Source organism: Castanea sativa, chromosome 10 (genome assembly GCF_040712315.1).
Source record: "Castanea sativa cultivar Marrone di Chiusa Pesio chromosome 10, ASM4071231v1".
NCBI lineage: Eukaryota > Viridiplantae > Streptophyta > Magnoliopsida > Fagales > Fagaceae > Castanea > Castanea sativa.
Genome location: NC_134022.1, coordinates 34,813,586 through 34,879,060, shown reverse-complemented (window position 1 = coordinate 34,879,060; position 65,475 = coordinate 34,813,586). Strand labels below are relative to the sequence as shown.

The 65,475-nt window shown below is 34.1% G+C and overlaps 5 protein-coding genes, 1 long non-coding RNA gene and 1 other non-coding gene across 11 annotated transcripts; 2 read left to right on the top strand and 5 right to left on the bottom strand.

The window, feature by feature from the left end:
- Positions 1-8,757: 8,757 nt before the first annotated feature.
- On the bottom strand, positions 8,758-9,186 carry LOC142612436 (uncharacterized). Its single transcript, XM_075784533.1, has one exon. The coding sequence runs from the start codon at positions 9,184-9,186 to the stop codon at positions 8,758-8,760; it is 429 nt and encodes a 142-aa protein (XP_075640648.1).
- Positions 9,187-17,200: 8,014 nt separating this feature from the next.
- On the top strand, positions 17,201-18,519 carry LOC142613757 (F-box/kelch-repeat protein At5g43190). The gene has a single exon (XM_075786243.1). It carries the CDS (start codon positions 17,294-17,296, stop codon positions 18,386-18,388), a length of 1,095 nt encoding a protein of 364 aa, XP_075642358.1. The 5' UTR covers positions 17,201-17,293; the 3' UTR covers positions 18,389-18,519.
- A 3,040-nt stretch (positions 18,520-21,559) lies between these two features.
- LOC142612658 (uncharacterized) lies at positions 21,560-27,436 on the bottom strand. 5 transcript variants are annotated; one of them, XR_012840168.1, is made up of 3 exons: positions 26,660-27,420; positions 25,837-25,919; positions 21,560-22,395 (listed from the first exon to the last, which is right to left on the bottom strand). It is a non-coding gene; the product is annotated as an uncharacterized LOC142612658 (long non-coding RNA). The 5 variants fall into 5 exon arrangements; XR_012840167.1 differs by having other exon boundaries at positions 21,560-21,836; positions 26,660-27,412; XR_012840165.1 differs by lacking the exon at positions 21,560-22,395 and adding an exon at positions 25,352-25,689 and having other exon boundaries at positions 25,794-25,919; positions 26,660-27,419.
- Positions 27,437-28,251: 815 nt separating this feature from the next.
- LOC142612891 (mitochondrial outer membrane protein porin 2-like) lies at positions 28,252-32,481 on the bottom strand. Its single transcript, XM_075785067.1, has 6 exons — positions 32,320-32,481; positions 32,184-32,251; positions 29,726-29,836; positions 29,555-29,641; positions 29,256-29,464; positions 28,252-28,891 (listed from the first exon to the last, which is right to left on the bottom strand). The coding sequence occupies exons 1-6, from the start codon at positions 32,369-32,371 to the stop codon at positions 28,585-28,587; spliced, it is 834 nt and encodes a 277-aa protein (XP_075641182.1). The 5' UTR covers positions 32,372-32,481; the 3' UTR covers positions 28,252-28,584.
- Positions 32,482-32,532: 51 nt separating this feature from the next.
- Positions 32,533-32,606, bottom strand: TRNAT-AGU (transfer RNA threonine (anticodon AGU)). Its single transcript has one exon. It is a non-coding gene; the product is annotated as a tRNA-Thr (tRNA).
- A 4,360-nt stretch (positions 32,607-36,966) lies between these two features.
- On the top strand, positions 36,967-38,948 carry LOC142614145 (uncharacterized). Its single transcript, XM_075786691.1, has 2 exons — positions 36,967-38,081; positions 38,636-38,948. The coding sequence occupies exons 1-2, from the start codon at positions 37,101-37,103 to the stop codon at positions 38,717-38,719; spliced, it is 1,065 nt and encodes a 354-aa protein (XP_075642806.1). The 5' UTR covers positions 36,967-37,100; the 3' UTR covers positions 38,720-38,948.
- A 19,983-nt stretch (positions 38,949-58,931) lies between these two features.
- Positions 58,932-60,552, bottom strand: LOC142613652 (putative strigolactone esterase DAD2). The gene is made up of 2 exons (XM_075786091.1): positions 59,989-60,552; positions 58,932-59,720 (listed from the first exon to the last, which is right to left on the bottom strand). Exons 1-2 carry the CDS (start codon positions 60,357-60,359, stop codon positions 59,291-59,293), a joined length of 801 nt encoding a protein of 266 aa, XP_075642206.1. The 5' UTR covers positions 60,360-60,552; the 3' UTR covers positions 58,932-59,290.
- Positions 60,553-65,475: the final 4,923 nt, after the last annotated feature.

Genomic DNA, 65,475 nt, shown 5'->3' with positions numbered 1-65,475 from the left:
TAAAATAACAATAAGTATTTTTATAATAAAATTTGAGTTTAGAAACTGTGGTTGCGTCAAGACTTCACTAAATTGCAGCAATTTTTTCTAAGCTATAGGTACGCCAAATGGCTTCACTAAACTACAACAATATCTTGGATAAAAACAACTTATATGTTCTTTTCAATTTCTTTTGATAAAATAACAAGAAGTGTTTTAACAAAATATGCAGCATGCATTTATGTTTTAGTTGATAGAGACAACAATTTATTTGTTCTTATCAATTTCTTTAGACAAAGTAACGATAAATGTTTTAACAAAATATGCAACATGCATTTTAGATAAAATAACAATAAGTGTTTTAACAAAACATGCAACATATATTTTAGATAAAATAACAACAAATGTTTTAATAAAGTATGTAACATGCATTTAAGTTTCAATTAATAGAGACAACAACTTATTTGTTCTCGTCAATATTTTTAGATAGGCGTAAATGCATTTTTAGTCCCTACATTTTGCACTTTTTTTCATTTCGGTTCCTACATTTTGTTTTTGCCACTTTTAGTCCATAAACCAATTAACAACTGACATTTAGGTCTTTTGCATCATCCAACTAACAACAAAAGCTAACATGGCTAACGGTAGAATAAAAAATATATATAATCACACACTTTAATTAATTAAATTAAAAACAAATATTAAAATTTTTTTAAAAAAAATCATTAGTTTTTGGGGAGAACATGACTGTTAATAATCTTCGTGTTCTTCTTCTTCTTCAGAACATGAACTTCATGTTCTTCACCAAATCAAGACAAACCCAACCGGCCAACATTCATAATCAATACACACACACAAACCCAGCCAATTCGGCTCACAATAAACCCAACCAAACTCATAAATTTTTCTTGAACAATCATCAACATTTTCCCTAGAAAATCAATATTTTCTTTCAAACTAAACACTAAAATAACTCACATATAACAAACAAACATAAACACAAACCCAGCCAACAAACTTAAACACAAACCCAGAAATTTTCTTTCCACCCGAATCCAAACCTAGAAATTTTCTCTCTACCCAAACACAGAAAACTCCAGCCACCACCTCTACCGATCAAACCCAACCAACAAACTTAAAAACAAACATAGAAATTTTCTTTCCACCCGAACCCAAACCCAAAAATTTTCTTTCTACCCAAACACAAAAAAATCTAGCCACCACCTCCACCGATCAAACCCACCACCACAACACTTATCAAACAATCAAGAGAGAGAGAGTCGGGTTTAGATTAAGTGAAAGTCAGAGATTAAGAGAAAAAAAACCCACCACCACCGATTGAACTCAAACCCATCAAACTTGCTGGAAGAGTTATCTGATCCCAAGACGGTTGCCTCACTTCGACTTGGTCTTGACTCGCATCCAGCAAAGCCGTGGTCAAGCCTGGGAGTCAAGCTACAACATCGACTAAAGAACGGTCTTGTCATGGAGAAGCTCAAGGTTGTCATCACCCTTGATGAGAGAGTAAGATCGAGAGGTAGAGATAGAGGTTTGAAGAGATTTGACGGGGACTGGAATAGCTCAGAGAGAGGAGAAGAGATTTTTTTTTTGGATAAGTGGAGAAGAGAAATTGGTTTATAATGATTTGTTTGGTTTTAGTTAGGAATTGTAATTGGAAATGGAATTGGAAGAAATAGATGGTTTGAACATGCTTCCAACCAAATTGGGGAAAAAACATGTTTTTCCGAATATTCTAATGAAAAAGAAAATTTACCGAATATTTTGTTTTTTTTAACTTTGTTCAAGATACTTTTTAGATCTTAATTTTTGTTATTTTTGGGTTTTAATTCTTTTTTTATTTAGTTAAAACTAATAAATTATTTTTTTTAAATTTATACGTTGATGTGGCATTTTTTAATATCAAAATAAAATTTATTATTATTATTTTAATTTTTAAAATGATTTTTAATTCTCTCTGTCAGCCACCTCAGCTTTTCCCATTAGTTAGCTGACGGGAATGACTTAAATGTTACGCGTTAATTGGTTTAGGAATTAAAAGTGGTAAAAATTAAATGTAAGAAAAAAATAGAAATCAGGTCAAAATGTAGGAACCAAAAGTGCATTTACGCCTTTTAGATAAGATAATAATAAGTGTTTTAACAAAACATGAAACTAAGTTTCAATTGTTAAAGACAACAACTTATTTGTTCTTATCAATTTATTTAAATAAAGTAACGATAAGTGTTTTAACAAAACATGCAACATACATCTAATGCTCTGTTTGTTTTGAAGTAAAATATTTTCAAATGTAAAATATTTTACATGTAAAACATTTTCAATAAAATATTTTCAGATATTTGGTACGATAAGTAAAATTTGTCAAGCAAAACAACCAAAACCAATGGCTCAACACCAAAGCCGGTGGTACTGGAGGTTCAGTAACCGAACTGTTGGAACTTGTAGTAAGAGCGGTTGCTCTAGCGACTGGATTGCCGACACCGGTTGCCAATGCAACGTCTCTAGCTATCGAACCATTGGCACCGATCTCTAGTGCATAGTCACCAAACACCGAATCGCCAACACTGATTGCAAAGTGGAGTAACCAAACCAATGACATTAGTCATTGGAGTAGAGTTACTAGTCATCGGACCGGTAACCTAGTGACCAAATTGGGGAGGAGAAGCTATTGTATATTTTTGGAAAATGTTTAACCAATTTTTCAAAGGTAAAACATTTTATAATTTTTTATAGAATATTTTATGGTCAACAGAAAATATTTTACAAATTTGACTATGTATTTTACTTACAAACAAACAAATACCTGAAAATGGGAAAATATTTTATTTTAAAAAAATGAAGTTTAAGTTTCAGAAATTTAAATCCTACTCAAAATAAAAATTTACTATCAAAATTTCAATATATATATATGTAACTGCACAATTTGTACCCGGACCCAAATACATGATGGGCTCAGGCCCAAAGAGCCTTATACAATCAAATTTTGTAGAGCGTGAGTTTGAAACCTAGATTTTAAGGATATTGGATAACAAATAAGCGGGCTAAATTGCCACAACTACACAATCAATGGATGAGAATAACAGAAATTCTCCTCGGACATAAGCCGAGGATGAATTGTATTGACTTTCTCTCTTTTAATGATAAATTCTAATTGAAGAAGAAGCTCCCCCCTCTTTCCTATTCCCTTTCCTTTTATATCACTCTTCCTCTTCCCTTCACCTTCCACGTGTAGCACAAATCATCATTTTAGATACTTGTCCCATCCACCACCGTCTTGATATCTCCAAACAATAGCTGGAAGGCTGAACATTACTGTTCAGAGGTCATTTCTCCATTAATACGAACAAGGAGGTAGGTGAAGGGTCTTTGATGCGGTGGTAGCAGCTTTTTCTCTTCTGATATTTCTCACACGTTCTTCCCTCCAACAACTGTGTGGATCACGCCTTTACCCAACAGTTCATCCGGAATTTTGTCTCCAAACACCTTGGCATGTCCTATGACCATTACTTGACCCGTCCGAGGAGATACTCCTCCTCGGACAGTTCCTTCACTCTTTGTAGTGCAAACTGGCCTGCTGGCCTCAAAAGCTCTGCTTGGACAGACTTACTCCACTAAATCAGGTCCAAATACATATTTTATTCATTTTCACCCCCACAATAGTCCCTCAAAACTTCATTTTTCTCCCCATCCGAGGAGAGAAATAGAGTTTTGAACCAATAGCAAACCTCCACACGCTTCGCAAACCGCCACATGTGTAAGAGTCATTTCGCTTCTTTTAAACCACCCTTGACGCTTCGAAATCCGTAACATTCGCATTAATGACTGCAAGTTACGTCTTGTTCCCCACGTTCAACGATGAGATGCGCATCTAATGGCCCAGGTTCCTTTTGAAAATTTGGGCGGGATAACTCTAATTCGAGGCCGCCTCCCACATTCCAAAACGCCTAGGAAACCGAACTTCAATCTATCCTTTCAAAAATCAATCAAATCTAAGAATTACTCATTCTCTTTCCTCTCAAGAAGCTCGTGAAGAATCGTCTAGCTATTTCCTGTAAGTTCTCAATCTTCTTTATTCATTTCTCCTCGGCTATTGTCCTCGGCCACCAATTACATCATTTCCCTCTCTAAACATCCGTTCTTACCCCCACCAAATGGGTAGATTTAAGTGATTAGTAGATATCGACGCCGGTATGGAGGGTTTTCCGGCCAAGTACCATATTCCCCAAGACGTAGGCTTAAGATATTGTCCTGTAGAAGCCATAGGCAACGCTAAAGTAGAGGGAGAAGTTATTATCCCCATTATCGCATTCCTAGAGGGAGGGATGACCCTTCCCATGAAAAACGAAACCAGCGAGTACTTACGCAACCATAGGTTATGCCCAGATCAATGTACACTCAACATGTTTAGAATCCTAGGTTGCATCAACGCTCTAAACGAGCAAATGAGTTTGAACCTCACATGGCACGACGTCATTTATATGTACGAGTGTCATAAGCTTAAAGACGTAGGGTATTACCTTAAATCCATATCTAGCATTGTTAGGCTTATATCCTGTCTTTCCAAATCCAACAAAGGCATGAAAGACGACTACCTTATCGCCTTGGGAAACTGGTCTGATGGTCCTTATTGCCCAGTCAAATGGGGAGACCCAGGTGGGGCTCTATAGGAGTTAGATTCCCTAACCTGTGACTTAGTCCTTTTAACTTCACCATTTCTAGTTACATTGTTTGTTATTACCCTTTTTAGTTGATATTCGCTGCTGATCTAACTATACTTATCTCTTTGGATGTTTTTGTAGACAAACAACACGTACAGCCTCGTTTGAGTCTTTGCAATGTCGCGGATCTCAATCGCGTTCTTCGATCTGAAGTGTTTGTTAGCGAAGACTTGCAAGTGAGGGCCGCCCATTGATATTAGGATATGATCCTTTATCAGACGACTACCAAGAGATTGGCAACGCGATCACCGTAGGTGACCAGAGACGCAAAAGGATAGATATTTCAAGACAAGATTTCCTTTCCGTCCACGAACTCCCGGACGACCCCTCCGTCATCTTGTACTCTCGCCCCATTGTAGCAGTTCCTCTCTCGGCGCATTCCCAGACGACAGCCATCCGAGAAGAGCCAACATCTTCACAACAATCGCTTAACGAGGAAATTGATCAGTTTCGTCTTGAAGAAGCTGAGAGACCTCAAGAGGATCACCTCGTCATCCTCTCGGACGAAGAACACGTGCTTGCAGAAACTTCTAGCATAAAGGGTTTGATAATAGCACAACTAGACTCTAGCTCCGAGGAAGACGATATGTTTACCCTTAGAAAGCTAATGTCTAGGAGGGGCACACAGGTTCCCAAAAAGGGCGCGGTTGGGTCGCAACCCCTTTCCACTTTGCCATCACCCCCTCCTCCCACTGATGCTAAAGTTCCCATCCTAGAGCCTAAGAAGAAGAGGAAGAACGAGATCGAGGAGGCATATATGGAGAGGCAGAAGAAACTTAAGTAACAACAACAGCAACAGAAAGCAGGCAAAGGTAAGACGCGTGCCTCTTCAATAGAGAGTGGGGGAAACCGTGACCTGGCCGAGGTACGTCGTACGCAGGCCAACTGGTCTCCAGCGTTGAAGTTAGATGGGGCCCCAATTTCCTGCCAGTCCAATATTAGGGCGTTCCAGCAAGGACATGCTCATCACCTGGCAAACGCATTGGAGCAACCTCTTCTTCTACCGAAGGACATGGAAGCTTTAGATAATATGAGCCAGCCACATCTCTTTCTCTCCCTCAAAAGGGACTTAGCCTTGGTGAATATCCTCCCATTACCTTCATATTACTGTTGTCATTACGCTTTAGCATAAACACACTTTGAATTTGCTTTAACAATAATGTACTTTGTTCAATACTTCAATGCAGGCCATACAAGAAGTCTTTGCCGCAGAGAAATGGGTGGAAGATTCTCGGAAAAAGGGTACAGCTGAACTGGAGGTCAGAATGGAGACCGAGAAGGCTTTAGGCCAAGCCCTGGCGAAGAACGAGAACCTAACCAAGCAGTTGGCAGATGAAAGAGGGAAAGAAATGGTGTCGAGGCTAGTCTTAAAATGATCAAAACTCAGGTGGAGGGGCAATGCAAACTTCTGCGTCAAAAGGACGAGGACCTATTTAAAACTCAGCAAGAAAACTCTAACTTAAATAAGGAGCTTGCTCGAGCGAAGGAAGAGGCTTATACCCTCAAAGAAACTATGGAGGTTGCCAAGAAGGCTGCTTACAATGAAGGAGTGGAGGCGACAGAAGATCGACTGACAGAGGAATTGGTAGAGCTATGCAGGGAAAACTGCCAACAGGTATGGGCAGAAGCTCTGAATGTGGCAAGAATTCTCACAACCTCTGAATTGAGGAAACCTGAGAACATTTGGATTCCTCGGGACATCCAAGTGCTCGAAGAGCTTCCTCCTGTCACATCTACCCCCGAGACAGTGCCTTCAACACATCCATCCATCATTTAAGAACCCATTCCAACTCCTGAAGAACCTGCTGGTTCCGATAAAGAGAAGGAACCAGGTGGCGAAGCCGAGAAGCATCCGAGCAAGGATGCTGAGCCAAACGTTCCTCCACCAGTGGCAAAGGACAAAGGGAAACAAGTTCAAACCTCATTCGAAGCGGAGCTTAAACAAACAGAGGAGGAGGACAAGACCAGAGAAGGTGCCAGCAAGTCCTAGCAGGCCCCCCTTTTTCTTATGTAATAGATTTTTGTATTAGGGCTTTTACCTTGACCTTTTTATGTCAGAATTTTATTTCCAATGTATCCCTTGACAGAATTATAGAGAAACTTGAAAGGTTGTTCTTCAATTGATTTCCAATCTCCAATAGTAACATATTAATTCGTCTTACCTTAATGTGAATTACATGTGTGGAACAACTAACTCAATATCCTAAAGCACAGTGAAGCTTTTACAACATTTCAATCATCAATAACCCCACATAAAGGTACATTCACTTTATCAATCGTAATTATCAGCAAATAAATTATGCCTCAAAACTGTAATATAAGTAATACAACAACACATAGTCTAAGATTTAACTTGGTATTTAGTTTGGGGGCATAAAGTAAACCATCAAACTTACTATGTTTATCAATGCATCAATCTCCATAAGGCATGGTTTCTATTAATTTCCCCAAAGTAGAAGGTTCGAGGACCCGACGTAACTAAGGTTCTATTTAACAGCCAATAAGATATCAATTTCCACGAGGTACGTGGTCCAAGGACCATACATGACCAAGTTTCTGTTTGATATTCAATAAGATATCAATTTTCACAAGGTACGTGGTCCGAGGACCATACATGACCAAATTTTTGTTTGATATTCGTAATAAGATATCAATTTTCATAAGGTACGTGGTCCAAGGACCATACATGACCAAGTAACTGGAAAAAGGGTCTACACCTATCAACGGACTGAGAGATAAACCTGCTGAGAGCAGCAGTCATCCCAGTCAATTTTTGAACTTCCTTCAAATTCCAAGGTGGCCGCAAGCCATGGATGGCTCTGACCTGTGCCATATTTACCTCTATTCCTCTATAAGTCAACATGTAGCCTAGGAACTTACTAGAGCCCACCCCAAAAGAGCATTTAGAGGCGTTAAGGCGCAACTTGTACTTCCTAAGTGTTTGAAAAGTGTCATCCAAATCTTTCATGTGCATAGGTGCTGTCTTGCCCTTACATTTTTCAAACCGAATGGCATCACTTTATAGTGATAATTCCCCGTAGGAGTAATGAAGGTGGTCTTCTCTTTGTCATCCAGCGCCAAAGGTATTTAGTGATAACATTGGAAGGCATCCAAAAAAACTCATCCGAGGATGCCCAACCGTAACGCCCACTAGTTGATCGATGCGAGGCATCGGAAATGAGTCTTTGGGACAGGCTTTGTTCAGGTTTGTGAAGTCTACACATACTCTCCACTTCCCGTTCTTCTTTTTTACTACAAAAGTATATGCCAACCATTCTGGGTAGAAAACTTCTTTAATAGCCCCAGCCCTTTTGAGCTTAAGCACTCCCTCCTTGACGCCCTCAGCATGTTCTTTGGAAGAATGCCGAGGTGGTTGTCTCTTGGGAATAACGGTAGGATTGACGTTCAATGATGGCAAATGAAGCTTGGGGCAACCCTCGGAGCCTCGTAGGGATCCCATGCAAATACATCAATATTGTTTTTCAAAAACATCACCAATTTTATCTTCTCTGGATGTGGTAATCGTACCCCAACCTGAAAGAACCTTTCACGGTTATCATTGATAAGAAACCTTTCCAACTCTTCATATGTTGCCTCCTCTGTTGTCACCGGATTAGGCGCATCCAGAGTCATTAATTGCTATAAGTCTTCCGCAGTCGAGGTCGAGGATTCTGGTTCGGCTTGACGCAGTATTGCAGCTGATATGCATTTCCTTGCTACCGATTGACTCCCAAGAATCTCCTCAATATGTCCTCTCGACGAGAACTTTACTTTGACATGTAGAGTTGAGGAAACAGCTCCCAGAGCATACAGCCAAGGTCTTGCAACGATGGCCATATATGGGGAATAAGTGCCAACCATAATGAAATCCACATCAACTGTTTCTGGACCTGACTGCATCGGCAAACGAATTTGTCCCTTTGGTATGACGGCCTTCCCTTCAAAACTTATCAGTGGCGAATCATAAGCCGTAAGATTCTCGAGCTTCAAATTGAGCCTCCTAAATAAATCAGGGTACATAATATCCGCACCACTACCCTGATCAACCTATCCTTAGAGTAACCACCAGGCCGTCATTATGCGGTTGGATGGTCCCAACTTTATCTTCGTCCGAGAAGCCCAAGATAGGCAGAGAAGCACCTTTAATCCTCTTCGGCCTCGAGCCAGACTCCTGGGCAAGAGTATGTGACACTGTCATCACCCTTGTAGGACAGGAGTCAATCCTGCTAGGAGCAGCGAAGATGACATTTATTATTCCCAAGGGCGGCCGAGATGAGTTGTTCTTCTGGTTACTTGAACCTAAATGGTTTCTTTGTCCATTGGGCTGATATAAATGTTGCTTCAACTTTCCTTCATTGACCAGCTGTTCCAAATGATTCCAAAGTGTCCGGAAATTCTCAATAGTATGGCCTACATCCTGATGGTATTGGCAAACAAAGCTCTGATTCTGCTTCGAAGGGTCCCCAGCCATCCTACTAGGCCACTTGAAGTAGAGCTCCTTGTAGACTTTCTCCAACAATTGGTGCACTGGTTCTCAAAATATGGTGTTAACTACTTGAGGATTGGCTGAACTAGATTGCCTAGAGAAATCTCTTCTTGGCCTGTGGTTATTGTACCTATTCGACCTGAAATCCCTCCTCTCTTAAGGGATAACCTTCACCTTACCTTTACCTTGTTGTTGGTCTTCCTCAACCCTTTTATACTCGTCAATGTGATCCATGAGCCAACGTACACTTCGCACGGGCTTCTTGGTTAGAGATTTCCTTAAATCGTGATCAGTTGGAAGACCCACCTTGAAAGTGTTAATCGCCACTTCGTCAAAGTCGCCGTCGATTTCATTAAACATCTCCCAGTATCTGTCAGAATACATTTTCAATGTCTCACCCTCCCTCATGGCCATAGATAACAATGATTCCAAAGGCCGAGGAACTCTGCTGCATGTAATGAATCGAGACGCGAACGCCTTAGTGAGTTCCATGAAAGAATCAACAAAACCCGCCTTCAGTTCATTAACCATCTCATAGCAATAGGTCCCAGGCTAGAGGAAAAGACTTTGCACATCAAGGTCTCGTTCTGAGAATGTACTGTCATCCTTTGATTAAAATAACTCACATGCTCAACTGGGTCCGTCCTACCATTATAGATGGTGAAAATGGGCTGGGTGAACCGTCGTGGAAGCTTTCCCTTCTAGATCCCATGTGAGAAAGGGGATTTGGAGATCTCAAGCAACGCCCTACTCTTAGCGTCATTTCCCAAGCCCCTGGAGGGAAGCTTTTTATGCCTACGACCCGGAAGCTCATCCTTCTCGTAAGAGAGGGTTTCGCTAGGAGGAGTCCTGAACCTTGGATTGTAACACTTTCCTGGGAGCCCCTAAAGGAAAGATCGGAAAGAGGTGAGGCTCGCCTTCGTTTGACACGGCGTTATTTTTTCTTAAGGTGGTCAATCTCCTTTTGCATGGCCTTGGCATCATCCTCATGGGTGGCTCTGCTTCCACCACGCAAATGGCTTGCACCACGCAAATGGCTTGCACCGGGGTGCACCGTATGCACACTTCCCTCTCGATCCCTCTGACGCTTGAGAAGCTTAAAGTGATCCTCACGTTGGGACCCCTCAGACTCTGCATGATGTGAACCTAAGCCTGCCATAATGTTCCAATTCCTTTAGCACTAGGTTTCCCATAGACGGCGCCAATTGTAAGTGCACAATTTGTACCCAGACCTAGATACGTGATGGGCTCAGGCCCAAAGAGCCTTATACAATCAAATTTTGTAGAACGTGGATTTGAAACCTAGATTTTAAGGATATTGGATAACAAATAAGCGGGCTAGATTGCCACAACTATATAATCAACGGATGAGAATAACAGAAATTCTCCTCGAACATAAGCCAATGATGATTTGTATTGACTTTCTCTCTTTCAATGATAAATTCTAATTGAAGAAGAAGCTCCCCCCTCTTTCCTATTCCCTTTCCTTTTATACCACTCTTCCTCTTCCCTTCACCTTCCACGTGTAGCACAAATCATCAGTTTAGATACTTGTCCCATCCACCACCGTCTTGATATCTCCAAACAATAGCTGGAAGGCTGAACATTACTATTCAGAGGTCATTTCTCCATTAATGTGGCCAGGGAGGTAGGTGCAGGGTCTTTAATGCGGTGGTAACAACTTTTTCTCTTCTGATATTTCTCACACGTTCTTCCCTTCAACAACTGTGTAGATCACGCCTTTACCCAACAGTTCTTTCAAAATTCTGTCTCCAAACACCTTGGCATGTCCTATGACTCTTACTTGACCCGTCCGAGGAGATACTCCTCCTCGGACAGTTCCTCCACTCCTTGTAGCGTGACTGGCCTGCGAGTCTCAAAGACTCTGCTTGGACAGGCTTACTCCACCAAATCAGGTCCAAATACATATTTTATTCATTTTCACCCCCATAATATATATATATATATATATATATATATATATATATATATATATATATATATATATATATATATATTCACCAATAGTTTTTCTGTAGAATCCCTCTTATAACCCTTTTTTTTTTTTTCAAGTTACAACTTATGCATATGTATTTGTAGTGGAAGGATATACGTATTTTATAGATTCATAGGAATTGATACGTTTATATGATTCTCTCTCTCTCTCTAGAACAACTTTTGTTCCCCTAATAAACAACTACTCTCATTAATTATTAAATTAATTTTTTTATGTAAAACTTAACAATAGCTTTACAAAATTAAGGGATAAAATAATAGTTATCCTAATAAACTTAACAATAGTTTTCCTAAGAAAAAACATTTTTTATTTAAAACAACTACTCTTATTAATTAAGGGATAAAATTAACAATAGTTTAACTTACATAAAACTTTATCATTGTTTTCCTCAACAAATTTAAATTATATTCAAACTAAAACTCTCTTAACTACCTTCCCAAGAAACTAATAAATTCAAAACTAAAATTCAAAACCTCACACAACCCCCCATGCTTTTCTTCCCCTCAAGTTGCATCTTACTTTTATTAATTATTTTAAAATTTTATTTTAGTAATTGTTATAATATATTTCCTCGAATCAAGGGATAGAATTTAATTATAATTTAATTTAGCTAAAAATTTATCATCTGAGTTTCAAAAATTTAAATCCTACTCCAAATTATAAATCTATTATCAAAATTTCAAAACTTATATATATTCACCAATGGTCTTTCCATAGAATCCCTCTTGCATGCACATCATGTTTTATTTTTTAGTTGCAACTTATGCATATGTATATGTATATAATAGATTTGATTAAATATATTCATCTTATTTATTGTTATCAGTTTCTAAATTTGCATGTATGGATATCAACATCATATGTATATCAAATACATGTGCATATATGATCAGTTTACTACCGGAGTGTATATTACCCAAAAGTGTAGGTAAGGAAGGTATTTTTGTGTTTGGCAATTCTCTTAGGTAAGTTTTTTATTATTTTTAAACTCTCAACTTTTGAACTATTTTGTGTGTTTTAGGTTTTGGTTATTCTATGTAGGCGTAAATGCACTTTTAGTCCCTACATTTTGCATCTTTTTCATTTTGGTTCCTACATTTTCATTTCACCACTTTTAGACCCTAAATCAATTAACGTGTTCCATTTTGATACTTACCTTACTCACTTAACAGAAATTGCTGATGTGGCAAACGGAGTCCACTGTTGGCACATTAAATGCTGACGTGGCTAATAAAATAATATTAAAAAATTATTTAGTATTTAAAATATGCCACTTTAGCATTTTAATTTAAAATTTTAAAAACAATAAATTTTAATTTTGCAATTCTAATTTCAATTTAAAAAAAAAAAAACAAAGAACCTTTTTTTCTTTTCAGTTTTAAAGATTAAGAAAAAAAAACTTTTAGTAACTATCTCAATTTTTCTTAAATTTTCTTGTCAACCAAACACAACATCATCAATAAACACAAAACTCAAACTCATTTTCATTTTCCTATCTCTCTCTCTAGGGTCAAACACTCAAACTCCGCTCTCTCCCTCTTTTCTTTCTCTCATTTCTTTTTTTCTTTAAGTTCAAGTTGTAGTTTTTGGGATATGGCTTTGATCCGGGTTTAGAGAAAGAGAGGTTGAGATGTGGTGGTTTAGATTTGGGTTTAAAGATAGAGGGGCAAAGATCAACGGTGATTTGAAGTAGATAGCCGATGAACTCAGTCCTTTCGCTCGTCAACCTTCGCATCGTTCTCCTTTGACACCGTCCCCGACGATCCTCTCTGCTGTGTCGTCTTCACCGTCTTCGGTGCGAGATGTCTTGGTCTGCCACGTGGCGAATGTAGTGAGAGAGGGGATGGACTTTGAGAGCTATGGGGGAGGTTGCTGACGGGTTTCAGATCTGGGATTTGGGTTTGGTTGTTCAGATCTATGATTTGGTGGTTCGGATCTAGTTTTGGTGGTGGGCTTTGTGTTTGGTTTTTCTGGTTCAGCATTTCGGCCTCTCAATTTTGCTTCCACTAGAATCGATTACCCATATCTTTGGTTTAAGATTTGGGTTTTGTTATTGGGTTTTTTTCATTTGAGCTTGTTTGTACTAGGAGTTTGTGTTGATGGAGGTAAGCGAATTGGGTTGTTGCTCGTTTTGCGATTGATGGGTTTGTGTTTGTATTCTTGCTGGATTTGTCTGCATTTGTGTTTGTGTTCTTGTTGGATTTGTCTGCATTTGTGTTTATGTTTGTGTTCTTACTGGATTTGTGTTTGTGTTCTTGCTTAATCTTGTATTTGTTTTCTAAGGGAAAAAAAAAAAAAAAAGAGAAAATGTCAAATAAAGGAAAATTTTCTTCTTGTTCTTAAATCTGGATTTGTGTTCTTATTGTTCTTGTTCAAGGCACTTTTAGATCTCAATTCACGTGATTTTTGTTTTTTATTTTTTATTTAGTTAAAATTAATAAATTAATTTTTTAATTTAGATGCTAATGTGGCATTTTTTTAATGCCAAAATATTTTTTTATTTTAATAGTACCGTCAACCACGTCAACTTTTTTCGTTAATTGGTTGATAGCAAGGATTGATATGACACACGCTAATTAGTTTAGGGACTAAATATGATAAAATGAAAATGTAGGGACCAAAGTAGAAATGAGACCAAAATCTAAGGACTAAAAGTGTATTTACGCCTTCTATGTATTTAGTTTGTAAGTATTTTGATTTTTTCAATTGAATATCACCACAAAAAATATGGTTCAAAACATGTCTTTCATGTGTTGCAGTGCAATATGATTTTAGATTACTTTTACTTATTGATTGTTAAAACTTAATCAATGTTTATCTATTTTTTATATTTTAAAATTTTGTTTGTGCTTTGTGTTAATTTCTTAGTATGCGAAATTCCTCCCATATCCTTTTAGATCATATATTTAAGGTTCCTGTGAACTTTTTCATGAATGTATTTCTTTGAAAGTCTAACTAAATTCAATTTAGAATTCCTACTATATCCTTTTAGATCATAGATAATATAGCTAAATTAGATCCATCGGTCCAAATTCCTACGTAAGTCTATCTTTACTTAACTTCTTTTTCTTTTTTTAAGTTTGGAAATTTGGATTGTTTTTCATTAATGACTTGAGATTTTGGCTTAATTTTTTTTTCAAGTGTTCAAATTATTAAATTTATTATTTTTTTCATGTGTCACATTGATATGTGTTCTTAAAGGCTAAAGCACAATATAATTAGACACATTACTCATGTTGTATAAGTTAGGATATTAACCATTTGAATAAAATCAACACTTTTTTAGGTGTATAAATACAATTGTTTTTTTTTTAATTTTAAGTTTGAAATTAATTGTTTTAGGATAACCTTATTTATGCAAGTATTAGAAAAGATTTAACTGCTTGAGTTCAAATCACCCTCCTTATTTGTAAATAAGGAACTATAAAAAAAAAAACAATCAGAAAAATTTTTATTGATCATCTTAATTAAAGTTTAGAGATATTATATATAAAGACCAATATACAAAGTTATGCATTTTATATATTAATAATCATTCACTTAGTTAGAAATGAGTTCTAAAATTATGTAATAACAACTCATTTAGTTATTATTTCTCAAAAAGAAAAAAAACTCACATGACCCTCACTAGTTAGAAAGAAGTTAAATGGAAAATTGAAGTGTAATAATAGCAAGAAGATACCAAAAAGTATTGAATACAGTCAATTCAAATGAGAACTATTCCAATGCAACTAAAACTACCATCTATGCTAATTAGGAAATGCTATTATAGTTTACTCATTCACAAATATGAAGATTGGTTTTATCTCAATAATAATAATATAAAAAAAGGATTATACATAAATATAACTCTCCAATTCGACGTTGAACATTCTCATCAAGAGTGTTATAAATGTTAAAATACTATTTTTAGCATTTATAACCACAAAAACCTACTCTATCATGGATGTCATATGCTAAAAAATTTGACATCTTGCTACAGTGAGCTCTCATTTTTTAGAGCACACTATAGCAAGATGTTATAATTTTTTATTTTTTATTTTTATTTTTTGTAGTGGGAGAGAGAGAGAGAGAGAGAGAGAGAGAGAGAGAGAGAGAGAGAGAGAGAGAGAGAGAGAGAGAGAGAGAGAGAGGAAGAAAAAATGAATAAAGAATATTTAAATGAAATGGTAAAAAAAATAGATATTTTGAAATTAGGGGTATTGTAAAGTAATGTGTTAAATGCTATAAAGATAGGTTTTTAGATGCTAAATGCTAAAATTTTTACAACTCTTGATGAGAATGCTCTAACTCTTCTTAGCTGATTTTATAAATAAAATAAAATAAAAAACTCTCTTCCTAATCATGCACATTGGAATATTTTTTTAATTTTACTATTATTTATAAATGTTTTTTTTCTTAACTTTGGAGTTTGGAGAGGTAAGATTGGTTGCCCTTGCGCTAACACAATCATCAATGAAAAAAATGATAAAGCAGGAACAAATAAGTTAATTTAAAAAGTTATTGCAATTTAGTGCGACCACTTGGTATAATCACGACTTCTAAGTCCAATTTTTATTTTATTAATTTATATTTATTTATAGATTTTTTTTCTTAACTTTGGAAAGGTAGGATTGGTTGGCCTTGCAATAACACGTCATCAATGAAAAAAAAAAGATATAGTAGTAGTTGATAAGAACAAATAAGTTGTTTTTATCTAAAAAGTGGTTGTTTTTACCTAAAATTTTATTGTTTTTATCTAAAAATTTGTTGCAATTTGCTACTACCACTTGGCGTAACCACAATTTTTAAGCCAAACATTTATTCTAATTTTTTTTTATAATCGGTTTCTTTTCTTAACTTATAGACGGTTTATTTTCTTCACTTTGGAGAGTTAGAATAGGTTGGCCTTGCAATAACATGTCATCAATAGAAAAATGATAAAATAGTAGTTGATAAGAACAAATAAGTTGTTTTTATCTAAAACTTTGTTGAAATTTTGTGCCACCACTTAACGCAACCACAACTTCTAAACCCTAACTTAGTCATTTGGTGGAGTCACTTTGAGCGACTATAATTTTAAGCTCAATTTTTATTATATAGTGTATGATATAATTTTGAGAGAAAAAATGGTATTAAATATTAATTTCTAAATAAAATATTCTAACACCCAACCCAAAAGAAGTGCCCTTATCAATTTTATTTTCGATGAATTAAGATTTATTTTATTTTATTTTTTAAAAGAATCGATGAATTGAGATATTATTAAACCAACATAAATGACAACTGCGTAATAGCTGGTCCACTTACAAGTTTTCTTTATATCAACCATGTCCACTTGAAGGGTTTTTCTCTAAAAGCGACTTATTGTATATCAATTTTTTTTTTTTTATATAATTTTTTCTTGATGTGGATTGGTAAGAGAATTTCAGGGACAATCTATTTACTATTATATAGATCCGCTTATGATCCATGCGAATCCATTAGGATCAGCCTGAATAAAAATTCAATATATAGATTTAATGAGATAAGTAAATAAATAAACCATGCTAAAAAATATAAAAACTAAAAACAAAACGCTATTAAGCTCTTTTTCTCCGTCATTACTTAATTTAGTTTTTGGATCCTTTGATTTAGGGGATTGCCCTGATGATTTTGTTAATATAATCAAGGTTCAAGGAGGAGGTTGGCCATTTTGTGTAAGGCTGTGCCTTTGTTGTTTGTATCAAAGTATAGTAAAATAGTGCTTTTTTTTTTTTTTTTGGTATTCATGGTAAATCTTAAAATTTTATAAAAAATGTGAGAAGGAAGAACGTTATTCACCGAATAACATAAAAATTACTCAATTTTTGTCCTTTTCTACCTTCAATAAAGTTTTCAATTCATCAAAAAATAAAAGCTTTTTAGCTGAGAAAAGAAGTACAGGTGACAGGTGGAGAAACCAAACAACTATTGCAACGCAGGTCAATGTTGTTTTCCAATACAAAAGGAAGAGTTGTACAGACTACAAAGAACAGGTCCTCAGAAAAGAAAAAGAGAAACGTCAAAAACCTACAAAGCACAAGTTCCAGCCCCAGTTTCAACAGGCAATTAACAATGACCAAACCAGATATGGATCCTGAAATATGGAGCCGAATGCCTGAAGAACTTCTCGAGAGAATCCTATCTCTCCTTCCTCTAAAGACCTTCTTGTATCTGAGATCAACCTGTAAAAATTTCAAGTCCCTTATATTCTCTCCATCTTTTATATCTAGACACTCTTCTGGTTCTTCTTTACCTTTTTCTTCGTTTCTTTTGCTGTCTCATCCTCAGTGTTACAATCAATTCCCTTTGTATGACACTGGCCTTGGAACCTGGCGCAGCGTAGCTCTTTCCCACTCTGATTTGCTACCAGCAGCATCTACAGCACCTTCTTTCTCTCTTCTCTCAACCTCCAGTGGACTATTTTGTTTCTCTCTTCCCCGCTCGTCTTCTTTTCTTGTGTGCAATCTTTTGGCTAGGACCTCAAGAATCATCAAGTTCCCAGCTTTCCCTTTTGCTTTTGAGCTTCTCACTTTGGTTTCCACGCCTGTTGGGTACAAATTATTCATGCTCTCAACTGGGTCCTCTTCGAAATTTTCTGCTTTTGTTTACGACTCAAATGCTCCGTCTTGGAGAAAATTCGATGGCTTTGACCCGGTTCTGAGTGATAATTATCAACAGGAGGGTGTTTTCTTTAATGGGTGTTTGTACTTTTCGACCCCAGAGCCATTTTCAGTGGTGAGTTTTGATTTGGAGAGTGGGAAATGGGAGACGCTTAATAGTGAATTGCCTGGGGATCTCACTTTTGTGAGGTTGGTTTGTGGTGAAGGGAAATTGTATTTGATTGGTGGAATTGGGAGCAATGGGATCTCGAGGGCTATCAAGTTGTGGGAATTGGACCAAGCAAAGAATTGGGTTGAGGTGGAGAATTTGCCAGAGATGATCTGTAGGAAATTCTTGTCTGTTTGTTACCATAATTATGAGCATGTTTATTGCTTTTGGCATCAGGGGATGATCTGTGTTTGTTGCTATACATGGCCAGAGATTTTGTATTACAAAATGTCAAGGGGGACTTGGTATTGGCTGCCCAAATGCCCTTCTTTGCCTGTCAAATGTAGTTGTGGCTTCAGGTGGTTTTCTTTTGTTCCAGCATTGTATGCTCCAGTTTAACAGTCATTTTCTCCTTGTCATTTGCTTTCACTACTGTATTTTATTTGATGCTTTTCACTTTTGTTTATATAATAAAGTGTGATAGATATGTCGTTTGTTAATAGAGCTTTGTTTCAGATTGGATTCTGTTTTACAGAAATCAGTTTTTTATGATTCTAGACTAATTTTTTTGTTACTGGAGTTGGGATTTCAGGCCCACCCAAAAAAAAAAAAAAACCCACCATAAAACAAGAATAAAATTTAGTAACATTTCCTTGAGAAAGACTATATTTTTGTGTTGCATAGGTTAATGCTACATGATTGAATTTAACCGGAGAATTTGAGCATTCACATCCGGTTGTTAAAAAATTTGTCATCTTACATTTTAAAACATTACTTCATCTATTTTACGATATAATTTCTCAGGTACCTAACATCCCAATTTTTATTTTACTATACTACTTATTAAAATAATATAAATTATTCAATTAAATAATATAAATCTCATATGCTGTGAGATAGAGAGATGAAGTCAGCAATTAATAAAATAAACAATTTTAAGTTCAGCAACAATGAGCAGTAATGTCTAAAAATACAAACTTAATGTAGCTTAATTGTTAAATATTTTAGGGGAAAATTACACTTTACCACTCTAAACTATGCATCAAATTACACTTTGCACCCTAAATTATCTAAATGCACACTTTACACCCTAAACTATTACACTTATTACACTTTGCACTTGGTGTTACTTTTGCTGTTATGTTTAACAGAATCTTACTGCATGTGACAAGTACATGCTTCTTACTTAGGTGGAACAAACTTAAAAGACTGAAATGTCCTTCTTCAAAGTTAATTAAAACAGCAAGATTCCGTTAAACATAACAGCAGAAGTAATAGTTTAGGGTGCAAAGTGTGCATTTGGATAGTTTAAAGTACAAAGTATAATCTGGTGCATAGTTTAGGGTGGTGAAGTATAATTTCCTCATATTTTAGATATAGCAATCATCAGGGTAAGAGCATCAGCATTAGTTATTTCAATTCTATCATATTTTATAACCCCAAAAAACCATGTTATCAATTATACAATACCATTTTCCAATACACCTAATATCTCAACTTTTAATATTTTTATTCTACTCATTAAAATAATATATCTTCACAATAAATTTTTTTTTTTTTCCCAATTTTATCCTCCACATGCGTGTACCTTCTAGAATCCTCCATTACTTTACTTTTCACACTCTTCTAGACTCCTCCTCCATCATCCTATCAACCCAAATTAGTGAAACTAGAAAAAAAAAAAAAAAAAAAAAAAAAACCATCACGCCGATCACAATGCCACAACCACCACAACATCGATCACATATACCAACAAACCCAGGAAAAAAAAAAACCATTAACACCCATGCCAATCACAACGCCACAGCCACCATAGCTCCACCATCTCGCCACTCATCGATCTCTGTCACGCCAATCTCGCCACCCACCGATCTCCACCACGTTGATCTCCACCGTTGTCAAAACCCACGACCCACTATTGTCAACAAAAAATCCAAGGTCTACGACGAAACCAGATCACAACAAAAAATCCATACCAGAAACAAGATCGCAACCCAGACCTCTTCGACATCTGCAACGAAATCCTCAAGCTCCTTAACACCAGACTCATCCCCTTCGCCGCCATCCGCGACTCCAAGGTCTTCTACCTCAAGCCCCAGCACCAGTGCAAGCTTTGAACATGGAGAGAGAGAGATGAAGTGAGAGAGAGAGAGAGAGAGAGAGAGAGAGAGATGAGAGACCGTGGAGAGAGAAAATACATAAAATATTAATAGATTTTTTACCATTGAGCTACAGTGCGATTCTAAGTTTAGAATCGCACTGTAGCACCTTTTTTTTTTTTTTGGCAATAGTGCTTGTTTACAACATCTAATGAAGAGCATATTTTGGGAGTCAATTGTAAAATGGGCCTACATTTGGGATATGCCCAATCCGTTCGTAATGCTCTAATGCTTGTCTTTTGTGTCTTGAAGGTTAAAATAGCAATTTGGGGATGCTTCTTAAACACCGTAAGATAAGTTTGCCTCAAAAAAGGAAAAAAGTGCAGCAGGTCCTCCATGTTAGCACCACCTAGTATGCATATATTACTGAAAATTGAGTAATCAGTTTTGCTGTGTGTTTCATATGACACTTTCTTCCCATTAATTGTTACATGTCATTTCGGATTAAGGCTCATCATCTAATCTGTTTCGTCCTGCAATAATTATGGCTATTATCTTTGAATTTGTTCGCATTTACCAATCACACGGGTGGACTTGGAAAGCCGTCTATTATTTGCTGTAAGTTCATATATTCCGCAACTGATAAATATCTAACAAAATTAGAATTCAAAGTCGAACATTCTAGAAAAGGAGGCCAACTTTACATGACTATTCATTTTTTTACACCATGCCAATAGGCCATGAGGATGGAAATTTGCAAGCGTCCTTTATTCCAAATCTAGAAAGTTATAAACAGAGGACTTTTCATAGACGCTTGGCCAATCAGAGACAGCCCTGAAGCTTATAGTTGTTGAATATTTTAACTCAGAAAGAAAATCAAAGAAAAACCTCCATTCATTTTGTGCTAAATAATTGAGTGTCCCTCTCAAGCGTTATTCATGACTAAATTTTCAGCTTGAGCTAGGATAATAATATAACAACAACAAATATAATAACAAGAACAATAATAGTTAAATGATATCTTCCTAAGATCAAACTGACCGGCAAGATAACCCTAGAATTCAACTGGGGCTGTCTGTTTCAACTTTCAATCAATCCAATGACAAACACGAGTAACAGATTTGGCTTTTATTCATACTAGCTTTTAAACCCGTGCAAATGTACGGAAATTACATAAGTACATGTATTTTTGAATTTTCGAAAAAAAAAAAAAACAGTACATCTATTTTTAACAAAATAAAAATAAAAATAATGAAAATTTTGCAAAAGTCCACAAATAAATTTTTGTATATAAATATAATTAGAATCCAAGAAAGCAAATATATTCAAATAATTTTAGGTAAATATTTGGAGAAAACATTTTGTTTCAAAAGCCTTACTTAAATAAATTTAATTAAATAAGTATGTAGTGAATGCAATTGAATTTATAAATTTTGAAAAATAATACTTGGTATGAATTTCAAATTTAAAATGTATATAACACTCCGTGTGCTATCCCTAAAAATGTGCTGTCTTACAAGTAGATTCTCTTTTAAGCTTATTCTAAACAACTACAACTGTAACATCCGTTGTGATGGAGAGAAAAATATTTCTAGCAATTGAAAAAAAAAAAAAAAAAAAGAATCCAGCTAAAGAGAATAGTGTGATCGTCCTTCCTTGGAAGAAAATTGGTGGGGAAGCAAGATTGTTGTTTGTTTCACATTCTTTGTCTTAATACTTCTTCAGCTAAAGAAATTGAACCCATGAACCTAAGTTTAAATAGAAAAAAAAAAAAAATCAAAGCTATTTAGACATGAAATTTAGCATTAAATTTGATAAGACAATTTTAATTATAAAAATACAAACCAACCTCAAGAATATCTCATCATCTCCCAATCTAAATAAAACTTGCTTAATTTAATGTGCATGATAGTGGATGACAAAATCTTTGATTTATGCAATGGTGAAAGACTAATGATTACATAATGACATAAGACTTTATGTGTCATATTAAACTTTACTTTGAAACTACCCAACTACTCATCTAAGCCCATTTTTTCACTAACAAAATAAACATTTCCAAGATGCATGATACTAAGAAAAAGTATGCAGTCCTTTCCTTACCTTGCATAAACAATAGAAATACCTTTAAAATTTCAAATGTAAATATAATGTATGGTAAAAAGTTCATCCTAGTGAAGTGGTAAATAAATTTAAATGTAAATATAAAAATTATTCTTGAACTATGTGTTGGGTAAGTACACTTTGGGGTGTGGAGCCATGCGGTTTTGGCCTAAATATCCGCTGTTTACTGATCTCTCTAATAATCTGCAAAAGTAAATATATCTAAAGCATTTATGTGGCGTTTGGTACGGAGAATCCACATTATTCCTGGCATTCAGATTCCCAGGAATGTGATTCCTAGGAATGTGATTCCTAGGAATGTAGTTATTCCTATGTTTGGTTTCATTGGGAGATTCCCAGGAATGTGAGATGATAATGTTTGGTGTATTCTCAGGAATCTTAAATGAATTATTTGTTTTTCCCATTTTGTCCTTAGATTTGAATGTGAAGTACCAAGCCCATTAAAAAAAAATCTTCCTTTAAATAAATAATGAAAAAATATATATAAACTATTAATTAGTCCTTTAAAAAAATATCTTACTCTAAATAGATAGATAAAAAACATTATATAAATTATCAATTAACAACACATTCATTAAAACTGTGATCTAACATTTCAAAATGACAAGAATAATACAAAAATAACTATTAGCAGAGTTATTTATCCTGTTTATGTTGTTTTGGCGGGAAAAAATAAAGACAAGAGAGAAGATATTGATAATTTGTTTTATAGTTTATCTTAATTGCTTAAATGATAAGGAAAAATGGTTAAAATTGTCAATTTATAAAAAATATAATTTCTTTTAAGTTTGGGAATCTGGATTCCCACCTGTTTTAAAGGGAATCCACATTCCTACTGAGAGGGGTTTAAGGATTCCCCTGGCATCTGATTCCCTAGCGTAATTTGCAACTAAACATGGGAATCTTTAAACATTCCTGGGAATCCTAAAACATTACCCCATACCAAACGCCACCTTACTAATTTGCTCAAAGTAAGAACCTACAAAAATAAGGAGATTCACATAAACAAACTAACCTAAGTAAATAACTTAACACCACATATAAACTTGAAACACATCAAATCTGAAACCTACCAATTTTGGCCTGTAGTAATGTAATCAAGATTTCATCTCTTAAATTCATTTTTTTTTCCTATAAAATCTATAAGCTGACAATTTGGAACACCAATCTACCATTCCTAGGAACCACAACGAATTAAACCATGAGACTATAGAACATTTGACAACAAAAAAGTTTAAAACCAAAAAATGGTTACAAATTTATGAAATAAAAAGTCAGGGGAAAGTATTAATTTGAGGTATCATAATTCGTGCAAGGATATGAAGGAACATATTCAAAGTTGAAATCAAAGAGATCTTTCTTAATGTTTGTGATTAGCCCAAGTTATTACCCCTCAAATAATTAAAAAAGACAGGAACAAACTAACCTAAGTAAAAAAAAATTAAAAACCACATATAAGCTTGAAACACACCAATCTAAATCTTACATGACAATTGCAAATACCAAATCTGCTATTCTTATGAACCACAATTGGATTTTCCTTCTTTTTTTATTTTTCTTTTTGCTATCATATCATGGTAAAGGAAAGAAATAAATTTTAGCTTTTATTTTTAGAATCAAAGAGTCCATATTTGAGAATCTTCAAAACTATCTTAGGTCTATTTTTTAAAAATTACTATATAGTGTAAACTGGTAACTTTGATAAGGCACAAAACAAAACATAAGTTAGATACAAAGGAGACAGGACACAAACACAATAAAAGGTTTGATGCAGACAGGACCAAAACAGAGCCCCTGCCTACCAGCAGAGGACCAAAAGAATTCTGGGATCAATCCTATTAGAGCCAACACTTCTTATACTGGTTAATAGACTTTGAAGGTCACCAATAGCACCTGCACTCACCCAGTCTTGAATTTGTCTGTTTTCAAAAAGTTTCTCAAGCTATTTGCTGGTTGAGAGCACAAAAACACTTAGAATTCCCATATGCTTCAAGAGTTACAAATTAAATAATAGATACAAAGGGAAAATTAAGTTTTCTTGACCTTTCAATTTAATTTAGTAGCTCTTCTCGAACAGTAGCCGAAGGTCTTATAAGTCAAGGATGACAGATTTGCATTAACATGTGGGGGAAAATATGTCATTGTAAATAAAAAATTCTTGAGAAGAGTCAACATAAATGAGGTGCTAGAAACTGAGATCCTATAAAACATGAGATTGTGTGCCAGGTAATTAAGTATAATTATCTAAAATTCAGAAATCATGGCAGGTTTATATAAATGAACCATTACAAATTTTAAACGATTATCAATACCAAATTTAAATTTAACAACATAAAGTAATGTTTTATGCTCTATTTTGTATATAATAATTCAACAAAATAAAACAAAATGTTTATAGGTAATTTACTACTATAGAAACTCAAACATTACAATCACTGGTGGGAAAAAATGTAAGAGACAACAAACCATATATAAAAACACCATTTGAAGTTGAAACTCTTATTTATAGTCATCACCAATCACAATTGAAATACCTCAGAATCAAGAAAACTTAATCTTTGGGGTAGATAGAAATCTGAAACCACCTTTGGTCATATGCAAGGTTTGTTGCAAGAGGATCATAGATTAGTTCATGAACAAAGCAAAAGTGCTTTTGGTTTTTAGTCAATTTTTGCTCTGCCTAAAGCAATTCAGTACCTTGGTTTTTTTGGCTTTAGAAATTTCCAGGTTTTGCCAAGTAGTGCACAGAGTTGAAAGGGCTCTCTACAATCTTCTAGGAAAGACTCTTTCCCATACATTTGATCATTTTGCAATTAACTAATTTGGCCTAAAGTTTTTTTTTTATAGATGAACAGTCATAAAATATGTAATCTCTAGACTCTTGCTTTCTCCTGTAGAACACACATACAATGTCAGACTTATCCCCATTGACCAACCCTATTAGGAGTGGGAAGTCTATCCATAAAGAGTTAGCCAAAAAATGATGGCATGCTTGCAAATAGCAGCAGAAAAACAAACCAAAAGCCCTCTAATTAACAACTGGATGCCTTTCCCTAATCTTATTCCAGGTTGATCTAAACTAACAAACATCAAAATAAACAGAAATGCAGCAATTTATTACTTCCTAAGCACAATGAGGAGCATAAAAGTAACCCAGAATAGATAGTACCAATTCATGTCACAAAACAGAGCTACCACAGACTTTCATGCATAGTATAAGAAAAAATAAGAATGCTTTTGTCAATTGAACAAACAAAACAGGAGTTATGGGAAAAATATATCATGTTCCATATTTTGAAAGTCAATCTCTCATAACTTTCCTTTTGGACTGGAAGATTGAGGCTTATGCTTATTTCTTTCCATAGCTAAATCCATGACCAGCCAAATGGGTTATTTTCTTTGAGATTGATATTGATCTGCCTTCCTCATAAATGGTTTGTGTTAATCTTCTAGTCTTATGCAGAGTTCCAATTTGGCCTAAAGTATAATGAACAATATAAAATGAAATTTTAGAATAAAAGCAACATTATAAATTTATCAAACAATTTGTAAGCATGTAACTAAAATGTAGTTACCATTACCATTAGAACAATATTTCTAACGTAAAGACCATCAATTACATACAGTTGGGTTGATGTTTGAGTAGGAAATGCCTGAGAAGTTCTTGGAGGACAGTTGCTTATTCTGAAATTGTGGTGCAACACTGTCTGCAATAAGTAAGCACACCATCACATTACTATGAAAAAAACTATGTAAATGTTATGTAATATTACCAATAGCATCACATTTAGTTCATAATTCATTTTATCTACCATGCTGATATCTTCTAGACTTCATTCTTCTAAACTTTTGTTCATATTCATTGTTCATAAATGAATAAATTATATAGATTTATCACGGTATGAGGTGGGAAAAATTGAACCCAAACATCACATATTAAGTCTAAGAGGGATTTCATCAAACATGCGGAATGCAATAAAAACAGATATGTAGAACAGTGCAACTTTTATCTACGTTCAAAGTAACCCAAAAAATTCAAATCGAGTCCAATTTAGTAACATCATAGACACAATAGCAAGCAACGAAACACATATGGCAAGATTTGAATATTTATGAGCTTACCAATAAAATCTATTGTGGCCCAATTCATTGTCGAATAAAATCTAAGCCAAGAATCAATATTCGTTCAATGAAAGATCAAACACAAATGCATTTTTTTGGAAAATTTGATAGTTGCAAAATGGGTCAGATTGTAAGAGATGCTGATAAAAAAGGAGAGTTCTTTTCAATTTCTAAAGACGCAAAATTGGTTTGCGATTTTGGATTTCCTTCTTCCTATGTCTGTTGGTTTGGAACAGAACATGCAATCGGAAAGAAAGTGGGCCGAATTTGGTAAACTACACAGAAAGAGTATTCGAAACAGGAAAATTAACAATGTTATACTGACCTTGTGTATATGGAGTTGCAGAAATGAAATGAACAGAGCGTGAAGAGAGAAGAATTTCCTTTTTTTTGCTCGTTTTTGTTAAACGAAACGGAAGCAGCGGATGATAACATTCTTGTTGAGATACAACACCAAATTGATCCATAAAGATCTGAAGAGTAAAGACATATAGCCAAAACGAATTGAACCCAAATATCCCAAAGAAAAACCAAATAACTGATATTAAAAACCATTATAAACCAAATTCCTTACTCAAAACCGAACCTAAGCCAAAACCTGAATTCAATCCAATCTAACCAAAATGCCCAGACCTTAATCATATTTGACCCCAAATTTAAAGAACCAAAAAATAAAAACTATGATGAGGAATGAAGAAAAATTAAATTACTCCAGAGCGTCCATGGTCATCCACACCAGCAGCCGTCCAGAAGAAAGCACCAAGACGAGGCTAACGCCCATGGTCGTCCATAGGTGAAAACACACCCGCAGCACTCATCCTACGAAAGCTATCATCCTCGTCCTGAAGGGGTTCGTCCACAAGAGGACCCCTTGGACGAGACCTTTACACTTGGGAATTACTGAGTACATTTCACTACTTCGCAACATACGCATAACTTCCAGTGATCGTTGTATGAGAAAATATAACTCCTAAACGGTTGTGGAAGTTATTCCTGAACCCTCGCACCTCCTCAAATCCAGGGGAGGTTACAATCTCAATAACTGTTCCTAGGACACTATATAAACACTTATTTAGACGCTTGATATTTCCCAAAAAATTGGAACTCCGAAAATAAAGAGAGAAAACTAACTTTGCCATCAGAAGGTTCTTGGCCGGCAACCCTGGTCACCTTTGATCGCTTTTCTTTCTTTTCCAGGCCATCGAAGGAGTAAGCAATCCTGTCAAGTCCTAAGCAATTCTGTCAAGTCCAAAGCATTCAGCCAACTGATTTTCTTTGCATCATCAAACTATATCGGTGGTGGGTACGGGGTTTGACGGAGGAAGAAGCGTGATTGTCTTCTCAGATTTTTTTTTCCCCTCCATTTTCTATGCCTGACCAAATTTCTCTCTATCGTTCTCTCTCCTCGTCCTGTTTGGATGTTTTAAGGTTTGATTTTTCTTTCTCTATCTGCGTTTTTTGTTTTTTGGAGTATTAGAAGATATTTAACCGGTTATTTTTCCTTTTATACTGAGAGAGTTAGAGGCTATCAAACAGTGTGATAACGTTATGAAGCAATATAATTTATCGCACCGTACAGTATTTTTTTTTTTTCTTATGTGTCAACACCTCCTTAATTGTAGCAAAAGGCTTCTGCTTTTATATATAGTATTAAATTAGATTAGATTATTACCTCATCATTCTATCTTTAAGCCATAACAGACTTTCCTGTTAATGGACTTAACATGACATTTTTTATCATCCCTGCATTAAAGTTCAAAGCATTTTGTTTCTTTTGGGCTAAAGCGAGAGATTGACATTTACAAGAGAATTATAGGCCCAAACCGAGAAGGTAACATGCAGTGTCCCAGTCACGAAGCTGAATTGTTGATGCTGCATGAAAACTAAAACCAATAAACTAGAAAATGACACTTTTGATGGGATCCAAACAACTGTTTAGTGCATCAACAATTTGATGATAGTAAAAGAATCGAAGAATCAAATCTATTCTTCCACAATAAGTTGAATAAGAACTATTCCAATGCAAAATGACAAGCAATTTCCTCATGAGAGAGAGAGAGAGAGAGAGAGAGCTGGGAAAAAAGGGAGGGTATGAAAATTGTGACTCAAGCATCTAATTGAGCCACCAAGAGAACAAAAATATCTATAACACTAGTAATTCAATATTCTCATTCTGAACCACATCAACAAATCATAACTGTACGAAACTAATCAAATTGCGATACCCCTATCTCAAATCAATATATCAGTTCAAGGCTTCAGAGAGAGTGCCAACCCAAACTTGGGATTTTTCTCCAAGGCTTTGGTATCAAATGCACCAGAAATTGTTAGGGAGGACTTGCGTGTAAGCTCGTGTCGTAAAAGAGCCCCAAGATTGCCATGGTTGTTGAGCTTTGTCTTCACTACTGTGTGACGATCAACCACATACGAACATCCAACTGTTAAAGTGTTCTCATTAGAGGAGAACCTTCTACTAACCTCTCCCACTACAGCTCCTCCATTTAGCTTTCTTAGATGGTGCAAGTATGACACCCTTAATGAATCTCCTTTGTCCGCCCTGCAAAAATAAATGAGGGCAGTCATCTACCACACCATAAAACCTGACACTCTTCCATGTTGTGCTATAATATATTTTAAATTGAAAATATAAGTACAAATAGTGTTATTTGGCATCATTATATTGAAGCACATTCTAATGCTATAACACAAATATAGAAAACATCCATAGAAATGTGGTCTCCTTAGTCCTATACTATAACCCAAGTTCCCTTCCAAGTAATGACAAACCATATATATGGATCACTTTAAAAAAATGCATCAAGGGTCAAATGTTAGTGGCAAATTTTTAGTTAATGACCTCACAGAGAGACTTACAGAACTACTCAAACAATGAATCTGGCTCAGTAACACAGGGAACTTACAATATAACTGAAGCTGTGGAATCTGGCTTTGCCAAGCTCACACCAGCATTATACTTTGCAAAGTTACCAGAAGCTGTCAAGTACCTAGCTTCAGCTCCGAAGGCAATGCTGGGAGTACCAATGGTAGCCGAAAAATCAACAGAAGGGGACTGGTTGAAACGTACAGCTGTAGTGAAAGTCGCATGTTCATTAAGATACTGAACCTCTAACTGCCAAAGAAAGGATGTACAACTATAAAATCTTTAGAGTTGCAGAAATTGTGTATTCACATCCTGTCCACATGCCAAGGAAATTGGTACCTTGCCAGACTTGTAATCAGGAAATTTTAATGAAGCAATAGTTTTTGTGGATGGAAGGATATCTGTCACAGTGAAGGTTGTTGAGACCTGCTAAGCCAAAGAGACTATTATTAGAAACAACACAAATTGTTATTCAAATTTTGAAGAGAGAAAGAAGGTGAGGATAAATACATTTGATGCTGTATCAACTTTGACATCAAGTGCAGCATTCTTATGTTTGTACTGTGCTCCTAAGTCACCAGAAGAGAGACTTCCCTTCTTTGCCACAGTTGAACGAAGGGCCTGGAGTTAAAGAAATAAGATAATCACTATCAACTGATATCAATGCAAAAGGGGATATTAAAAAATAACACATTAAAGGTATGACTCCAGTTAACGTAAAGCTCAAGGAAAATACAATGTAACAGTTATCTAAGTAGGAAATCTTTAAGCACGTCAAATAGACACAATTCACAATTAAAGTTATGCAAATCCACAACTGAATAGTGTTTACTAAGAACATTGTTTTGACCAACAATCTCGTCACATGATTTGGGAGATGTATTTTCCAGAATCAGCCCAAAATAGCTTTAGAACAATATCAATTAAAAGAAAATGTCAGACGGAGTGGACAGTCTGATCTATTATTTTCAAGTTTCAACAAACACAATAATTTGTCAAACCCATTCATTGTAGCCAGAGAACATAAATTTTCTACACAAAGCATTGATCGAACCAATTCAAAGTGAGCAGCATCAAAAGCTTTGCTTTGTAACTGATACAGTTTGGAAATGCACTACTCTATTTTCCTTATATTTAACACTAACCATCAAATTTTATAATGATGCACTCTTCCCCCTATCAAAGTGACTCTATATGTGCATGACCAACCTTACTGCTTGTTGAAGACCCAATTATCATATACACAAAATTGAAACCATGACAACCACATCCTTCAAAGTTAAAATGTTCAAGAATCTTAAAGAAGAAAGTGAAAAGTGAGCCAGTAACTCATTAGTCAGTCATCAAATTGAGTCTAATTCAATGGCCACAAAGTTTTTATCCATTTAAAAATATCTAGGGCCACAATATATTTTCTCAAAGCCTCTTTTTTTGGGGGGGGGGGGGGGGAGAGGGGGACTTCTTCTTCTTTTTTGATAGGTAGGGGAGGGGGACTTCTTCTTCTTTTTTGATAGGTAGGGGAGGGGGACTTCATCTTCTACATAAACCTCATTTGAATTCCTATTTAGTGATTTATAGAACAAATCCTCACAGGGTAAACACTAAAAATGTAAGTTTTTTGTTTCTGTGAATGTTAGTACCTACCCCACTCCCCTTGCCCTCCCCACTAAGTATATTTTGAAAATACATGGCGTATCTAACAGGTAGGCACTAAAAATGTTAGCTATTTGTTTCTGTGAATGTTAGTACCTACCCCACTCCCCTTCACCACCCCCCCCCCCCACCCAAGATCTATTTTGAAAATTCATGGCATATCTAACATGATTCAGACTATTGAATATATAAGCTATAAATATGTGTGTGTGTATATATATACACATACATACATTTTGGGGCAAAATTACATTATAAACTCTATATTTTAGAGCTGGATTCAAATCAAACCTTGAACTTTTGAAATCATATTAATTTAATTTTTTTTTAAATTTAAACCCCAATTAAATCAGACAATCAAACCCCCAAATCAAATCCAAAACAGTCCAGGGCTTAAAAGTTCAGGGTTCAGTTTGAAAGAAACTGCAATGCATAAGCAACAGTCTTAAACTTTAGGGTTTAATTTAGAACTTGTGAAACTATAGGGCTTAATTTGTAAGTTTGTAACTACACCTAAAATAGAAAGTTTAAAAATGTAATTTAACCCCTTTTTTAAAGAATGATATCAATACATAGATACATGCATACATATAATATTCTAATCAGTGCATCTCCCAATTTGCTTTCAGTGGTAGCATTAGCAATGTGGCCCCATGAACTTTTTTTGATAAGTCGATAGTTGAGGTGAGAGGATTTGAACACTGAATGTTTCCATTGAAAACACCACGAGGTGCCAATTGAGCTACAATGCTCTTGGTGGTCCCGTGAACTTTGGCCAAATACTTATTCAATAATACTCATATGTTAGTCTTGTCATTTAAAAAAATAATTTCTCAGTACTGAAATTCATACTCATTTCCAAATTCCACTCTTCTCTCAGTCTCTCTATTCAAACCATAAGATCAGTAAGTTTTGGCCACAATGGAAATGGGAAATGGGCGATTTAATCTAGTGACCTTCCCTTCTTAGCAAACAAAAAAGGCTCTATGATGTACCAAAAAAACAATTCAGGACCCATGAATACAATTCACACAAATCCAGTACTGTTGTAATAACCAAACAGTCATAAGCATGACCAAAGCAACAAATCCAACAGACACTCAAATGTACTAAACCAAAGCAGAACAACATCAAACAAATTATGTAACCACAACATGTATATACTAACAATCAGGTAATCGGGTTAACAATTAAAACCAACCAAAAAAATTGGCAGCGATCAAGAACAATAGTAATTCATATAAGAAACATGTTAAAAACATCTTTTTTAAGAAAAATGAAAGATTGAGATGAATAGAGGAGGAAGTGGGTGTACCAGTCCTGAGTCACTTTTGGAGGAGATAGTGAATTTCAGGTCAGAGCCATAGTCCTTGTTGAGCAAGTCTGCAATTCAGAGCTAATATCACTAACTTGTAACGCCATTAGAGAGAGAGTGAGAGAGAGAGATAAACCTTTGGATTTCTTGCCAATATCGGTGAAGAGTGAAGGTCCCTTGGTCGCCATATTTGCAGATAGAGAGAGAGAGAGAGAGTGGAAATTGGATTTTGGGTTTAAGAGGGTTTTTTGTACACAGAATCTTGGGCTTATATAAACCCTTAATTTTGATTTCGGCTTTCAGGGTTTTAACAAAAAACAAGAAACAAAAAAGTTCTTGCATTTCAGAAAGCTCTCGTTGAGAGTCGAACTCAAGACCTCCCGCTTACTAAACGGGTGCTCTAACCAACTGAGCTACGAGAGCTTTTGTTTATAGTGATCAATTATAATTTATATGGCCGTAGCTAATTGTTAAGAATTCGTGAATTGTTGAAGTAAAAGTGGTAAATTCATAATTCTACCACTTATGACTTGCAGCATGAGTAATGTTGTAGTAAAAATTGTAATTTTGACATTGCTCTTATTTATGAAATAACGTTGCCACTTGTTTGTTTAGTGATGTTGCAAACTGGCTTAGCAGAAATTCTCCAACACGAATTGAACCCTTTAATTGATGACTGTATTTTTTTTTTAATTATTGAACTGATGACACTATAGTTAACACAATGCACAGTACTGCAAATACACCTAAAATCTAAATAAGGTGGACCTGAAGATGAGCATGTAAAAAGGTCGCTTAATAATTTGATGAGAGCCAGCTTGTGATTATTGTATTCCGAAGAAACTAAAAACCCGGAGGCTGTTCCTTCCAGTACCTCTCAAAGCTTTCATAATTCATATAGGCTGCTTTCATCTTTTTGGCAAGTGCCTTATCGCAATAATTCATATACTTATACCTATTGTCATACATTGTTCCAACATACTTGTATCTATTAATTGTCCTTCTTCTTCTTCATTCTTTTCCCTCTTTTTCTTTATGTGCTTCGTCACATTTTTTTTTTTTTTTTGTGCCCGCTTGATATAAGTTCTTCTTTTTTAACTATGTAAAAATGAATGTTTAAAGTCATATAAAATAAAATAAAAAGTGTGTTCTGAATTCAAACCAATTTGTTGAATTTTCATATAAGACAAATTCAAACAACAAATCAGGAAATGCTTAATAAATTGGAAATAGTTCTTGCACATGAGAAAATGAGGACTTTGAAATATTTTAATTTGTAAAAAGTTGATCTTCACTTGAGAAATGTATTACTAGCTTTTTTAGGGCCCAGTGCTTTTATTTCACATACATCTACTCTATGATCTTTTTAAAAAAAAAAATCATGATTCTTTCAGATTTTAAGTTTTGAAAATTAAGCTGGTAAGAATATTCTGGTAAGGACTAAGGAATAAAACTCGGCTTTTATGGAGGAAAAATGTGTCAGAGTTGAGTGTGAAGGCTGTGACATGAAAGATAAATTTCTTTGGTTAGTTGGGAAGTGCCCATTTGACATTAACAGCTACTTTTTTCCATTGAGTACCTATTCTTTTATTTGGCACTATAATCTTCTATGGAAAATGCTTGAATTTATTAATATATTTCATGGATTTTTTACTAGAGAGAAATATTTTTCTAGGCAACAAATGTCATGACTACAATAGGTAGCAAATGACAACCATGTAAACAAAAATGTATAACTAAAAGAAACGTAGGTCTCTTTTCTTTTTTTAATGAATAAGAGTCGTGGCTTCTTGCTTTGGTCCAAATGTCCATTACTAGTTAGTCTAATTTTATTGGTGGCGCTCTCTTCTTCTTGCATCATTTTACATGCGACATTATCTTCCAAAGTAGATGTGCAATGAGTTTAATATTCAGTTATTCACTGATTTACAAGTATGGCAGTTTTCTTTGTGTTTAAAAAACTAACAGAAAACCTTTTTGGAACTTTAATTTCATTATTTATGTACATTAAACTATGTACTTGTTAGCCAATCAATTGTAGTTTAGGTCTATGTTCAGAATTAAATTTGCATTTGCATTTTGTTGCTTTCATCAAACTCCATATAAAAACCTCACTTATTTGGTGAGCTGCAATTTCTGTGAGTAAAAACTGCACTACTGTTTTCATGGACCATCCTGTATGAAAATGCATATATTGAAGGCAGTACAATGGGACTTGTCCTACAAATTACAATCAATGGATTTCAAAATTATTCTATATAAAATAAATAAATAAAAAGATAAGAAAAGAAAAATTGGAAGAGCACAAATGAGTTAGAGGCTAGATGAGGTTGCACAACACTTTTTCTTCACAATTGCAATGTAGCGTGTAGAAGAGCATTCATATTAGCAAGTGCATTTCTCCTTTTCAATTAAAATTTTACTAAATTAATTGCAAACTTTACAACATCAAATTAGATACGCGGTAACACCCTGTTTGATGGCTCTCCAACATTACAATGAAGGAAAATTATTAGGTACTCCCGGAGTACCATAAATGTGTACTCCTTCCTCTCACATGAATGATGGGTCTCACTATGAATTTAATTACTGAGACCCACCATTTATGTGAGAGGAAGGAACACGCATTTATAGTACTCCGGGAGTACATAATAATTTCCCTACAATGAAGCTCACATCATATATATCATATTAAATTTGAAGCATAATTATAATCATAATCAAATCTAAATTAATTTTGAATTGCAATAAATCTGGTATCATAACAAAGTTCACAACTTTTGCCATAATTTATCACATGACGAGTTTTGAAAGGTAAATAAATTATCTACTACTCACAATATGTCACGTGACAAAAGTTGTGGTAGTATACTTTTTGTTCTAATTGTAGTATAATTTTATGATATATGTCCTTTTTTTTTTTATGCCAAGCACGAAAGCCAATGAGACTACAATAATAAAAAATATATAACCATTTCTTTGAGATTAAGTGGTTTTAACTTATTAAATATCTATAATCTGATATTTTTATTTATCTTTTTATGTTTTTTGAGATAGTATGAAGAATTTATTATTTATGCTACCACCTAGGTAGTTTTTAATAAGTCACTGATCAAAAGTTTTGACTAATTATTGTCGCTAACTGTTGAAGACAAGATCATTTGATCTCTAGATAGTTTGATAAATAATTTTTGAAACTATTGTGTAAAAGTTAAATTAAAATAATGTATCTATTTATTTAATTTAGTATGTAATTGACTTTCTACTCGCAATTTCTGTTTCTAATAACTATTAATCTTACCGGCTTCTAGCCTTTTGAGTGCTTGGTACACCAAATGATGCCTTCACGAGTTAGATGGCTTACTAAACCATAGGTAATTAAGATTGATAAATAACATTCGGCTCCCTTATATGATTGAATGACAAAAGAGTTTGTTGGTTTCTAATCAAATAAATACTTTTAATGATCTTTTTGTGTTGTATTCTAATCCTCCCATGTTTTGAAGTTTGTACTAGCTAGTCAATATGTGGGGTGATATATATAAGTTAAACCTAGTGTAATTCTAGATAATATTATATCATCTAATAACTTGTTATTAAATTTATATTTTGAAAATGTCACTGTTAGATTATATATTCTTAACATGCACACCATCTTTATGACAGTCAGATGCTACTTACCAATCGATTCATAAACTAATGGTTTATGCTTTATTTTACACAACAAAAACTTGAAGTTAAACAATTGATTGATGACATGAATATTTATCTTTGATCATCTTAAAATTTTGTAAGCATGAATAATATCCTAAACTTTGTACTACTTAACTTTATTTCAATCAATTTCCTATTTCACCCCCAAAAAGAAATAGTACCACTGCATTTAATTAATAAACTAGATTATATTGAGATGCAAAATTATTGACTAAGTATAAAAATATTTCTTTTAAATTTATTGCCTTAAACCTTAAATTTGAGAAAGAAAACCCTAATAAGTCCCAATATGGCCAATTCTAAAAGACAAAAACGGTGTTTGGTAACATTTCTTAAACATATCTTAAACATATGTACGGATAAAAAGACGTATAAAAATACGTGTAATATTGTTTAAAGTTTAAATATTACAAATTATTGTTCTTGTTACAAGGCCAAACAGCCCCAAAAACTGCAAGATACATTAAGCAATTTCACACACAAACATAAATATATGTGAACTCTGTGTAGTAGTATACGAATACGACTATAAATTCAGCTTACTTTGTATGATCACCTGCACCGGGCGTGACCTGAGCTGTAGATGCTCATGATTGATGGCAGCATGTGCACCAGATTCAGTCAGCACGATACGATAAACAAAACAACAAAAGTCGACAACATATACATTTACGTGGCACAATAGCTAACAAGCGGGAGTACCGAAGAGTACCACACTACTGTATACTATACCAAATCCAATCTCTCTTTTTTCTTTTCTTTTTTTGTCCAAAATTGAAAAATCCAAAATCAATTTACTATTTTCCTACAAAGAGCTAAGAAATAAACAAAGACCCAGTCAGTCAATCCATCACACGACACAACTTCGAAAATGCCTCTTTATCGTAGAGCGAACCTTCTTCTATCTCCAGGCACGCGTTTAAAGAGAAATTTCGCACGTGCTCGAACCACTAGGGAATAGAGATTTTGATAGGGTCAGTATTGTTGCACGTGTCAGCTCCATGCCCCAACGCCTTTGTCCAGGTGTGTGCGTGTGTTTTTCTCTCCTCTCTCCAATTCCCTCTCGTATATAATTATCTCCAACTTCGCTCGTCTTTTTTCACTTCCTAAACTAAACCCGAATATTATAGCTTCACAATCCGGATCCTCCTTTTTGACCCGAATTTTACTCATTTGATGCTCTGATAGTAAGAATTTTCAGCCATGGAAACCGAGAATCGGCCGAGTTTTTCATACATGGGGAGGAATTTCAGTGATTTGAGTATCAACGAGGACTCTTCAGCTTTTAGCGAATGTAACAGCGATAGATCCGGCGAGTTTCCGGCGACTTCTTCGCAGAGCCGGCTACTCGCCATGGCTTGCGCGTCGGAGAACTCGGACGAGTTGATCCAACAACTCGTCTCCGACCTCCAGTCCTGTTCGATTGAGGAGCAAAAGCAAGCGGCCATGGAGATCAGACTCATCGCGAAGAACAAGCCGGAGAACCGGCTCAAACTCGCGAAAGCCGGCGCGGTTAAGCCGCTAATCTCGTTGATTTCCTCAGCCGATCCTCAGCTCCAAGAGTACGGCGTCACGGCGATTTTGAATCTCTCGCTCTGCGACGAGAACAAGGAGTTCATAGCCTCCTCCGGCGCGATTAAACCGCTGGTTCGAGCTTTGAGACTGGGAACTCCGACGGCGAAAGAGAACTCGGCTTGCGCTCTGCTTCGACTCTCTCAAGTAGACGAGAACAAACCCGCAATCGGACGGTCAGGAGCGATTCCGCTGCTGGTGAATCTTCTAGAAAGCGGTGGTTTTCGCGCGAAAAAGGACGCATCGACGGCGCTGTACTCTTTGTGCTCTGTAAAGGAAAACAAGATCAGAGCCGTCCAAGCTGGAATCATGAAGCCGTTGGTGGAATTAATGGCTGATTTCGGGTCAAACATGGTGGACAAGTCAGCGTACGTACTGAGCTTACTGGTTTCAGTAGCGGACGCGAGAACGGCCTTGGTTGAAGAAGGTGGAATTCCGGTGTTGGTTGAGATTGTAGAGGTCGGTTCCCAGAGGCAGAAGGAGATCGCGGTGGCGATACTGTTACAGGTCTGTGAGGACAGTGTGGTGTACCGTACTATGGTGGCTCGCGAAGGAGCGATTCCTCCCCTCGTGGCTTTGTCTCAGTCCGGCACCAATCGCGCCAAGCAAAAGGTGAGTGACAGAGAATGCTATGCTTACATGACTCGTCGCCGCTGACGTGGCATTGCATTATTTATTTTTTTTAGAAAATTACTTGCATGGATATGGGTCTTTTGAGTATTTTCGCTATTGCCATTTTCTTGGAAATTTACGAGAACCATATTTTGCCACGTCAGTTGCCTTGCGATGTCGACCTGTTTTTTTTTTTTTGTTAGACTACCTTTTTCTTTTATTTTCTTTTTTGGTAAATATTCTATTGATAATTTTTTTTTATAACCTAAACTTGGAGGCCTTAAGTTTCTTCAATTAGGGCTTTTGCTCAGCCTATCAATTTTTACACTTTTAGACACATGTCGTGTCCTATTAAAATGCCAACTTCTTATGTTAAAAAAAATAAAAAGTTGGGACAGAATAAGTGTTTTTTCAGTGGAGTGGTTATAATAACAATCACATCTATCTTACTTGTTTTTCTTAGTAAATTAATTTTGTTATGAAGTTTTTTATAGTACGTTATATATGATGGGATGGAGGTTTTATTTATCATTTTGTGTGACTTTATGGGACAGGCGGAGACATTGATAGAACTTCTACGGCAACCGAGATCCGGCAACGTCGCTACCACTGCCAAAACGTCAGAGGTGTCAGTATGAGAGGCCCCACAAATGCTTGCGCTTTGTAAACAAACGGTTAAAAAAGAGTAAAGCAGGAAGAGAGAGAAACCAAAAACAAAAAAAAAAATGTAAATATCTGTGTAACGTGCGAGCTTGTAAAGATTGTGGAAAAAAAAAAAAAAGAGATCTGAGTTTGGTTTCTATTTCGGTTTGATCTGTTTCCTTTTTTTGGATTTGAAAATACCTCAGTATAAATTTTATTTGGTGTGATTTCATCTTGCATTTCGATTTGAATAGTTAAAATTAAAGAATTTGAAAATAATATGTAACAATTTTGAGTTATGAGGATTTTCCTTCAATAAATGTACTTGCAATAGTGTGGATTTGAATTTCTAATATTTTATCAAAACAACAAAAAAAAATTATGGATTTAGATAAATATATTTTATATCATACTACAAAATTTGATACCCGTTCTTCAATTTCATTGGAAGAAAAAAAAAAGCGTAAAATTTTCGTCCAAATGAGATGAGAATACCCTGTAGACCATTATAATCATTTTCGTTTATTTCATTACATGACTCATCATCTAAACTAATCAAAAGTTGTATAACTAAAAAGCTGTGTCCCTAAAACTAAACATTGATGTACACCCGCACTCATTAACCTATTTACACCCTATTACTTTCGGTATTAATGTGATTCAAATTTACACCCTATTACTTTCAGTATTAATGTGATTATTAATTGAATCGGTGACTTAATTAAGTATCAATAAACTTATTCAAAGAGAGTAATTGTCTCGCATTGTTTAAGAGAGTGTGTTGTGTGTAGTATAACTTATCTTATCATTCCTTATAAATTATCATGATTTTTTAGTGGAGTTATGGTGCACCTTTGTGTTAGAACCAAGGTAATCAATGCCATACCGGTACCGGTAAATACACCGGTATTGAAACGCCAACGTTTCGTACCGGTTTAAATACCGGCCGGTACCAAAAAAAAAAAGATTTTTTTTTAGTTTTGTAATTTTTGAATTTTTGTAAAGACATAATGGTAATTTATTTGCATTAACTTATTAGTATTATTTGTTTTCTTAGTATGCACTATGCAATGAACAATTAAGTTTTCTATCTTTTATATTGTGTGTTCTTTTTTTCTTTTTAATTGATGCTAAAATCTAAAATCATGAATAATTTGTTTTGAATTGAGATAATGTTTTATGGTAAACCTTTATATTTATTATTATTATATATATATATATATATGTACACACACATGCATATATATATATATATATATATATTTATAATATAAAAAATAACGGTAAACCCAAAATAGTACACTAATCTTAACCAGTACCGAAATATATTGTTTCACTAGTCAATCGGTACAGCCTCCAATACAAGATTGACTCCCTTGGTTAGAATCTCTTTCTTTATCTTTTATGTGTGTGTTTGTTTCTAAATAAATAAAAAATAAAAACTTATCCCAAACCTTTTAACTTATAATTTGAATTTGTTTTCAGGACATTTTAACTTATAATTTGAACTTGAAAGATGCGAGTTCGTTTTGTCTTAATGAAGAGAACTTTTGGCTTTATCAATGCTAAGATGTTGAAATAAACTACAACAATTATCAAAGTAATTGACAAGTAAAAACTAAATTGATGGAAAATACTAAACTACAAAATAAAAGGAAATTAAAATGATCGATAAATCTAAAAATCTTATTAAGTTACAAACTACATTGCTTAAAGAAGAAGAATGGCAATTACAATTGAACTACTTAATATTCCTCTTTTACACGTGTCAACCCCTTACAAGGCCACTTGCAATTGCCTTGCACATTCTTTTTGAAAATTAAACATATCACCAACAAAAGGTATGATTAATAAGAATTACAATTCATGTTTGTCTAACTTGTACACAAATTTTGACTTGTCTACCTTCCTTAATCTAGGACTTCTTTTATGATGTAATGTCTGTGATTTGAACCCTATATCCTCATTCCCTACTATCTATCTATCCAAAAAAATAAATTGCTACTTGAAGTACAATTATGTCTTATTAAAAAGTCCAAATAGTTCTCTTTGAAAATTTTGATCCAACTTTTTAGGTAATGGATTGATAAAATTTTCATGTTTTTTATTTTTTTTTTTAAAACGGATGCATGTACCTAAAATTAAATTCAAGAAGTGACAAGAGCATAATGGACAGGTGTAAGAAACAGGCTGCCACAAAAACTAAAATGATTGCTAATCACCCCTTATTCCTTAAGGCGACAAATGAACAGCAAATATCAAAGTTCAATTGGGATAAAAAAAAAAAATTTACAAAAAGAAGAAGAAGAAATTTGAATCTTTCCGGCCCATGTGTTTCGCGTGGGAAGACAATAGATTGGTTTAAGAAAAGGGAGTCGTAAGCAAATTTTTGTTTGCGTGAAGTAAAACTAAAAAATACCAACCTTCGATCTTCTTTTGAAGGCTTGAATTTGAAAGTTGAAACCATCAATTCATTTGCCGACTGTCCTATAAATCAGTTATTGATTGCAGTTATAGTCGTTTCGTCCAACAAACTTTATGTCATTGTCTGGGTCCCCTCATTGACGGCTAATGTCCTATCTTTTTCTCCAATTTCTCACTCTCTCTCTCTCTCTCTCTCTCTCTCTCTCTATGTACATTTTTTTTTCTCTAATATTCGTGGATTTTCCAATAACATGGTGACAGGTCGCAATTGTTTTTTTTTCTCTAATATTCGTGGATTTTCCAATAACATGGTGACAGGTCGCAATTGTTTTGATTATTTGTAACGAATATTTTGAATTTCGAAGTACTCAATTATTGGAATTCCCTTGATTTACTAACAATTTGTATGCCTATTATCGCGGAATGATGCTGTGTGGTTGAATCTAGTATAAAATATCAAGCAAAAAGAATCTTTAAAAATTAGAAAAAAAAAATTGATCGGTTTTACTCTTTCATTGATAATTACAATTTTAACAACCTCGTGAATTCACTATACCTGAGTGGTAGGTTTTTTATTTGGGGTGTGATGAAAATTTGAAGGTTCAAGATTTAATTCATAATACTATTGGGCTAAAGGGTTTTTAGGGTACTTCATAGTTAGGGACCAAAGAGTAAAATAGTTTGACTGAAGGTTTCTCTTGTTGATAATTACAATCTTAACAATCTTGTGAATTCACCATACTTAAGTGGTAAGTTTTTTGTTTGGGGTGTAACGAAAACACGAAGGTCCAAGATTTAATTCATAATACTATTAAGCCAAAGGATTTTTAGGGTATTTCATAGTCAAGGATCAAAGAGTAAAATAGTCTGAAGGTTAAAACTAGGGATGTCAATTCGGGTTAGCATGTTGGGTTCGTGTCGTGTTGAGGTAGGGGTGTTCGACTAAATGGCTCAACTCTAACTCGACCCATTTAATAATCGTGTCATAATCCTTCAACCCTAACCCGACCTGTTAATAAGGCAGGTTGACCTGACCCAGCTCATTTGACACACTTAATAAACGAGTCATGTTGGGTTAACACGAATGTAACACAACTCATTTCAACCTGCATAATATTAAATATACCATCCATCTAGAAATAATTTTTTTTTCATCTCAAAAAACAGTGCATACATTTCAAGTCTTCAACCCACATTCAAAATAATATAGTTCAACAAAAATATAACATTCATTTAGAAATAAATTCTTTACACTCCAAAAGAAGTGTATACACTTCAACCCAAATTCAAAATAACAAAGTTTAACAAAAATAAAATAACACAGTTCAACAAAAATATAATATCCTTAGAATTCGCCAAATGCTAAGTATCAATATTAAAAGAATTTGAGCAAACAGTAGACTAATCCTGACTATGACCACGATTATTATCCATAGATTATTTGTTGATGTCCAAATTCATAACATCTTCCACAAGCTCATCCAATTTCATGTGTGCAAGTTCTATGCCAGAAAAAAAAAAGTATTAGTAGTTCTAAGGTCTGTAAAGTTTCAATTTCCAATTATATCCCTTGTAAATTTTTGTAATTACTCACTTTTCTTTTTAACTTTAAAATATCTGTTGGATATAAAAGGTATTTGACAAATTTAAAATAAAATAAATATTTATTTGTTATATGAGTTAAATGGGTTGTGTTAAGTGGGTCATTTCGAGTTGACACAAATAAATTGGCGTGTCGAACGTGTCTATTGTGGGTTACGCGGGTTGACCTGCTTATGACACGTTTCTTATTGTGTCGCTTTTCAGGTCGACCCGTTTATGACCCAAACCCATTAAGGCCCAACCCAAACTCGAAAAAACCCGTGTCGGGTTCATGTCGTGTTCGCGAGTTGGGTCGAATATTGACACCCCTAGTTAAAACACTGCCTCCTTATATTAAAAAAAAGAAAAAATGATTAATTTAAAAAAGCATTTGTTATTTTTAAGGTGAAGGATTAGCAAGTGCTTGTTCTATGAGTAGAGGGCGACAACAAAATAGTGAGAGAGATAAGTAAAAAGAGAGGGTCTAACAAAGGATTAAGGGAGTTTGGATTTGCCGGTTGCAGATATGTGGTCAATGGTTTCAAATTTGTGGTCGTTAATATCCCATGTCTATGTTTTTCAATGGTAGGGAGGGGGTTGGAGGCACGCATACCAATATATAGATAATTGTCAAGTTTGAAGGTCGAAAACCCATTGTTGATCGCCAATTCTGTTAAAATTATTTGTTTGCTATTGAGTTGAATCAAAACAAAACTACTGTGTTAGATTTTCTAGTTCTGTGAGCAGCTCTAATTAGTCCCCATCACATGGGTGTCAAAATCAGTAATTTACATTTTGTTCTCTCTCCAAAAGATAAAAGGTTTCATTGTACTTGTACCCCCAAAAAAAAAAGAAAAAAAAGTGAGACTTTAAAAAAAAATTTACATAAACAAATAAGCTCTCTCTCTACACACGTGCGGCATGCCTACGTAAAAAAACTACATTCTCAAATAAAAGAGTAGATACAAAAAATGTTTTAAAAGTAAAAGTGGAAAAAAAATCAACTCCATAAAATAATTAGACAGTCTTATATATACTTAAAAATAAGTTAAATAAGTAAATACTTACTCCCATTAAAATTCACCTAGGCAAAAAATACACACACTTAAAAAAAATCAAATACATTAATTTGAATATATATATATAATTCAAACAAGTTGACAAAGAAATTAATACTAGTAACTCTGAAAGATTTGTTACATAGAAAGGTTTTTCTTTTTTGATTGACCACAATTCACAGGAACGAGCTAGATGACCATTTTATCTTGGGCCAACATTCAACTTTGAGGGGACCAAGAAATTATATATATATATATATATATATATATATTCTTTTTTTAAAATTTAAATTTAAAATTTTTGGGGAGGGAATAGGGGAGGGATTCTTGGCTGACCGGATGCTAGTAATTTTCAGAAGAATTATTGCTTCAAAGTTCAAACACAAGCCTAAAACATTGTTCTAGAGCCTAGTGGTTTTGATTTTTAGCACTATTTGCTCCTTCCAACACTAGTTAGGCAAGATAAAGGTTGTGGTCGAGATGACCATACCAAAATGCTACCACTTTGGCATTTCCTCATCTTGTAAAAACAAAAAATTCAAATCTCGTAAACTTTAAAGGCTACCCGATTGTTAGGTCAATTATACATCATCATTTGGGATCCGTTTGGTTGGGAGAATAGAAAATGGAGAGAAGACAGAAAATGGAGAGAGGATCGAAAAGTGGGAGGATAGAAAAAATTTTAGTTTCCCTCATTTGTGTTTGGTTGAGAGGGTGGAAAAATGGAGAGATAGAAAACTTTTTTGTTTGGTTTAAAATAAAGTTTATATAAATTTATCATCATGTCCCTATTAAATAAAACAAAAAGTAACACATTATACTTTAAAAAAATTGTGTATAAATGGACACTTCAATAAATAATAATAATAATAATAATAATAATAATAATAATAATAATAAGAAATTAACCCAAAACTGTTTTCTAAAAAAAAAGAACAAAAACAAAAACCAACTAAAATTAATGAGAAAATAAACATATGAGCACTAAAAAAAAAAGTTACATATCCAAGGAAAAAAAAAGAAGAAGAAAAGAAGCCAACATGTCCAGACAAAAGCAAGCAAAAAAAAAAGAAAAAAAACCTAACACGTTAGTACCAGAGAAAGAAAAAAAAAGAGGAAGCCAACAAACGTTTGTAACAAAAAGAAAAAATCAAAGGAAGAAAAAAAAAAAGAAAAAAGAAGAAGAAGAAAGCTAACACATTGTAGACTTGGAAGTGAATTCCGAAGGTATTTTTGGAAACTCATTTCATGAGTTTTCCTATCTCAGTTTTCTCTTCATTTTGGAAAGAAAACTTTTTAGTAGACTCGGAGAGAAAACACCTAGGTTTCACTATTTGTTTTCCTTCCTCCCCATCCAACCAAATTAGATCTGTTTAATAGTCGGTTCGGGTCGGGTTTGTGCCCAACCTAGAACCGACCCAATCACTTCGGGTCTCCTAAACATGGACCCGTCGCCGACTTGCCGAAGGCAGCAGTTCGGGTGGTTAGACATCATCGGTTTCTAGTCGGGTATTGGTCAGTTTCGGACTATGTGAATCGTCGTTGGATTTTGCAGAAATCGTTGTCGAATTTTGCTGAAATTTTATGGTTTTTGCTGGATCTGACCGAATCTCAACAAGATTAGGCTGGATCTTGAAGAGATCTCGGCAGATCTCAGTGTAACTCAAAGAGATAGGGTGAGATCTCAACGAGATCGGGTGAGATCTCGACGAGATCTCAGCAGATCTTGAAGAGATCAGGCCAGATCTTGACGAGATCTCACTGGATCTTGACAGATTGGACAAACTCAGACCGGGTAAACACTTTAATCGGTGAAGAACATAAATTTTGATGTGTTTCCCGGTCGGGTTTGTCGAAAATCGGTTTTTCTTTCTCAAACCCATTAACTGACCCGCCGATCTCAGGTTTTAGGGGTAGAAACCTGCCGTCGACCGTCGCCGGCGTCAAGTTGGCTGGTTTTCGGGCTGGGTCGGCCGGGTTAGGTGGGTTCTGGGTCTGGTTGGACACCCCTAAACCAAATACACTCCAAACAGTTTTTATTCTCATTTTCTCTCCAAAGTTTTCCATCCACCCTATTTCACTTTCAAACAAACATACCCTTAGAAGAGTAGTGATAGAAAATTACTCTATTTCATGATTTATGTCATTTTGTACGTCTAGGAGTGCCTCCACTCAATGTTATGACAAATTGTACTTTCAAAAGTAGAAGTAAATGGATTTCCACGTCAAGTCTTCAAAATAGATATTACCCATTTCATTCATTGATATAGTTTCGTTTTCAAAGGTTTATTAGACCATTCACAATGGTGAAACTGAATTTTTTAGCTTTTAGCATCTTAAAATGTCACTTTATTTATTTTAACACATCACTTTATAAAACATCCGACATCAATATTCTTTTTAGAAGTGCCTCCACTCAATGTTAAGACAAATTGTACTTTCGAAAGTAGAAGTAAATGGACTTCCAAGTCAAGTCTTCAAAATATAGATTACCCATTTCATGTGTTGATACAATTTCATTTTCAAAGGTTTATTAGAGCATTCACAATAGTGAAGCTAAAATTTTAGCTTCTAACATCTTAAAAACTCACTAAATCTATTTTAACACACTACTTTATAAAACATTTGACGTCAATATTATTTCTAGGAGTGCCTCCACTCAATGTTAAGACAAATTTTACTTTCGAAAGTAAATGGACTTCCACATTAAGTCTTCAAAATAAAGATTACCCATTTCAAGCACTGATTTAGTTTTGTTGTTAAAGATTTGTCAGAGCATTCACAATGGTGAAACTAAAATTTTAAGCTTTTTTTTTTTTTTTGATGAACAAAATTTTATTTTAATATCTTAAAAACTCACTTTATCTAGTTCAACATACTACTTTATAATACATCCAACATCAATAGTTCTATTTTTTTTTTGCACTTCATTTAAATATTCTTTCTTTATTCATCATCCATTTCTCTCTCTCTCTCTCTCTCTCCTTTGAATCAATAACAATTGGCAAGAACAGCCACCAAGCACAACCCACTGCCAGCAAAACTAGCCAGTGCAACCCACATACGTAAACTCATTGTCTCAAAAAAAATTTCATAGCAAACCCACCAAAAACCATTGCAACTATTATTTAGAAAAAAAAAAAAAAACCACCACAACCACACAATCATTGACCGTCACCACGTCATAACCTAGCGACCCAAATCAACCAAAAGCCACCACACAAACCTAGTGACACACCAACCCAAACCCATTGACCCACCGACCTAACCACGAGGCCAATCAATGGCCCATTACATTTATAGCAAACCATGGTGTGACCTACCACCACAACCCGATCAACGATCCACCACCACCGCAACAACCCACAACTCGATCAACAACCCATCACGACTGCAACAGCCCAAAGCCTAATTGGAACCCATCCCAAGTCCCAACCGCTAGAAGTCGATTAGAGAGAGGGACAAGAGAGAAGGTGAGAATTTTGAGAGAGAGAGAATGATAGAAAGAATTTTTTTAGGTTTTTGGTGCTAAAGTGCTATTTTTAGTAATTTAAAGAGGAGATAAACAATGACTTATCCAAGTTACATTGAATAGTCCAACGGGTCAAGTTGTGAGACAATAAATTTACATTCCTTTAAACAAAGAAAAAATCCAGCAAATAAGGAAATTTAAAAATTGTCTTAAAGAAAATGTAAGAGAATTTAAACTAGTCTTCAATTCAAGGAAGAAATTTAAAAAAAAAAAAAAAAACCAATGGAGGAGAGGAATGTAATTGACATAGTAGTTTGAATAACCTCCAATAGTTTTCACTCTTTCACTTCAAATTTCTTTTCATATCACTTCTTTCATATTATACATCAAATCAATGTGAATGTTTAACAGGTTTAACTAACATATATTCCTAGAACACACATTAATAATAATTTTATGAAACCTTTGTGGAAAGATAAAAAATTACTAACTTTTTTTATAGTCTTTTCAATTTTTTATAAAATTTTTTTTTAAATTGATGATTAATATGTGCCCTAAAAGTCATATTTAATATAAAAGTATGGATCCTGTGCAAAATATTCATCGTCATGTATTTTTCAAATTGATTTAGCACTCACAAATAAACAAAAGATAACGTAAAATTGGGAAAGAAAGTCAATGTTTGTGACCAAATTCAATAAATGATAACTGGAGAAGAAAAAATAAGCAATAAAAGAGATTATTTCCCAACTTTACGTTAGAATCTCACTCATTTAAGAAATATTTTTCTTTGATTTGATGTTTTGCATTTTGTACAAAAATTTCCAAGCCTCCAAGTCCAAAATTTTATCTTCTTCTTCTTCACAATTGACCGGGAAAAACGTTTACATGGATTAGGTCTGATTTGATGTTTTTCATTCCACACTCCACCAAGCTCCAAGTCCAAACAATTCTCTCCTCCTTCACAATTGGCCAAAATAGAAGAATTAGTCTGGCTGTCCTTGTTTACGCGTATTTTTGGTTTTTTTACTATCTTCACAAGTAAAGCCGAAGGTTCACTTCTTATGATAATGAAATTTTACTTTCTTTGAAGCTTCTAGCTTAGAATTTTTCTTCTTAAATAACCTCTTTTGCTATTGCTAGTCTTTGTTTCCTATGGAAGTTTTGGACCTAACTTCTATTAGGTAAAGAAAAATATCATAAAAAAAAATAAACATAAAAAAATCGTGACAAAAATTATGATTTTGCTTATAATACTAGAAGAATTCAAATATTATGGTCTATGCATAACCTTGAGAACAAAATTCCAAGTAGCAGTCGGTGGGAGTTGGTTGCATCATCATCCATCAACTGCTCAGTTCACTGCTCGTACTCATAGTAAAAGGACTTGACCGGGTCTTGATGAATTCATAAGCCCAAATGAACCTGACCCTATCAAAAGAGCCCAATCCTACATTGAATCATTAGCCGCTATACATGTGGCTTTCACACGTAATCTGAAATTCTTCCTAATGTTCACACTTCACATAAATTAAAATATTTCGTTTCAGGTTAAATGCAGCACGAGAAAATTATGTATAACGAGACAAATAGCCAATCAGCACTTGTTTGTTTGTTTGTTTTTTTTTTTTTTTTTTTTTTTATAAAAGCCATCGAACTTGACAACCTACAGTTTTAAAATAAATAAATTAAAAATATAATTAATCATAATTATATAGAAGAGAAGATAAGAAATCCAGCCAAATCTTATTTAGTCACCCAAGCTAATCATTATTGCCAAAGGTTACAGACTTACAGTTACAGCCATTGGCCCTGGAAATAGTGAAAAGCCTAGATTGAAAAAGGGTTCGGGGTATTAGATAATTTAGATTCTAATCTCACACTGCTTATGATAATAAATAAATTAGTTAAATATATAAAATATCACCTATTCGTTCACTTTACTGAACTAGTCCGTCCAATCAATCTTTCATTTGCATTTATTGGTTTATACTTTTAACTTACAAATGCAGACAATCATTTCGTTTTGAGAATCCGAATACATGGCCCCAAAATTCAATTCTTTCGTGGGGGCTAGAATCGCTAGCTAGATAGTGACACTAAACTGGTTATTTATTTATTTTTATTTTTTTGAGAATGAATACTGGTTAATTTATTGTATATATACAAAGAAATGATTATGTGACACTCCTTGCAATCTAAAAAGCATGATTGGATTGAACCAGTCAATCTACTTTACAATATACTTTGCAATATACTTTGCAATATCCTTCGTGGGACTAGATAATGACCCTATACTAGATAATTAATTGTCTTAGCCTTATTATCCGGATGTTAACCGCTGATTTTTCTCCCCCTTTAATATCAACAGTCAATAATCAATTACATATTTTATAATATATATATATATATATATATATATATATATATATTGGAAATAAAGTGGCAATTTATTGCAAAATAAGAAATAGTTACAAAAGACAATAAAGAAAAAGACAAAGCCAATGTGAGGAGGAACCTCGATTGTGAGGAAAACCCAAAACAATAAAGCTTGGTGGTGCCAAAAGAAAGATACTTTTTGAGAACCCATGTTTAGTGGTGGCAATTTTTATTCATATCTATGAACTCACTCATTATCACCTTATTTGGATAAGTCTTAACCCAACCCATTTGAATATTTGAGTTAAATAGGTAAAGACCCATTTGGTTATTTAATTAAATGCGTCTAAATGGATAAATCCATTAATACCCATTAAACTCATCTATTATTTAAATAAACAACATAAAATCTAAATTTCTAGAAAATGACCAAAATATTCTCAAAATTCAAAAAATTACCAAAATACCACCAAAACTCAAAAAAATGACCAAAATACCCCCAAAACCTAAAAAATGACAAAAATACCCCTAAAACCTAAAAATTACCAAAATGTCCCAAAAATCATAAAATGACCAAAATACCCCTAAAACCCATAAAAATGACCAAAATACCCCCAAAACCAAACACCCCAAAACCTAAAAAATGAACAAAATATCCCCAATAACAAAAAATGACCAAAATACCCCAAAAACCCAAAAAATGACCAAAATACCACCCGAAACCTAAAAATGACCAAAATACCCCCAAAACGACCAAAATACCTCCAAAATTTGTAAAATGAGCAAAATACCCCCGAAACCTAAAAATGAGCAAAATACCCCCAAAACCTTATAATGACCAAAATATTCCCAAAATCCAAAAAATGAGGAAAATACCCCCAAAACCCATAAAATGAGCAAAATACCTCCAAAACCTCTAAAATGAGCAAAATACCCACCCCAAACCTCTAAAATGTCCAAAATACCCCAAAAACCCAAAAAATTACCAAAATGCTTCCTAAACCTAAAAAATGACCGAAATACCCCCTAAAGCTTAAAAATGACCGAAATACCTCTGAAACCTATAAAATGACTAAAATACCCTCGAAACCTGAAAAAAAAAAAAAACCAAAATACTCTGTAACCTAAAAAATGATTGAAATACCTCCAAAACCAATAAAATTACCAAAATGCCCCATAAACTTAAAAAATGACCAAAATACCCTGAAACCTAAAAAAAGACTACCCTCGAAACCTAAAAAATGACCAAAATACCCCTAAAACTTAAAAAAATGACTGAAATACCCTTGAAACCTAAGAATTACCAAAATACACCCTAAACCTAAAAAATTACCAAAATACCCCTTAAACCTAAAAAATGACTGAAATACCCTTGAAACCTAAAAAATTACCAAAATACCCTAAAACTTAAAAAATGATTGAAATACCCCAAGACCTAAAAAATGACTGAAATATCCCCAAAACCTAAAACAATGACCAAAATACCCCCAAAAACCTAAAAAATGATTGAAATACTTCCAAAACCTACAATTACCAAAATACACCCTAAACCTAAAAAATTATCAACATACTCTCTAAACCTAAAAAATGACAGAAATACCTCCAAAACCTAAAAAAATAATTGAAATACCCCCGAAACCTAAAAAAAAATACCAAAAACCTTGAAACCTAAAAAATTATTGAAATATCCCCAAAACCTAAAAAAAAGACTGAAATAACCCCCAAACCTAAAAAAATGGTCGATAAAAACCCCTGAATCCCCAAGTATGACCAAAATACCCCTAAACATGTAAGATGACCAAAATACGCCTGAAACATCTAAAATTACTAAAATAGAGGTTTAGGGTATTTTGGATGTTTCGAGGATATTTTTGAAAAATTAAAGGTTCTAAGAGTCTTTTAGTCATTTTATAGGTTTCAAGGGAATTTCAGTAATTTTTTATGTTTCGAGGGAATTTCGGTAATTTTTTAAGTTTTGGGTTGTTTTGATCATCTTTTATATTCTAAGGGTATTTTAGTCATTTTTTAGGTTACGAGGGCATTTCTGTCATCTTTTAGTTTTAGGGTTATTTCAATAATTGTTAGATTTTAGTATTTTGGTCATTTTTAGGTTTTGGGGTATTTCGGTAATTTTTTTGGTTTCGGGGGTATTTTGGTCATTTTTAGGTTTCAAGGGTATTTTGGTCATTTTTTTTGGGTTTTGGGGGTATTTTGGTCATTTTAAGGTTTCGGTGGGTATTTTGGTCATTTTTTGGGTTTCGGGGGTATTTTGGTAATTTTGTAATTTTTTTGGTTTTGGGGTTACTTTGGTCATTTTTTGGGTTTTGGAAGTATTTTGGTCATTTTTAGGTTTTTGGGGGGTATTTTGGTCATTTTTTTAAGTTTCGGGGGGGAATTTTGGTCATTTTTGAGTTTAAGGGGGTAGTTTGGTCATTTTTTGGGTTTTGGGAGTATTTTGATCATTTTTTGGGTTTCAGGAAGTATTTTGGTCATTTTAGAGATTTTGGAAGTATTTTGGTCATTTTATTGGTTTTTAAGCATATTTGTTGATTTTAGAGATATCAGGGGTATTTTGGTCATTTTAGAGGTTTCATGGGTATTTTGCTCATTTTAGAGATTTTGGGGATAATTTTGAATGTCGAAATGTATATTTGTAATTTTGGAAGTGTAGGGGTATTTGCATCATTTTAGGCATTTAAGGGTATTTTGGTGGTCAAGAGGGTATTCAAGTAGTTTTAGATGTATTTGGGTCATATTGGGTTAAATGGGTGGGTTACTAATTCAAATGGGTTGGGTTGGTAATGGATAATTAATTTATATATAAACAGATCATAAATGGATAAATAGGTAATTACACACCCAACTCATTTATGACCCAACCCAACCCACCCCACCCCACCCCACCCCACCCCACCCCACCCATTTGCCACCCCTACCCATGCTTAAGATCAATGATAGGTGTTAAAAGAATTTAAATCTGAAGTGGTCCAAGTTAGATATGGGTCCGAGACTCCATCCAAGGGCTTTAGAGGGCAACCTAACTGCTACCAATGAAGGTTACGTAGTTGATTGGGCTAGCACAATACTCATGGAAAACAATGAAGAGCACCACAAAGGGCAACAAGAGGAGCCAATGAGGAGTTAAGTGCACATTAGCATTGAGTAGCAGGGCCGACCCTAGACATTTTGGGGCCAAAGGCGAGAACTAGAATGTGGCATTTTATATACTTATTTATTAATTAAATTAATATTTATTTAATATTTTTATATTATAATATATTTCATTTAAAATCTATTTTTCTTACCAAATGCAAATTGACTAATTAAATTTTTGTATTCAAGTTCTTCTAAAATCATTTCATTATCTTCTAACTCTTTTTGGTGAATTTCTTGCTCATTTGTGATATTTTCATCTAAATTTTATGTTATATTTTGTTTATTACTAATAACAAATTTATTCATTCATTGATCCTTTTTGAGACTCAATTAATTTTTATTTTCATATCCAGATGCATATTTTCTAGTAGACATTTCTAATCAAACAATATATTTATAAAGACTAAAAAAAAAACAAAAAAACTTTCAAATGTAGAGCAAATGAGAAATAGAACCTGATTTATATAAAAAATATTGTTGTAATTTCACCGAGTAATAACAAGTTTTTAGCAATCTCAACCTGCATAAATAAAGATTTATTCATTATATTACCAATAACTAAAATATATATTAAAACACAAGATTAAAAAAAAAAAATTGAACACAACACTGTACAAGCCCAGCGCCCCAACCCAGCCAAGAAGATGCCAGCCAAGATGGCACCCACAAAAAACATAAAACAAATCCTATTGCACCTATAACACCAAAAAAAAAAAAAAAAAAAACGCAGGCTTAACAAAAAAAAAGAAAAGCTTGAAGGCCCAAACGTGGTGAAACGTCTAGCCCACTGCCCAGAGAAAACTTAAGTCTTTAACAAATCTAAAGAAGAGTCTAGAGAAAGGCAGAAAATCAAAAATCCAAGTACCTCAAATGTCAAAAGTCAAAACTCATTCAATCATTCTTCAGTTTTGCAGAATCAAAACCCAAACACAGCAGCAGAAAAAAGAAGGAGATGAGATCGGAGGAAGCTTAGTCTAGGGCCAACCCTGACAGTGGGAGTGGAGAGAAAGAATGAGAGAGGCGGAGAGCAAGAGTTGAGAGAAAAAAGCAGAGCAAGAATGAGAAAAAGAAAGGTAAAAATTTCAGGGATTTGAGGTTTTTTATTTGTTTTGATTATTGATTGTTTTGTGGTTAATTTATTTGACAAGATTTGTAGTTTATTTTGTTGATTTTGGTTTGTTCAGGAGATAATGATGTTATTTTTGGGACAATTGATTTTATTTAGACCATTTTTTTTTTGTGCTACCAATGTTTAACCAGGTATAACAGAGATTTTGTTTTTGGTCAAAAGGATGTGCCGGATTTTTTTTTGATTCATCTGATACCAAAATTTTTTTCCCCTACTACCCCTTCTTTTCTAAAATTTTGGAGCCTCCCTTCACTTGGGACCTTAGGCAATTGCCTAATTGGCCTAGTGGAAGGGCCGACCCTGTTGAGTAGTAACATGAATCAATGTCCCTCTCTCGAAAAAAATTCTCTAAAAAGCTCTTGCAATAAGTGTATACCTATTTAGGTTGTCTGCACTCTATATGCAAAGTGAGAGTTATTGAGAGTAAAGTTGTTCATTGATTTTGTTGGCCAATTTGGGAGGAGGGATTTTTCTCATCACAACCACATGACAGGTTGATCATCCAGTTCGCGGGATGGTGGTGCAATGAATTGATAGGTTTTCCAAAACGGAAATCACCATTGCACCTATGGAGGTGGAAAGCTGAGCCACATTAGGGTTATTATGATGAGAAAATGTCACATCAATGGTAGCCACATCAATAGATGTGGAATGTAATTCACCTATCAGAGAGTTGAGTTTCAAGTGGAACTCTAATCTTCATGATGAGTTTTAAAAAAGGCAGTTTTCCAAATAACTTTGAAATAGTCATATTTGAACAAATAATTAGTAAGAGCATTTACAACAAAAACATATAAAAAATATAGCTTTTAGCAACTCAAAAAGTCTCTTTATTTATTTTAACAATACACCTAACATCAAAGTTTTTATTTTAACATCCAACACATTAAAATAATATAAATAAACAACATAATAAAATAATATATTAACACAATAATCAACCGCAACCAACACAAACCACCACAGCACCGTCATAGCCACCATCATTGGCACCCACAACCTCTACAAATTAGAAACCCCAAATACACCAAAAATCACCGCACAAGCCTGGATGAAGGGGAGAGAAGGCTAGAGAGAGAAAGGGCAGAGAGATGTAGGTGGGTTGTCTGCGTGTGAGAGTGAGATAGTGGAAACAAAATGTGTGGGAAAAAAAAAAGATTTTTTGTTATACCATCCAGCTACAGTGAGCTGCTAGATCTGCTATCTCTAGCAACTCACTGTAGCAATCACTCAAAATTTCTTAGCTTTACATTCTTTACTGTAATGTGTGTTTTTGGTGTTTTGGTTGCTAAAATGACTATTTAGTCATTTTAGCAATCTTATTATGAGTGCTCTAAAACAGTATTATTGAGCAAAAAGATGCCAAAACACATGATATCTAGTAGTCGTTACAATAGATTGAGAAGCGTTAGAATCTAAAATAAAGAGAGTAGAGAGAGAAAGAACATAAGAATTATGTGATTTAGCTTCACGACTTTCATCTACAAAAAAAAAAGTCCTTGATAACTACATCTTTACTCTCGTGAATTGTTGTTTTAAATTGAACTCAATATGAGGTATATACAAGGAGGCTAAAACTTAGACTAATCATACACTAAATCATGATTATAGTTTATGCCGTACAAATAGAATTAGGATTACTTTGCTGCACAAAAAGTAGGATTGAGCTTCTTATATTTTAACATCAAGGAATTGTGAGAATAGCTGCACTTAGGAGTAGTCTAGCAACCGATCCATGAATTGCAGAGACAGAAGCTGTAAGGTGGGGTTTGGAGGTGACCAAGGGGGAGGGGGTTCAGCAAATTCTTGTTTGAAGGGATTCAAAGTCTTGGACGGATGTATTAATGAACCCAGTTTTGAGGCCAAGTTCGTGGGTGGACAACATTATACAATTATAAAAGATGCTGCAAGGAGTTTAGTGCGTGTTATTTTAACTGGTAGTGCACAGGGTATCAAATAGAGCTTCCCATGACCATGAATAAGGTCCATGGGCTTTAAAGATGTCTTCTGAATGCTATATTCGGCCTGAGTCGCCTGTCTTATACCCCTCGGTCTAATCTATTCTCAAAATCTCTAAGGAAAGATCTTTGTAACATATTCTTTTGGCTTTTCAATAAAAAAGAAAAAAAAAATTAGGGGAGGGGGGAACCCTCTATTTTAAGGAGAGCATCTCCAATAAATTAGCCACAGTCATTTTTTGAAGAAAAAACGCAAAAAATCAGCTCTAATAAATTCTTTAAAAGCAAAACTTTTCTAATTTTATTTTGAAGTTGCTATAGTAGTTCTCTTGATCTAGAGAACACTGTAGCAACTCCTAACCATTTTTCTCACTTAAAATAATCCACAATTGTATAAATCCGAATAAAAAATTTTGCACAGTAAATTAAAATTTTATCATTTATCTCAACCTCAATGGCTACAAAGACACCAAAACACAATATGAACAAAATACAAAACGCAATCTAATCATAGATCATAGTCTTTCTCATAAAACTAATAAAATCAGAATATATTTTTTAAAAAAAATCTGACCCACAATATCTGGAGATAGAGGATAGAGTACGAAGACTATTTTTCTCTCTCTTGGTGGAGCACTGTTTGTACTTTTTTTTAAAAAAAAAAAAAAAAATTTCAATAATGATAATCTTCCTCTAGAACTTGTCTCTACTTGTAAGATAGACTATTCTTCTGTTTCCCCTGTTTAATGTTAATAAAAGATTATTTTTTTAAAAAAAGTACAAAAATTGGGAGAGGTTGTTGGAGATGTTCTAATGTTGTGAAATGGCTGACAGGGTAGTGTGTATCATGTAGCATTAGTGCATTACACTATTTTTACCATGTAGCAATACCGAATGGGTAGGTATTATTACACTACAATAAAATTGCTGGGTAGCAGTAGATAGTTAAAGACTTCAGCCTTTGTCTTGCAAATTACCTTATGATCGCACCATTAACCAATCAAATGTAACTCTTCCTTTTCTATTGAAGCTTCCACAAACCTTGGATGTGGATATATATCCACGTGTGTGTGGGTTGTTGGTGAAGTTGAATTGGTAGTGTGAAAAAATATCACAATACATAAGCATCATATAACTCACTTCTGCGGGTTTTTTTTTTTTTTTCTGGAAAGTATCTGTGTCCTTTAAAAATTGAATTCGTTGAGGTTGAGGGTAGTATTTCTGGGCCAAGACTAGTTATGGGCCTCTGCATCCATTCGTTACATACACCATCAGGCCTGAGCGTGCGTATTTTCTCTTGGAATTCAGGTCGTATTGAACATTGATCTGTCTACCAAAACTTGGAGTTGCTCTGCTATGCAGTGTAATACAACTTTGCTCAAACTGTGAAATCATATGAGAGAGTATAATTCACTGGGCCTTCAATTTAGTCCTACAAATCTTTGAGCGGGCCATGTAAATCAGTGTAGGTTACATGTGACCTAATTTCTATATGCACCCTTTCCTTTGGGACCAAACTTATTCATTATAAAAATAAAAATAAAAAGAAAAAGAATGGGACATATTATATGTGTATGTAATCATGTATATATTAGATATGTATATAAAAATATGGATAGTTGGATTCATGCTCAATTCTTAGGATAGCAGCAATCATAGTGGCTATGATTGGCATCAATTAATAGAGATGCATAAAGGGAGACAATAAATATTTTTTTATTATATATTTTTTGTTAAATTATCTCAGTTTGTACTTACACAGTCACATTACACCAGTAGAAACACTTGGACAGTGGTTTGGGTGAGAATTCGAGCCACAGGCAATCAATGCATTTTCTCAATTCGCATTTTAGGAACTTTGGAAGTATGTCTACTACACCATCGATCTTTGTATCAAAAAAGGAGGTTTGATTGGTTAAATTACTTAAATATTCATCTCATGTCACTTCTTGGGAAACAAGAGAGTGAGTTGCTTTTTCAATTGAGGAGCTAAATTAGACTTATTTGGAGTGGTTCCAATTTTTTTTTTTTTTTGATGGAAAGTGGAGTGGTTCCAATTGATTACAATAGTTGATAGGTTAGATATTAAGGTTTTACTAATGTATGACATACGTTAATAAATTATTTTAAGAAATATTTTATGAAAAAATGACTAACTTTTTAAAATAATTTTTAAAATTTCTCATCATTTTTTTTTTCAAGTGAATGATTAATGTATGTCCTAAGGACATACATTAATCGGACCCTAGATGTTTTGATTGATTTATACACTTTTTACTATCCATAGTTCAAAACGAAAGCATATTAAGTTTTGGATCGCTCCATACTTTTGGACCATTTATAGAGTTCAAATCAGTTGAGAAACTTTATTCCTGATTTGTCCTTTCCAATTGATACAAATGATTTACAGAGTTTTTCCTTGTCTTTGAATATTGGAATAACAAAACCCTAGCACTTCATTTAGTTGTACACGTATCAAATCATTTTCAAGTTGCATAGGCGTTTCAAGAATTTGACTTTCATATTATAGTCCAATAATGCACTAGTGACTAGACATAACACATACAAAGACAAATATCTAAAAATAACAATGTATCGCTAACTGTAATCCACAATAACTTAATTGTTGAATATTAGATAAGTGGTGTGAGTTAAGACACATCATCCCAATAATGGTAAATGTCACCAAAATCATAAATTGCAAATGAAAATGAGTGACAAGACTAATATATGAAAACATAATTATACATAGACGATTAAAAACATAGATGATCAAAATAAAAACACTCCCAAATTTTAAGATAAGTAAAAAAAATCAATTTCTTTTTGGTAGCATTTTTTTTTTTAAAATTTGTTTATTTTTCCTTGGTTGTACAACACATTGGGCGGCCCGAAGAATCTGAAAGAGCAGAGCGAAGGACGGAGAATCTCTGGCGTTATCGAGTGTGTGGTCACAGAGAAACAGGGTACGTTGAATCTAAACGCAATTCCAATTCCATTTTTCTTGGATAAAACTGGACCGAAATAGGAAATTAGACTAAAACAGACACAGAGTACAAAAGTAAAATCATTTCATTTCTTTTCACAGCCACTGCTCAGGTGTGCCCAGATAAAGATAAAAAAGAGAACACCCAGAAAAAAGAAAAAGAAAAAAAAACCTCTTAAATATTAATAAAGAAAAAGAAAGAAGACAAAAAGGATACGTCATCACGTGAAAGACACGTGAAGATTCTTATCCTCTGACAACTGAAAATCAGATCATATATATATAATCCAAAGTCGAAGGACTAATGTCCACAAATTATTCGCCATGTGTGATGATCTCGACCCTTATTACATATTGTCACGACCCCACACATTTTTTTTTTCGTACCTGCTTAGCCTAAGCCTAAGCCTAGCTTAGCTATAGGCTAACGGGAAAGAGCTCGACGGAGCTTTTGAGCCAAAAGGTATGGTGCACTCAAATGGGGCAAATGACCCTCAGTCTCGAGCATCTCCACCGTGTTACGACCACCCAAATGGTCCTTCAAATAGGTAGCAACTGAGGCTGGAACAGACACATCTCGAGCTGTCTGAAATATGCAACATGGTACTTTGACTAGGCCTAGGACCCCTCTCAGATCGCTGTTGAAAATCATGCGGGAAACGAACAAGGATATGTCAGGCCGCATGTTGAACAGGGTTCGACTGAATTCTCGAACTGCTGTTGGAACATCAGCTCCCACTGACAATGGTGCGAAGCCGTTCACCCATGCCTCGTAATTTGACTCCATTGCTTCGAACACTTTCTCAATCTCTCCTTGCTCGAACCCACCGTGGTAATCATTGTCGTTTAGGAATCTAAAATTATATGCATACCCAACTCAGTATATAACATTTTTTAGAATTTTTTCCATTTTGACCAAATTCAGGTTTTATACTAATACATAAACTAATAAGCTGAATTGTTCAATTACTAATATATATCACTACTTCATGACCATATAACTTGATGACATGTGTGAACCATTATTTTCACATGGATCAACTCGATGATCTAACAGTCGCACATGTCAGAGTTATGACAAAAATTGTGTATTAAGGGAATCAAGTTGACTTTTTTTGTTACCTTGGAGAAGCGCCGATGAGGATGAGCTTGGAGAAGAGTTCAGGGCGGCGAATGGCGGCTAGGATTCCGATCATGGCGGAGACGGAGTGGCCGACGTAGACGCAACGATCGACACGGTGGGCGTCGAGGATGTAGAGCAAGTCGTCGACATAGGCGTCGAGAGTGGTGTAGCGGCGAAAATCGAAGAAGTCAGGGTTGACACTGCCGGCACAGACAAGGTCATAGAGAATGACTCGGTAGTAAGGTGTGAAGTACGGGAGAATCCTCTGCCACACGGACTGGTCTGTGCCGAAGCCATGGGCCAAAACCAGGGTTTTCTGACCAGACCCTTCTACACGGACATTGAGATTTTCTAAGAGACTGGTGCCCATGTGGATTGTAAGAGAGAAAAGTGAGAAAAGAAAGAGGAAAATGAGGAGTGTGATTTGTTGGGCAATTCAATGGGGGTTACTGTGTGAGAAGGCAAAATAGGTGGGTAGGTGTTGTGGGGTTTCGGTTTTTTTTTTTTTTTTTTATATCTTATCTCTCTGTGTCAATTGTTGTTGTTTGGGTTGTTCCTTCTTAAAAGTCTTCGTATGTTTTGGGTTCTATTTATACTGCTACGTGCCTAAGAATAACTGTTCATACTTTAAAAAATAAGTAAATAAATAAAATGATAAAGATATATGTATTTATGGTGTCCATGTTATTTTTCTTTTCTTTCTTTTTTATCAAATTAATATATTGATATTCTCAACAAAAAAAAATTATATATATTGATACTATTTTTTTGGCCAATTACTCTATCGGCACATAAATGATTAGCATTTTGTTTTATATTTGCAGTAGACTCAAATGAAAAAGTGATATTTCATATGAGTGATGGTGTAAAATTTTTTTATGAATTTTTCGTTTGTAATGTCATCACTCTTTTTAGTTGGAATTTGATCTCAAATCTTTTAGTTGGTAACAAAAACATTTTAACCAGTGTGTTTGCTTCAAGAAATGATTGTTAATGTTCGTGTTCCTCGTTGATTGGAGAATAAGGTATTCCATGTGTCAGAATATATATATATATATATATTTATTTATTCTCTCTCCTATCATGTTAATCTCATGTGACTTTGCTATCTTATAAGGCTTATATTAAAAGAAAAGTATTATATAAATGCATAAGATAATTATTGATTTGGAGGGAAAAGTCGTATTCAAAGACAGTGACTAGTGGGTGGATAGTGTTGGATTGCAATCACTATTGGCTGTCATTGCCTTCAACTACAGTTTGCTGTGAGCCCAGCAGCACTCTTTCCAGGCCCGTGAAGTTTTGCACTTTTATTTGAGTTTGCAATGTGATTCCTTTTTTATTTATTTTTTAATTTTAAAAAAAAACTATGTTTTGGTTATATGAAGTAGGGTAGGGCATACCAAACCCATTAATATATATATATATATATATAATTTCGATTATATTAGTCAATTTCGTAATAATTATTCTTTTATCATTAGGTCAAAATACTAATTGATTTTTTGTGTAGACAAAATTTAAATTCTAAATATTTTATTGGAAGTCAAAATACTTTATCAGTTGAGCTAATTAAAACTTATGTACCAAAGTTAAATAAAAACATTGTTTTTGTCTAAAAATTAAACAAAATATTAATTATATACGATACAATTGATATAATTTTTTGTATAAAAAATCTAACTTTGTAATAAATGTAGCATATAAAAATAATAATAATAAGGTAATTAATAGTACAAATTAGCATAAGGAGAACTCAAGGTATGGTTATTGCCTATCTCTCTTTAGCTCAACTGCTCCCTTAGGAATTTCAAGCTGCAGAAATTGAGGCCTTAGCTGCGATAAGAGCTTTGGAGTTTGCTTTGGAGCTGGGTATTGCACAAGCGGTTCTAGAGGGGGATTCCAAGATAGTTATTGATGCTCTTGCTGAGGGAGATGTTTCTCTATCTTCATATGGTCTTTTAGTTGCCGTTGCAAAATCTTTGTCCTATGATTTTTTTTCAATTACACTACTCTCATGTTAAGAAAAAAGGTAATAAGGTGAATTTATTGTGTGGATAGAGTCTGTTCCTCCGCAAGTTGTTTCTGTTTATCAAGTTAATTTATTTAGCCTTTCTTAGTTTTAATAAATATCATTTTCTTTCTCAAAAAAAAAAAAAAAAAACACTAGGAAGACAAATTAGACAATGCGGAAAAAATGGAATAAAAAACAAAGGGGGGATGTCGTCTTCTACTCTTCTTTCATTAGTTTTTGGAATCATTGACCACAAGATCGTGAGAAGTTTAATTTTGATGTCGCAGTGAGGGAGAGCCGTTGTTGCACGCTCTCGAACCATGTGGGGGACATAATTCGACATGGACAGAGTGAGGGTGTTGCCAAGGGAGGCCCTGAGCGCAGAAGCGAAAACTAACTTTATTTACACTTTTGCAGTCCTAAAATCACAAGAACATAGTTTCAAATCTTTTTTTTGGAGGGTGATTGGTGATGCACTACTCAATCTGATAAATTTGAATCATATTATTATTAGCCTCTTCTAGCTCCCGGACCATTGCCACTTTAGCGGAAGCTAGATATTCGATAAGCTTTGTCCTTATTAGAGATGTAAATGTTTTGGTCCACAATATCACTACTTGGGTTTCTAGCTACCTGTAATTTTGTAAGAGCCATTCCCATGTCAAAGATCCCCCAGCTTACTTTTGTGCTACTTCCTAATGTGGCAGATGAGGAAGGCTATATTTCCTCTTTTGCTTGAGAGTATTTTAATTTTAACATGTTCAATGTGATTATTGGCGGTTTGATGCTTATGTTAAGCTTAGAATTGATTGATCTCAGACTTAAATGGATTATTTGACTTCATATTAAAGGGAATGTGGTTCAGTATTGCGGTATTGCCTCAATTAAGATGATTATTTCTGTTCGAAGGAAGAGATGCAAATAAATGAGTAGTGACAAACTATAAATGCAAGTAAACTAGATTCTAAGTTATCAAGTACTAGTAGTCTAATACAAATTTCTAGGTAAAATCAAAGGTCATTGGATGCCAAGAAACTAAGCTATCCATGATTTAACTAAGTTTGATTAAAAGCAGGACAAATTGAAGCCTAATTACTCTAAGCAATAAATAATTCGAAGGTAAAAATATGTGGAGTAGTAGACAAATCATACTATAGCCTAGACAAACATTCTAAAGAATCTAAACACCAAATTAGATTGAAGACAATGCATTACAATGAAGAACTTGAACAAAACATGATTAACAACTAAGAACTTGAATCAATTTGAAATAAAACTTTATAAGTAACAATATTACAATAAAACACTTATTAAAAACGAACAAATTCTAAAACGTTGAGAAGTAAGAACTACAAGAGATGAATCTACTATTGAAGTAATATTATAAAAGAATAATCTATGTATGAACAAGTTTGTCAGTGGAGAGTGGTGTTTTTTTCTTGAGATTGGGTCCTTTATTTATATTTAAGGTCTTCGACAAATTACTAATAATATTTTCTTTCACATGTCTTTCTTCACATATGCTTGAATGACATTTGTTGTGGTGTTAGATGTTGTTTATAATTCTCTTAAAACTATATCTATTCCACCTGTCTTTACAAGCGTGCACTTTTATATGGAACTAGCCGCGAATTCGCGCGTTGCGCGTGATAATCCTTTTTATGGTGGTTTTATTAATTTTTTTACAATTTAAACTAATTTAATAAAGAATAATGTAATATAAAAACAATCATAAATTATAAATATAAATTTTTTCGTACCAAAATGAAAACAATACAATTTTTCTCAGAAATTTTAAAGGCAAATTAAGGAAAATATTCATTTTTTAATAAAAGTTATTTATAACATTTTGTGAATCATTAAAAAGAATATAAAATTTGGAAATTATTCTTTTAGTTTTAATCAAACTTTCTCAAACCTTTTTTTTTTTTGCCTACAATTCAAAACATCAAAAAACATAACTAAGAAAATTAATAAATTTAATAATGATTAATTAGACCAATTAGGGAAAACAATTTGTTGTTGATAATCTATTAAGGTTATTTTCTTTGAGGAAATTATAATGTCATCCACCCAAAACATATTATCAAATAAACAATTATTAGCAAAATCTAAGAATTAAATTTCTATATATGCATTGTTATAAAATAATAATAACAATTAAAGTAAAATTGCAAAAACTAAAATTTGTTACTCTGATTATTTTCATTTTACTAACCTTTATTTTTCTTTAAATAAATGGCATTATAGAGTAGTTCTAATACAATTTTTTTTTTAGAATACTAAGTATTAACACACACACACACACACACACACACACGAGGAGAGGAGAGGAGAAAAGGTTTTTTAAAGAAACTCTTAATACAACTATTGAGAGTACTTTGTCCACCACAAAGGGTTAAAAAATAAACAAAAATTAGTAAAGTCTCATAGTTTAACAACTAAATTGAGCACCGTAGAAAATCATGATGTGTAATAGAATAAATATCAAATAATCCAAATCATACTATGTAATAGAATAAGGTGGAGTTTGGATACAACTTCTGCGTTTCCACATCGCATTTTTTTTTTTTTTTAACCCAGCCGCAAGGTTTGACTACTCAGCCATGAACAGTGCACAAATGCACTGTTTATGGGTCCCACAAATTTCACTTTTCAACAATTTTTCATTAAAAATGGGTCCCACAGTACTATTCACACATTTAAAAATTATTTTGCTACAGTGTTTTCAGTTTTCAGTTTTCAGTTTCAGTAAAATAAGTTCTATCCAAACGGACTCTAAATATCAAATTATCTAAATCATGCTATGTAATAGAATAATATTATATTTTTATATGCTATATTTAATTCTTTATAATGCAATAGAATAAAATTTAACAATCAAAGAGAATAAAAAATAAATAAATACCAAATTATCCAAATCATGTTATATAATAAAATAATATTATATTTTTATATGCTATATTTAATTCTTTATAATGCAATACGATAAATTGAACAATCAAAGAGAAAAAAAAAATTGAAAAACAAAACTAAATCACATTAACCAAAAGTAGAGTTGTAAAGAATAAAAAAAAAAAATTATATTTTTGTATGCTATATTTAGTTCTTTATAATGCAATAGGATAAATTTAACAATCAAAGAGAACCAAAAAAAAAAAAAAAAAACTAAATCGCATCAATCTAAAGTATTGTTTTAAAAAATATAAAAAATTATCAGCCTAAAATAGAGAAACAAGAAAAATAAAAAATCCACCAAAAAATTGAGAGAGAGAGAGAGAGAGAGAGAGAGAGAGAGAGAACCTTTTGTGTGAGGGAAAACTATGCATAGAATGGAAGATGGTAATGACAAATTTAGAGTAGGAGGGTGTGAATAAGAAGAGACAAAAATAAAGAAGATGAAGGAAAAGAGGAAGAATGATATTAATGTAGAAAGTAGTGGGGAGATGAAAAGATAAGGGAGATGAAAAGA

Excerpts from the sequence above, each read along its gene's own strand:
- LOC142612891 (XM_075785067.1), bottom strand. The coding sequence starts at position 32,371 with ATGGCGACCAAGGGACCTTCACTCTTCACCGATATTGGCAAGAAATCC. Across the intron at positions 32,252-32,319 it reads TATTGGCAAGAAATCCAAAG|ACTTGCTCAACAAGGACTAT; the intron begins GTTTATCTCTCT and ends TCTGAATTGCAG. Across the intron at positions 29,837-32,183 it reads CCAAAAGTGACTCAGGACTG|GCCCTTCGTTCAACTGTGGC; the intron begins GTACACCCACTT and ends CTTTAACTCCAG.
- LOC142614145 (XM_075786691.1), top strand. The coding sequence starts at position 37,101 with ATGGAAACCGAGAATCGGCCGAGTTTTTCATACATGGGGAGGAATTTC. Across the intron at positions 38,082-38,635 it reads CCAATCGCGCCAAGCAAAAG|GCGGAGACATTGATAGAACT; the intron begins GTGAGTGACAGA and ends TTTATGGGACAG.
- LOC142613652 (XM_075786091.1), bottom strand. The coding sequence starts at position 60,359 with ATGGGCACCAGTCTCTTAGAAAATCTCAATGTCCGTGTAGAAGGGTCT. Across the intron at positions 59,721-59,988 it reads CTCATCGGCGCTTCTCCAAG|ATTCCTAAACGACAATGATT; the intron begins GTAACAAAAAAA and ends ATATAATTTTAG.
- LOC142612436 (XM_075784533.1), bottom strand. The coding sequence starts at position 9,186 with ATGGCTGGGGACCCTTCGAAGCAGAATCAGAGCTTTGTTTGCCAATAC.
- LOC142613757 (XM_075786243.1), top strand. The coding sequence starts at position 17,294 with ATGACCAAACCAGATATGGATCCTGAAATATGGAGCCGAATGCCTGAA.